Source organism: Nicotiana tabacum, chromosome 7 (genome assembly GCF_000715075.1).
Source record: "Nicotiana tabacum cultivar K326 chromosome 7, ASM71507v2, whole genome shotgun sequence".
In the NCBI taxonomy this organism is placed as follows: Eukaryota; Viridiplantae; Streptophyta; class Magnoliopsida; order Solanales; family Solanaceae; genus Nicotiana; species Nicotiana tabacum.
Window position 1 is genome coordinate 132,458,927 of NC_134086.1, and position 72,089 is coordinate 132,531,015.

The window sequence follows — 72,089 nt, forward strand, 5'->3', positions numbered from 1 at the left end:
AGCATCCTGCTGTGCTCAACTTTTTTGGATTAAGCAGCAACTAGAGGACTTTGGGGTACTCACTGAAAGTGTGCCCCTTCTATGTGACAACACCAGTGCACTCAACATGTCCAAGAATCCACTTCAACACAAAAGGACAAAGCATATTGATGTGAAACATCACTTTCTGAGGGACAATGTGGAGAAAAAGCTTATATATATGAAGTTATGTAGCACAGAAGACCAAATTGCAGACATTTTCACCAAGGCATTAAGTAGGGAACAATTTGAAAGAAACAGAGTGAAGTTGGGGTTTTTAAAGCCCAATTGAGAACCTAATTCCTCTTTATCTGGCTATGAAAATCATCTTAAAGAAATAACTGGCTTAAAGTGTTTTCTGGCCATGTCTAACTCACTTTAATACCATTGCAGGTAAACACGCATGATGAATATAGAAGCTGTAGATGCAGTGCATGAATGATAAAAGAGGATTGATTCTTTCAAATAAAAGGTCAAGAACCTGGTTCTTGTACCAAAGGTTAGTAGTTCTGTGCATCCTTTAATACACGTCTTAAAAAAGGGTACAAAATACAACTGCCATGTCATTCAACTTTTCAGATCCTGCTATCACGTCTCTTCACTTCAAATCGTTCCATCTCCCTCTGAAACGTTGCACTTCTTCACGCATAACTGCCGTTTCAGAACTGGTGCCTATTCCTCCCTCTTCATAATTATCCTCTCCTCATAAAAACCCTTTTCTGTTCTCCCTAACCATAAGTCCTCCATTAGAATTTCCCAAAAGCATCTTCCCACCATTTTTCCAATGGCTGAGACAAACTCTAACCTCCCTGCCTCAGTCGTACCTACTACTGATAAACCTATGGAGACTTCCATTCCTACTGAGCCTTCCTTACCCACTCTTACTCTTCCCGCTAAAATACACCTCACCCAGATTCTCCGTCTCTCTCTATTTCAAAAACCCCTAAAATTGTTGCTCCGTCCTCTCCATCTTTTGAGGTTCCCACTAGTCAAAGACCAAGTTGAGAACAAGGTCAAAACCCTGAGGTCATAGAGAGTTCCGCCATTGTTGCTACCGATTCTGTGGTAGCAGTAGTACCAATTGAGGAAGAGAACGTTGTAACCGTCTTTGTGGTGTATGTTGATGGTGTATTTTATGAGATCATCTCTTAGAAAAATGAGGTACAAAGTGTGGGGGACGAAGGGGCCATTGTAACTGTTGAAGGTGATGCACTAGCAGATACTACTAGGCCTTCACATGAGGAACCTGATCCCTCTCCGGAGGACCCAGGTCAGGGCTCTCATTCCCAGGATAGTTCTGTTCCAACATTTGCTGCTGTGCCCTTGGAAATACAAGTACCTGAAATGAGGTCCAGTGATGAGGAGGACTTAGATAACGTGGCTCTTGATGCATTCATAGTTAAGCGGAGGGTTGTGTCCACTCCCAAGTCTGAAACCAAACGACCTGCTACCAGGCTTCAAGCTAAGTTGGCCTACAATTCTGCCTTTCAAAAGAGTAGGAAAAATAGTAAGAAGAAAAGGAGGAAGTTGGTGAAAGACAATGTACCCGTAAGTAATGAGGCGATCCTTATAGTAGAGGTGGAAGAAGAAACACTAGATGAACCTGGTTCTCTGGTTAGACGGTCTCAAAAAAAGAAAAATCTTGCTTCAATAGAAAAGAGGTCACCTTCTAGCTCCAAATTGAAGGAGGGTGTGAGTGAATTCTCGATGTCTGATGAGGATGTGCTAGTCAAATCCAAGGGAAAAGGAAAATTAAGTGGTGAGAAGTTAGGAAAACGCAAGTCTGAAATTGTTCAGGAACCTGGTTCTGTGAAGAGGTTAAGGAGTGAAGTCAGTCTTGGCTCAGAATGCCTGAGGCACTAAAAGGTTCTGCTGGGTCGTACATTTAACCCCATCTCTGAGATGGCTGGCATGCGACAAATTCTTGAAATGGTTGAGTTTCAACAATGGGGGCATCTATTTCAAATAGATGGCCCTAAGGCTTATAAGGATGAGGTGCAAAGCTTCATTGCTAGCCTTTTTCCCGTTGAGAACGACCACATATGTGCTTTGGTAAATGGAGTGGATATAGTATTTGATGTAAGTCTGCTTGGTGAAATTCTTAAAGTTCCTACAGCCGGTGTGTCCAGTATAAATGATGTTTGTCAGTTTAACTTCTGAAATTCCGTGGTAAAGGACAATGCAAACCAGAAGGGGGACCAGATACATAAGAAGGTGTTACTCCCTATCTATCAGCTGCTTTTTGAATTAGTCAACAAAGTTCTATTGCCTCGAGCTGAGAGGAGGTCCATGACCTCTAAGTCTGACCTGTTCTTGATGGAGCAACTGGACAGTTTTAACCCTATAAGCATGCATGCTATTATGATTGAGCACATGCAAAAGGTGGCCACCTTCAAGGATGACAATCATGGCCTTCCCTATGGGTTTTGGCTTACACGAGTGTTTAATTTCTTTAAGGTGCCATTGGGGCAAGGCAAGGTGGGGACTAACAAGCAGACTTACTCACAGACTATATTGGAAGAATGCGAGTGTCTGGAAAAGAATGGGGGAGTAGGAAGTACATCAACCATCTTACAACTTATTAATGCTCAAAATAGTGCAATTGAGGAAATTCGTCAGTTGAAGGCTAGGAATGTTATCCTGGAAGGTCAACAAGCCCAAGGGGTTCCGGCATCAAATGATGAGGTAGCTCATTTGGCAAAGGAGAATGCTGATCTCAGGGCGCAAGTAGAGAACTTGAAATCAGAACTGCTCAATGAGCAAAAGTCGGCCAATGCCCGAATAAACCTTGTTCTCCAAAAACTTGATGCAGCCTCCAAGCCTTCTACTCATAGTGCCCCTTAAGTATCCCTTTAGTGACCAGATTATGGAAATGTTCTTCAGTTTTTTTTGTTGTTTTGGCAGATGTTTTGTTTCTTTTTTTTATGTGGTTAGGATGAAACACTACTGCTCCCGTTTTAACACTCCAATATTGCCTCTTGCTTTTTAAGCAAAGGCATATTAAAGTTTTATCAATATAAATTCTATCCTCTTTTATTATATCAGTGCTTTACTTCTGTGTTTCTATTCTCTATCATGTTTGTGTGCACATATGTGGCATGAGTTAGCTTGGCTGGACTTCTTTGTGATATTCTTCTGTTTGTGTCTTTTTAATGATGCCAAAAGGGGGAAAATAATAGTATAATATGACCATAGAGTCAGGGGGAACATATGGGGGAACATGTGTACGAAAGGGCACAAAGTCAGGGGGAACTTGTGTTCTCCTGTTACTTAATTTGGTTCTCTTAGCTCTAAATCCTCGTTATCAAAGTTAAGTTTGTCATCATCAAAAAGGGGAAAATTGATAGGTTTTCAATATTTTTGCCTTATGTTTTGATGATCTAACAAACTTAATGTCAAGGACCAGATAGGGAACTTGACTCACTTGGACTACACTGCATTTAATGGATTCCATCTAAATGTGAACTGCTACAGCTTTAGGAGCTAGGAAACTAAACAAGGACCTGCTACCCTTGTGGCTCCCTCATAGCAATACAAAGTCAGTTGGACACAACTGGAAATAAAGTGACTGCCTGCACTGTTTCTGCCGCACTGCACTGTTTCTAGCGCCCACTTACTTCTTGACCAACTAAAGTGCTCACATCATTTCAAGTGACGTGATCAAGGTGTACCAATATGAGTTTATATTGAAACATTACTTGAATGTTTCAGTTTCGCATTTCAAGCCTTTGGCAAAAACAGAGAAATCAATCCTCATGAGCTTGAAGAACAAAGTTGAACGCAACTACGGACCAGTTCCTAAAGTTAGCATGTTGTTGTACTTCGTTGAGTTGTAACTTTGTGATTGTACTTATTGTATCTCCTACATTGCTTAGCTAGAAGTGTTGATTAGGAATCCTCTTGTAAAATCTGTAAACTCCTTCAGTTTATGTTGTGACTAGGTTTAGTCATAAGCAAAAGCCTTTGTAACTTTAGAGTGACAAAATGGCTTGTGGTGAGAGCATCACAAGTTAGTAAAAGTCTTTGTAACTAGGGAGTCACAAAGTGGCTTGTGCCAAGAGTACCACAAGTTAGTTGAGTTAAATTCTTTGTAATGGAGTCATTACAAAGTGGCTTGTAATAGGTTTTTACAAGTTAGTGAAGTTGAAAGCCTACTGGTGTAGGTCGTGGTTTTTGGTCCCCTTGTGTGGGATTTTTCCACGTAAAAATCCTGTGCCTCATTTACTTACAGTTTATTAGCATTCTCAGCAGAATCTCGTAGAGGACCAGGTACTCTATTGTTTGGTGGACTCATACAAACTAACAATACCCTAAGTCGAAAGAGAGTTGTTCGTAAACTCGGGGGCGTCTTGGGGAATCTGGACCCTCTTTATAGACGACACCTCGAACGCAAAGGGGCCCGAACTTGGCATCGTCCTGAAGCCACCCACAAGCAACGTAGTTAGACTATCCATTAGAACTATGAAGTTGACTGACAATGATGCCGAATATGAGGCCATGATTGGAGGTCTCGAATTGTCCAAAGGATTGGGGGCAGAGGTGATCGAAGCTAAGTATAATTCCCTCCTTGTGGTGAACCAAGTTAACGGAACGTTCGAAGTTAGAGAAGAGCGAATGCAAAGGTACCAAGATAAGTTACAGGTAACATTACATCGGTTCAAAGAGTAGACTTTGCAGCACGTGCCTCGAGATCAAAATAGTGAGGCAGATGCCCTTGCAAACGTAGGGCCGTCGATCGTAGACGACGAGCTCAACTCGGGGGCAGTCGTACAACTCATGAGGTCAGTAATAGAAGAAGGTCACGCCAAAATAAACTCCATAAGTTTAACCTGGTATTAGAGAAATAAATATGTAGAGCATTTGAAGACCGAGAAACTTCCCTCAGATCCATAAGAATCAAGGGCCCCGCGCACAAAGGTAGCCCGATTCAGCTTGTCTGAGGACGGAACCTTGTTTAGAAGAATGTTCGATAGCCCTCTAGAAATATGTCTGGGACCGGCAGATACCGAGTATGTTCTGAGGGAAGTTCACTAGGGCACTTCTGGAAATCATTCAGGCACCGAATCATTGGTTCAAAAGGTGATTAGAGCCGGCTATTACTGGATCAACTTGGAAAAAGATGCAAAAAAGTTTGTACGAAAATGTGAAAAGTGCCAAAGATATGCTCCGATAGTTCACCAACCCGGGTAACTATTGCATTTGGTCTTGTCGCCATGGCCATTCATGAAGTGGGGAATAGACATTGCTGGCCCTCTTCCATGGGCACTGGGTAAGGCTCAATTTATTTTATTTATGACTGACTATTTTTCTAAGTGGGTTGAAACACATGAATACGAGAAGTCAGGAAGAAAGAAGTCACCGATTTTATTTGGGACCAGATCATATGTCGGTTCGGGATGCCATCTGAAATTATATGTGACAATGGGAAGTAGTTTATCGGGAGCAAAGTGACCAAGTTTCTCGAAGATCATAAGATCAAAAGGATCTTATCGACACCTTATCACCCTAGTGGGAATGGACAAGCCGAATCGACCAACAAAACCATAATAAAAAACCTTAAGAAAAAGTTGACCGATGCCAAGGGAAAATAGAAGGAGATCCTGACCGAAGTTCTATGGGCATATCGCACAACTTCGAAGTCCAGTACCGGGGCTATCCTATTCTTATTGGTTTATGGTGCTGAAGCTCTAATACCAGTCGAAGTCGGGGAGCCAAGTATCAGATTCCGATATGCAACAAAGGAATCAAATGACGAGGCCATGAATACGAGCCTAGAGCTATTGGATAAAAGTCGTGATGCCGCACTTATTCGATTGGCCACCCAAAAGCAACGAATCGATTATAATCGAAGGGCTAACCTTCGATACTTCAGTATTGGGACTTAGTACTAAGGAAGGTCACATTAAATACCCGAAATCCGAACAAAGGGAAATTGGGTCCGAACTCGGAAGGATTGTTCCAAATTCTCAAAGTCACAGGGAAAGGATCCTATAAGCTCGGAATGATGAACGGAGAACAACTACCGAACAATTGGAATGTAACTCACCTAAAATGATATTACTGCTAAGGTACGACCCATTTCCATTTCTTTTTATTTTCGTACTAACGCTCGCATGTGGTCGACAAGGAGCGGCACGAAGTCTTTAGGTCTGAAAGCATGTATTGCAATCTTTTTCCCTTGAACCAGTTTTGTCCCAAATGGGGTTTTCGGCAAGGTTTTTAACGAGGCAACAATGGATCGTGCTAACTTAGAATCAAAGACCGATCATGAATCGGTATCGAAGATCGCATTAACAGTATCTGAGGTTCCTTTACAATCAACCTCGAATACTGGGGGGCGGGGGCATTACCCTCGGATACGCGTTACTTTCGGATATCAACTTTAGCGAGGAAATTACTACGTAAAGGAAGGGTCTCGATAGGTAGGATGGGCCAAACGGTCAAACAAACCGTGCCCACATAGATTGCTCAAGCCTTGGTATAAAACATGTACACATGTATAACTATTTTGCACAAGAATAAAGAGAAGTACTTTCCCTGCAATCATCTTATGTTTTAAAAAATTTTCCTCTTTACATCCCTTACAGAATTTTGTACTTCCGATCTCCTAAAGGTAACAAGATCAAGGTCCACTTTTAATCGGAGTTCGAATGGTCACTCCCTCACTCGGGGATTGCCGTCCAAAAACAATCTCGAACGGCCCAAGTAACTGGGCCTCGGGGGCATAAGACCTATTAGGCAACCCTCGAATTTTAAAGGGCATGACCACCCCGCTCGAGGACTATTATCTTGGGCAAGCTCAGATAGCTCGGGAAAGCAAGTCCAATGGGCAGCTCCCGAACTAAAAGGCTACGGTCATATTAACACGATTCAGAGACCTCCGAAACCCTTAACAAAAACTAGTCCTTCGAAAAAGAAAATATTTTTTCATAACCGGTTCTAAATGCTACCCTTGGTAAACTATAATCTAGGCTACCTACTTTGGGAATTTTTTTTCCGGTAACACCAAACCCCCAAAACGCCTTAAAATAGAGTAATGTAAAGACAAGATTTGTTTGAACTTTCGAACATAACCTAAGTTATTTTATGCTAAGGCATCCCGACCTTCGTGAAAACAAGTAATAAGGCAAAGGGAAAAATATGAAACCGAAAGGGAAATAAAGCCTCATATATATTTATCCAACAATCTTTTTACAAAGGCCATAGTGGCCCAATACAAAATCTACAACGATCGAAACAACCTCAAAAAGATGCAAAAAAGCAAAAAATAAAAACATATAAAGGCCTAAGTATCCTGGTTCCCATCGGAGGCAACATCTTCATCCTCGGGATCTTCCCCATCTTCAAATTCGCTTAAGCTCTCGGAATCTTCTTCGGGAAAGGCCAGCTTCCGGGCCCTGGTTTCTTCTACTTTGGCACTCTCGAGTTCAGCCAATACGTAAATGTTTTGAGCATGAACTCCTTCCAGGGATTCCCTTCGAGCTTGCCACTTTGCATAGTCCACCATACTTTTAGCCTGCGCCTGAATCGCCTCAACGTCAATCTTGAACTGGTCCACTTTAGCGTCAGCCTCGGTCTTGGCCTTAACCACCTTAGATTTGTCCGCCTTGAGTTTCTTGGCCAGATTATCTTTACCGAAAATAGCCGAGTTCTATTGAGATTGAAGCTCCTCGATTTTCTTGGCCCGTACCAAGGTTTTCTCTTTTGCAGTCGGAGTTGGGGCTCGACCGACTCCATTTGTGCTGAGGTCCATATTTTTCTTGAACTCCTCAGCCTTAACTTGTATCGTATCTACCTGTGCCTGGAACTGCCCGATCTATTCAAGCCTTTGTCGTACCTGCAGGATTGGATCATTAGCTACTATGTCCAATTCGTCTTCACTATCGTAAAGTACTCAAATTACTCGCTCGGCCATCGCGACATGTTCCCTCTGAGCTGCTTCTAACTCGGCTTGAAGCTTCTCATTGAGAAGCTTGTAGGTGTCCCTCTTCTCAGTAAGCACTCGAACCTCGGCCTCGTGTTGGGTTAACTCCTCTTCGGCTAAAACTCCCTCATTGACCTCCTTATGTCGAGACCGTTCAATTTTAGCACCTGCTGGTTTGGAGGGCCCTTGTATCACGACACCTGCCCGCACACCGGCCACCAGCTTGAATTTATCTTCTTCTTCAGACTCCTCCCTTAGCTGGTGGACTAAGTCCGTGGGTAGAGTGTCAGTGCTTCCCTTGGGCTTGCACGACCTCTTCTTTGGTTTTTTATTTTCCGAGTTATTCTGAGTTAGGGGAACTCGGGGCCATTTTTCTCTTCTTTTCATCACTTTGCCTCGGAGCAGGGGACTCGAGAGACACATATTCATCACCGGATGGAGGCCTCATAGCAATATCTTTGGAAAGACCTACAAAAGAAAACAGAACCGATAAGAATTTAACAATACAAGGAGGAAATCAAACATTATTACATTAGAAAAGAAAGCTTACCATGATTACAGACCTCCCACCAACCCTTTGACAATTCACGTGCACGCTCGAAATATAGTCTCTGTGACACCAGGTCCTCAACCCACTCTTTGAGTTGAGGAACTGCATTCGGCATCCGAGACACAACTGCACCACAAAAACACCGATAAGGGGGAGGGAAAGGGAAGAAACAATAAATGAAATCTTTAAGGAGAAGTTATACTTACGCTTCATGTTCCCTTTCACGGGAAATGACATATCCTCAGCAGGGATCAAGTTCGAGGTCCTCACATGAACAAATCGGTCCATCCAGCCTCGGTCCCGATCCTCATATACACTCGAGAAGGGGCCCTAGTGTCCCGGCGAGCAAATTTGATTAATCCCCCTCGATAGAGTCGGGGGCTGTACATGCGCATAAGAGGATCGAGGGTGAAGGCACACCCCTCAATTTTGTTTACGAAAAAAATAAAGAAGAATCACTATCCTCTAGAAAGAAGGGTGAATCTGACCGAGGGTCACTTCGTATCTTTTGTAGAAGAAAATAATGATCGGGTCTAAGGGACCCAACGTAAAGGGGTAAGTGTAAACACTTAAAAAATCCTCCACGTGGGTAGTAATTGATTCCTCAGTCGAGGGAACCATCATGTGTTTATCGGCCCAATTACAATTCTCTTTGACCTTGGGGAGAAGATCATAAGTGATCGTACATATATATCCCGGGACCGGCTCCAGTCGATCTGGTATCGAGGAAGTTTTTTCGATCTTAAAATCAGCACCAATCGGGCACCTTCCTACAACGAACTCTTCAGGGTGTGGCTCCGCCGCAGTCCCATCGCCGGCAGACCGTGATAAAGAGGTTGTTTCTTTACGTGGAACAGTCTTAGAAGTTTTCGCCATTTTTAAGAAGAGATGAAGAAGATGAAATTAAGAAGGCACGCTTAGTGGTTGCAAAAGGTTCAAGAAATCTGGGTACAAAGGTTGGAGAGTGAATAGATTCTTAAAGAACAAGAGTAGAAGAAACTTTTAAAACACAAAGTTTGAATGAATGAAAGTTGGGATATTTATAGTTTGCTGATGACAGTTCAAAATCAGTAGTGGTCGACCAACACTGATACATATTTAATGCCCTGGAGACTGGACCGACGGGACGTTTCAGTTATCTGTTGTCACTTACGTCATGATCTATCAGAGTGAGGTTCAGGAATTCATATCATTTCTCGTCATCTTCTCTCCGAAAAATTAGGGCGCTATCTGTATACGGTCGAAATCGGGTTCGTCCATTATTTTACCAATCGAGGTTGAAACATGGCAAGTCAAAGTTCGAGGTCGGGTTATATCGAACCAAGGCGCAAAATTAGATCGTTCAGCTCGTAACCCAGAGACCAAGTAAGATCGAGGGAAACTTACCGAGCCAAATAACGGAAAGTCGAAATATCCACAATCGGTCGAGGATCACGGCAAAAATCTTGGCACATATCAAGAAGAGGCTGATTAATTAGCAAATCATGAGATTTTTTACCTTGTATAGAACAAGAGTAGGACACCCCTACTATATAAAGGAGGGTTCTGATCTTTTGTAACACACATTGTAACACGCACAAAGAAAGCAATATACTGATCATTTCTGGTTTTATCATCTTGTTGTTCAGTTCTAACACTATTTGAGACATTTTTTGGCTCGAGGGTGATCGAACTCAGAGGCTAAGGCTGTTCAATTTTGTGGTTTGCATTTATTTTCTTATCGTTAATTTCAACATTAATCTGTCTTCCTAATTTGTATCAAAATATATCTCGTATCCTTAAAATCACATACAAATTCAATTGTTATCCAATTTTAAGGGTAAACATCATGCGTTCGCGAAGAGCTCATAGATTCTTGCACAATCATAATATGGACAGCTTCAGCACTTCATGCAGCAGTGTCTTTCTGAACCATTTCATTGGTGTTGTAATAGAAGTTGCAGTAGTCTGATCTCACCCATGTTTTGATTGCAGACCAAATCTCGAGCCCGTCTACAGCATATGGATAGTCTTCTATTACTTAGTATAATGATGTTAGATGATAAGATTAAATATTAAGACATTAAGTAGCTGTCTTGTTAAAATTTTCATATGATGTCCCCGTGTTCTTAGCTGAACTAATGGGTTAATAAAACAGGTTTAGTATGATAAAGGAGTACGACTTTATTACACAATCAGCTGACTTATAGTCCACTTCTTTTTAAATATTAAAATTTTATTACATAAAATACTGAGAAACAAAGGTGAAACAGGACATTAATTTAACCTTTGTCAAATCAAGAACACATTAGCCATTAATCCAACATTTTATATTGTCATTTAGTACACCAACAGATTAGTGCCAATAGAATCAAAAGCTTTATATGGACACACTGTTAGGAATTCCTTTGCCAGTTAATCCCATTTCACTTGAGGGATAGAATGAAGTGTAAGGCACCTTCACAGGACCGGACCTATTTTTCCATTTCTCATCACAATTCATTTGTGTAATTCTCTCCTCAATCTCTCTCAGCCTCTTACCAAATCTTTCAAAAGCTTGTAGTGGTTCTTGATCATTTGTCCATTCAGGAGTGTCCCTTAGTCCCAAGTAAACCTCATCTGCAGTATGTCTTGACAACATTTCTATGAGGGAAATCCCAAGTAGTGTTTGCATCTGAGGTGTTATTGTTTTCAGGAAAGCCTTCTCAGGATTTGTGTTGAGCTCCTCATATTCAGGAGTTCCAGGCTCTGGCATGAATCTTCGACTTAATGTAGGACGATTAGGGAGGTAGCCAGCATAAGGATATTGCCCAAAATTGACTGCTGCATGTAGTGCTGAAGCTATCCATATGACAATGGTGCAAGAGTCTATTAGTTCTAGGACTGTCTGCATTTTAGGCCACCAGGGCTCATCCTTTTTGTCACCGTGTCCCTTTTCACGCAGCTCCTTCCACCAGGCTTGGAGTTCTGCATCTCCCTGAATCATGTCGTCTGATTTGTAATAGAAATGACAGTATTCTTCAACCCAACTTTTGATTGCTGCCCAAATTTCCAACCCGTCAACAGCAAATGGATAGTCTTGAATTAATAAGCGAAGACCGTGTGGTGCATTTGAATCCTCAACCGCCATTCCTCTGAAATAGAATGGTATAATCAATAAGACCATGTTAGCAAGGTATCAGAACCATGGCGAGTGCATAAATGAATAATTTATAGGGAACTTCATATTTACCTTTTAATAAGATCAGCTGGAAGTGCTTGATCAAGAAACACCCAATTCTTGTAAATAACAGCTGACATTTCCATGGCAAATTTGGAGGGGAAAACTGTCATCTCAACAATTCCACAAGCATTAATGAGGGTCTGCCTAGCAAATGCATTTATGAACATGGTGTCGCGGAAGTGTGGATGCAGAAGCTTGTAAATCGGATGGAGAACACTTAATTGCCTGTTTGTGGCAATCACAAACGGCTCAACTATTGCATGAGTATTCAACCTGTGATCAAAGATCAGCATGAATGAAAAATAAAATAGCAACTAGATCAGGCACTGAAGAAATAATGGCTATGTAGTTATAGATTATACCAATGGGAAATAAGCTGATGATAGCCGGAATCATTTACAGCAACATAAGCTTTTGCTAGTTGCCAAACAACTGCTTCCTGGCCATCATTTGCTGGTGTGTACACATTGCTAACAGCTCCAAGATGATCACCATCAGGATGTGGCAAGCTCAGTTCAATTGCTACTGGCTTCAGTGTTCCATCTTCTTTCAGAAAAAGTAAAGTTCTTGTGGCATAGGTCTTTGTAGTAGTAGAGTTTATGCATCTCAGGTAAGGCATGAGAGTATCATGGTGATTCAATATGAACAATCTGTTCTCCTTGATTGCCTATAAAAGAAACTAATACTCATCAACCAATCTGGTTTATGGCACGAGCAAGAAATTTAATACTTTTCTTTCATTTTACATATGAAAAAAACACCAAAGATTAATACAGGATTACATGTTCTACAGTTAATCCATCTATATGGTTCTTTATATGTTCCACTGTAATTGTACTCTTCTGGTCGCCGAAAACTTTAGGATCCAGATTACTTGTCGGAGGAAACTCCTGTGTGTAAAATAATTCAGCAAAATATTATGATCATTTATTTGAAATGGTATTCAACTGATCATACAGTAAAGACGGGGGCAATCTTGACCATACTTTTAGAGAACAGATGATAATAGGGTTTAATCCAGCCAACATTTCTCTTGCAAACTCTTCATCAGTTCTCCAAGCAGATTTATCATCTGATGTCCATAAATTCAAGGTAAATAGAATAGCATAAGCTCAAAATACAACATCAGAATAAAATCGAACAAAACATGTTGCTTTATTATCAAGCTAAAGTAAGGAAAGTGATTTTGTTTTTTCTTACCTTTGATTACTTGTGGCATAGGGAACTTACAGAGGTGTTCACCATCTGATCTCAATAACTCTTTCACCAGTTCCATTGGAACATGATCCCTTATTTTATGAACAAGAGATTCAAAAGGAAACTTAAATCCATCATCATATATTTTTAATTCATCCTCAAATGTATCAAACTCAGTAAAGTTAGAAGCCTCAAGTTCAGCAAGTAAGAACTGAGATAACAACTTCAGGGCATATGCTGCAAAATCTGACATCTTTAACTGATTGAATCTCTCATCTCTGGGAACATAAATCTCTAAGCTTTTAATCATTGGCAGCCGACTTTCACTTTTAGGATCTGCAGACACAATAGTATATTTAGAGTCCAGCAAAAGAAATTCCATGTAGCTGCTGAATTGCATAACAATTGGATAAAAGTTCTGTATTTAATTACCTGTCAAAGTAGGCAAACGACCTGTTCTCCCTCGACGAGGATAAGGGTAGTCAGCTGATCCTCCAAGAATCTTGCGCTCGTACTTTGGAGCTTTATCAGGATCACCTAAATCATTATAGACATCATAGTCATAGATCCTGTCCCATTCCTCCAGCTTCCCAATTCCATTTCCTCTCAGGTTTTCCAGCTCTTCTTCGCGATATGAACGAAGATTTTCTGGTGTTTGGCTTGGTAGGTAAGTCTACAGAAAGAAACATGATCAGCATGTGAAATCCATCAGTAGCTCTTTGAAAATAAAAAGGAACATAGAAAGCTAATTTATACCTGATTGGAGAAGAAAATACGATCTTTCTTGTAGTACTCAGAAGGGTAAATCCATGAATTGCAAATGAAGCATACTCGGCCGTGGCCTGGAACATCATCAAGAGTCAGTTTCTTTAGATAGAATTCCTTTTGGTGAAAGTTCTTAATAAGGAAAGCCCCTGGAACTCCAGCCTCTTCCTCCCATTCAAATGTGACTCTAAATGTAGCATCAGTAGCTGTCAAAGGTGTGAATTTGGCTTCCCAATTTTCCAGGAATGCTGGTTTTCCAGGTTTTCCTCTGCATTTGTTAGCTAAAAAAAAACAACTAGTTAAACAAACCACAATTACTAACAACAAACTGAAAATGAGTTAGCCAATTGTTGATTTCAGTTTACTACTCTTAATAAATGTTGAAACTATAACGTACCAGGGTCAGCATTGACAGCACCGATAAGCTGCAATGAGACCTTATGTCCAAGTACCTCATCGACACGGTCGACAACAGATGCCTTGACATCATCTAAATCCAGGAAATTCTTCTTCATCAGAACAACAGTGCCCTTAACATTTGTTGTCTTTTTACTTGGATTGGAAAGCTTACGAGACATACCTGTACAAAAAACAAGGTCCCAAAGTGAGGCTAAGGAGGAGAAAAATAAAGGGAGACCATATGTCAGTTGACAAGGGAACAAATGAATTTTTAGCAAAAATAAGCATTTGCATGAACCGAGGCTCCATTGGAAACAACCTCTCCACCTTTACAAGGTAAGGTTAAAGTTTGCGTAAACACTCCCCTCCCCTCTGGGATTAAACTTTTTTTTTTTTGTAAGCATTTGCATGATAGTATATTCTGCTCATTTTCTCCTGTTGTTTCTGTGGAATCAATTCTACTTGAGTTAAAAGTTCAATGAAAACACGAGTCAAAGACTTTGTTTAATTTGCCAGACATGCCATGCACAATAGTTAAAGTTTACACATGATCAGAACGACCAACAGTGTAAGTATTATCTCAAAGTTCTTTACACTGCTCGTGCATGGAATAATGAAGAATTTACAAGGGAGAAATATAAAAAAAATGTGACTAGAAATGGAGGAAAACTTGAAATGGAACCTCTTAATTACCTTGATTTCCATCAACAAAAGCGAATTGCTCAAAAATCTCATGAGTTTGATGTTCTTCCAATTCTGGTAAACCACTGCCCAAAAGAGTATTTTTAATCATTCTGTATAGGAATTTGACAGTGGATGCCATAATTAACACTTTGGTCCTTAACTAAAATTTGAACTTATGAGAAAAAGCTGATTAAGATAGGAACTTTATATTAAATTAATGGGGAGATCAACAGGCGAATTTTAAGTAGAGTGTTTATCTCTTTAGGAAGTGTTGGAATTTGTGTTTTTGATAAGTATACTTGGACTTATATAGGTGCTGTAACTTATGATTCTGATAAGGACAACCTGACTCAAGGAACCAAGTTAACGAAGTCTAATGCTTCGTAATTGATTAATTGGATAAATTTTTTCTTTAGCCAATTGGATAAAGTCGTTGGAAATCATTTATTCCCACAATTTTCTAAAATCATTGGAAATACTTTGTTTTTGACCGTTTACTCTTCCATTTTGTCACCAAGAATGGCAGTCAATGTCACTCAATTCGATTGCCCCTCGTAAAGTCATCAAACGGTATAATGTTGACTAATATATCAAGTAGAGAATTTACACGTATCAAAACTCAATATTAGATATATTAAATATTTATTCTCGATATTAGAATTTATTTTGGAAAACACAAAATTAATTCAAATTGGAAACAAACTCTAGTAAATGCTTGACAGGGTATATTTAAAAGCCCCTAATACAGGGTATATTTAGGATTTGACCCCCCAAAAGCTAGCCATCGAAGTGGAAAAGGCCAAGGCCATAGACACCACATTGTATCTCTATTGGATGATAACAGTGGAAAGAGTTTAGCGACACCAGAGTATGATTAATTTAAATAAAATACAAAAGAACTTTAATATTAAAATATAACATTTAAAATTCATAGTAAGTATATTTATGATAATTAAAAAGGTAAGAAACAAAATCAACATTAAAACAGAACCAATAAAAAGAAGTTTATGTTCTATTAAATTCACTATCCATTATGATCTTAATACATACAAATAAGGAACGAGCCGACTTTGCAGAAAATGCAATTTTAGTAAAAACCGCTAATGCATGTTGAACAGTTAGACTATAACTCATAAAAATAAGTTTTAAAACTTGTAATATTAATTAAAAAAAATACAGTTTCTAGTTGTATTTTCGGTTCATGGGAAAAAAACTAATTTTGATGTAAACATTGAGTGTGAATAAACTTTTTCTAATAACAGTTCATAGAAAAATAATAATTTTGGTATAAACGGGGCTTTACAGTTCATAGTACTGTTTAACCAAAAATTTAGGTCTTTGGTCAAAGCTAAAAATAAATTCGGGTTACTGATAATCAGGAGACGAAATTAAAATACTTTTGAGAATGATGGTAAAATAGTGAATAATTTTGTATTTCAATGAGTTCCCAATAGTATTCCGTGTCCTTACAAATGATGATACTTCTTCCTTTTATAGGTCATTCTAGGTAAAGGAATGAAGCCTCAGCTTTAATGGTATAATTATGAGTAATAAATGATACTAAATAAGCCGTTACACAATTATTCCTATTAAATACCAATTTTCTAATGTATCAGGTATTTAATAATGAATTTGGACTCCTTTCTGTCATCAGATCTTTGTCTTTAATGCCTTCTAATCCGCTGGCTTTAAATGACTTGAATTGGTACGAGACTCGTATCTGCACTTCGGCTCGTGCCTATTTAAATTCCTCTTCCCGTGGCTGTCTCCATCCGTGCCTCTTAGTCAATTGTTGCGCTTTGACCATTTAACCAAACCACGTGTCATGCCACGTCATCTTTAATATAAACTCAATTTTTTCCCAATACAGATAGTCCCCCACTTTCCATTTATTTATCAATTAAATAATTGGGAAGTGGATCTTCATAAAAAAGGAATTTTCGCCACAATTAATGCCTATGACATTATTAACGCCTCAGTAGTCTTTTCCACTTAATGCTCCGCCCATGTGTCATTTTCTGATTGATTCTGCTATTTACACCCTTTTTCAAGACTTCTTCATTCTCACTATTCACGAAGTGATAGTTGCCTTTATTATAGGCTTTCCATCATTACACTTCTAAGTGTGACGGTTCCCATTATATACATAACTTTTTCTTCCTTTGCCTTCTTCACAAATCTTCAGCAAACACTTTCTTCTTTATTTCTACTTTCTTTCGACTTATCCATCTTAACAATGTCTTCTTCAAACCCTAACCGTAAAAAAGTTCCAATTCTAGACCAATTTCCCAACGCCCCTGTTAGACACTGAAGAGGCGGAGGAGGTAGGCTTCGAACAGGGTTAGAATCTACTCGAGGCGGCTCCTCTTGTTCTTCTTCAAGGAGTTCTATCCCAAAGGCCCCCTCTTCTAGAAGTAGAGAAATTCTTGATTCTTCTCAAGAACCCTCAGTTGATGAGATAGTTCCCAGCGATTTGTCTTTTGAAAGTGACAAAACGTCTCTTCAAAAGCAAATTGCAAATTTGGAAAAAGCCGATACTTACCATACAATAGTAACCGAGCTTACAATTCCCATCATAAGAAAAGATTGTAACTGGAAGGATAGTCTTCGAATGTCAATTCCTTCCCCAAATCAGAGAATTTCCTCCTTTAGAAATGGGTATTCTTTTGTTTATACTTACCCCTTCACTTTAGGTTTTAATCCTCCGATTGACCCAGTTATTCTTGATTTTTGCCGTTTCTTTATAATTTGTTTGGCCCAAATCGGTCCACTAGTGTGGAGAACAGTGGCTTGTTTGAGATATTTATCCTCCAAAGCCAATGTCAATTTCACCTTCTCTCACCTCATTCATTTATACCACCCTGACTTAATACGCCATGGGGTTTTTACCTTAACTGCAAGGAGCAAAAAAGTTCTGGTAAATCCTGAAGATGACAAAGATCATGGATGGTATATCCGTTACGTTGTTGTTCGTACGGTGGACTTGATTGGCGAAACTAATACTCCCTTCCCTGAGAAGTGGAATTTTGAACGTAGGTTTCCTTTTATTTACCGTACCTACTTTTGAGAATTTCAAAAGAAATTTGTTTTTAACCTCGTCTCTTCTTGGTTTTTTGTAGCAACCATGGGAGATGTGGAACCTATTCCCAACTTTCGTGGTTGGGTAGACTCACTTTTGAAGATTGCTTCTAGGGAGTAGAGAACTTGGAAATCAATTTCTTCCTTACATGGCTGGAAGGTCAAAACACATGGTATCCCCCTTTTTATATGTTTTTTTTACATGTTAAGCATTTTTTTATATGTTTTTTTTCCACATGTTAAGCATTTTTTCCTCAATTTTGATCATGTATATCCATCCTTTAATCAGGATTTGGCGTTAGAGGAATGACGGCTGAAGTAGCTATGGCCATTCGCATATTTGCGAATGCCGCTCTTGATTTGGATAAGGCTCGAGCCTTGCTGCCAAAAAGGAAAGCTATAAAAGAAAGTTCTGAAGAAGAGGAGGGTACTTCCCTAATTACCAGGCCAAGGGTCAGGAGGCGAATTATCATTGATGATGAAATTGAAGACACTCCTGCTCGAACCTCCACCACCGAGCCTGTTTTGATTCATTCTGATGAGGACACCGAACCAAGAGATAATAATGAGTCAATTCAGCATCTTTTTGATAGTGGTTTCGGGAGTGGCGAGCTTGGCCCTGTTTTTGATGAAGCTCTTCTTTCCTCATTCGTTCCTATTTCCTCCATTCCTCTGCCAACCGTAAGTATTTCTTTACCAGTTGTGACGACTTCCGTTCTTTTGCCAGTTTCTACCGCTCCTATGTCCGTTCCTGCGTTGGTTTCTACATCTTCTCCTTCCATTCCTTCCATTGCTCCTCTTCCCTCTGTTCATCATACAGAGACGGGTTCTAGCAGTGGAAGTATGACTATGAGAAGTGTTACTCTGGAAGTTCCTGCCAACCATAGCCTCTTGAGAAAGACTGGTAGAGCCGATGTTTGGCTTGAGCCCCTAATTGGAGATATTGAGAAGAAGAAGATGGAGAGCCATAGCTGCTTGACTTTGATGAATGACATAGTTCATTCTACTTTGAAGGTATTTTTCCTCTTCTTACCAACAAGTTTTTTTTATCTTCAATCCCTCATTTCTATGAGTTGTCTCTGTAGGCTAACTTCATTGGTACGGAATTAATGGGAAGAATTTCCCTTCTGGAAAGAAAAGCCCGTGAGTCTGAAAAATATGTCCACGAGGTCGAAGAAATAGCCAGGGGAGCCCAGCTTGAAGCAGCCAATTGGAAAGAACAGTTTGAGAATGCTCAAGGGACCATAGAGGAGTTGCAAGAAAATAAAAACCTCCTGGAGCAGCAAAACCGTGGTTTGACTTCTGAACTGGCAACTGCCAAGGCTTCTTCAAGCCAATTTAAAAGAGACAAAGAGCTTTTGGAATGCTCTTTGTCAGAACAATTATCAAAGGCTAGTGAAGAAGTTAGGGAGCTTAAGGCACTTTTGGCTAAGAAAGAAAAGTATGCAGGAGAGTTAGTGCAAAGCTTGACTCAAGCTCAAGCTGACTTACAAACCTCCTCTGACGAAATTCATGCCTTGAAGAGTTCTCATGCCTCTCTTGAAGCTTCCCTTGATTCCCATTTAGTTGAGCACCAAATCTTGAAAAACGATCTTGCTATGTGGGAAAAGGAATATGGGCTTCTGGAAGAGAACTTCAACATAGAAGTGAGTTGGGCTTTCCTAAAATCTCGCCGTGATGCTTTAATGGAAGCTGCTCAGGAAGGCTTTGACTTGCAGTCTGAACTGGACAAAGTCGTAGATACTATCGAGAAAAGTCAACAATCTACTGATACTCCTTCTCCTGTACTTGAAGCTCCTGGAACGGAAGAACTTTTAAATGAAGAAGTGGCTACTGCAGCAATTGGGGTTGCAATTCCTGCTCCTGAGGGTGAAACTTCTGATGTTCCAAACCCTTCAGTGACTAGCTGAAAATGAAATTGCTGTAAGGGATCTTTTGATGAAGTCCCCAGTTATCATAATGGGGCATTTGTATAAAACAAATATTTTGTTGACTCAGTTTGTACTTAGTTTTTTTTTATATTAAGAAGTTTTATCGGTACTTCTGTATATTCTATTCTTACCTATTTATCTAGGACTTATGGAATAGCTTAGCATTTTTATCCTTATAAAATGCTTTATGATTCTTCTCGTGGATTATCAACATGAGGCTTATAAAAGAGGACCCTTTTATTTTATCGACACTTAATGAAGAAGACGTCTCAACTTCATAATGGTGTTATAATACGATGAAAGAAATAGGAATACACACGTTTTGTATGAAATAACTTTGGCAAGTTTTTATTCATAAACTTTAACAAGTGTTTTACTATTACATGTATTACAATACATCTACAAATTTCTCGTAACTGTTTTTCTTGTAACAGATTTGTACATAACATAGAATAAACAAGGTTTTTCTTCATAACCTGTTTCTGTACATAGTCATGACTCTATCTTTATATATTAAGAAGGGTTTAAGAGGTGACTTTGTTTATGATATTTGAGAGATGACTCTGTTATTCTCATGAATGCTGAAGACTTCGTAACTTTTACTCAACACTTGTCTCTTTGTGGACGACTTTTGTTCGATATTCGTATCTGCATTTCTACACGTATCTGTGTACAATATTGTAATTCGTATCTGCATTTCTACACGTATCTGTGTACAATATTGTAGTCCCCCAAGTGTTTGAGCGGTGAAGTATGAAACCTCGAGCACTTGTTTATTTCTTTTACTTTGGCCCTTTCCCTGAAACAAAAAGATATACGGGACTCGAAGGTGCGATTTTAGATGAAGACTGCCTAACTCGTGCGTATTTCCATCAGATTAATTGTAACCCTAGGCTAGGAATTTAAGAATACTCCATTTTGCCTTGCAGGTTGTGACTCATCATTTGGCACGAGTTAGGGTATTTTGCCTAGCATCTAAAATCGTTAGTAAAATATTAATAATCCAAGAGAGAAATTTTAACACGGTGATACCTGACCGTAAGTACTTTCTCAAAAGTAATATCTTTTTAAGTGGACGGCATTCCAATGTGAGGGTAAAATTTTACCGTCCATTGTCTCCAACTGGTATGCTCCTTTTCCCGCAATGTCACAGACTTTGTACGGTCCTTCCCATGTTGGACTTAACTTTCCTGAGTTGGCAGCCTTTGCAGATTGGAACACCTTTTTAAGCACGAAGTCCCCAATTTTGAAAAATCTGAGGCGTGCTTTCCTATTGTAATATCGTTCAATTACTTGCTTTTGTGCTGCCATCCTTATCAATGCAGCTTCTCTTCTTCCTTCATAAATCAAGGTTGATCCGCATATCTTCATCATTAGATTCCTCCGTTGCGTGATCGTACAGTGTGCTTGGCTCACCTATTTCAACTAAAATTAAGGCTTCCGCACCATAAACCATTGAAAATGGCGTTTCTCCAGTGCCTGTTTTAGTCGTTGTACGATAAGACCATAATACTCCAGGTAACACCTCAGGCCAATTACCTTTTGAATCCTGTAACCTCTTCTTCAAGTTGTTGATAATGACTTTGTTTGTGGATTCCGCTTGTCCATTACCTACTGGATGATATGGCGTAGACGTTATTCTTTTGATCTGCCAACTTTGAAGAAATTCTGTGATTTGAGCTCCAATGAATTGTGGTCCATTGTCACACACGATCTCCTTTGGTGCTCCAAAGCGGCATATTATATTTCGCCATATGAAGTCTTTAACTTCTTTCTCTCGTACCTGTTTAAATGCCCCTGCTTCTACCCATTTAGTGAAGTAATCTGTAAGTACAAGTAGAAACTTTACCTGACCTTTTGCTTGTGGAAGTGGACCTACGATATCCATTCCCCATTTCATAAAGGGCCACGGGGCTATAACAGGATGTAGTAACTCAGCTGGTCTGTGCATATTATTGCCGTATCTTTGACATTTATCACATTTGGACACGAAACTGGTTGCTTCTTCTTCCATCTTAGGCCAATAATATCCTATGCGAATTAATGTTCTTACCAGTGACCGTCCCCCTACGTGATTCCCACAATGTCCTTCGTGTACTTCTCTCATCACATATTCTGTTTGAGAGGGTCAGAGACACCTTGCTAGTGGTCCACCGAACATCTTTCGATAAATATTTCCTTGATATAAACAATATCGAGCAGCTTTTTTGCGAAGCGCGTGAGCCTTTCCTTTGTCATTAGGCACGGTACCGTGCTGTAAAAAAGCAACAATTTTGTTTCCCAATCCCATGTTAAATGATTAAAATTTACCTCGTTTTTATCAGGTTCGAGAATGGAATGAAATAGATGTATGACTGAAGCATTTGTACTGTTTGCTACGTCTGCTGCAGATGCGAGATTTGCTAAAGCATCTGCCTCTACATTCTCATCTCTTGGGATCTGCACTACTTTCCAAGTTTGGAATTGTTTTATTAACTCCCGTACCTTTGCGAGGTACTCTTGCATTCGCGTCTCTCTGGCTGTATAAGTCCCCAGCATTTGATTGACCACGAGTTGAGAATCACTCTTGATTATAATCTGTGTTATGCTGAGTTCTCGTGCCAATTCTAAACCTGCAATTACAGCCTCATACTCTGCTTCATTGTTAGTTATAAAATGACATTTTATAGCCTGTCTTATAGTCTCACCCACAGGTGGTACAAGGACTATTCCTAGGCCTGCCCCTTTTACATTAGATGAACCGTCAGTGAATAAAACCCAAGTCCCCGGGTTTGCACCATTAAAAACTAGTAATTCTTTTTCTGCTTCTAAATGCATCCCCCGGCTAAAATCAGCCACGAAATCATCTAGTACTTGAGACTTTATAGCGGTCCTGGGTTGATAAACAACTTCATATTCACTTAGTTCTATAGCCCATTTTGCTAATCTTCCTGAAAGTTCGTGTTTATGCAAGATATTTCGAAGCGGAAAAGCAGTAACTACATTAATGGGATGACACTGAAAATAAGGTCTTAATTTTCTAGATGCCATGATCAAAGCTAATGCTAATTTTTCTAGTTGTGGGTATCGTGTCTCAGCTTCCAATAAGTACTTACTTACATAATAAATAGGAGATTGTTTACCTTGGTCCTCACGGACTAAAACAACACTTACCGCGACTTCAGATACGACCAGATAGATGAGAAGTTTTTCCCCCACCTTTGGTTTTGCCAACAATGGTGGTTTTGACAAATAAGCTTTCAAATTTCTAAGGGCTTGTTGACAATCTTCATTCCATTCAAAATGATCTTGCTTTTTGAGTGCAGAGAAAAACTTAAAACACCTTTCTGAGGATTTGGAAATAAATCTCCCCAAAGCTGCAATTATTCCCGTTAATCTTTGTACTTCCTTTTTATTAGTAAGGATATCAGGGATTTCTTCTATTGCTTTGATCTGAGAAGGATTCACTTCAATACCACGGTTAGAAACGAGAAAACCCAAAACTACCTGATGCAACTCCAAATGCATATTTTTCTGGGTTGAGTTTCATATTAAATTTTCGCAAGATTTCAAATGTAACAGACATATGTGAAATATGATCATTAGTTCGCTGGGTTTTGACGAGCATATCGTCTATATATACCTCCATTGTTTTCCCTAAATGTTCTTGGAACATTTTGGTGACCAACCTTTGATAGGTTGCTCCAGCATTTTTGAGACCAAAGGGCATTACCTTATAACAATAAGTCCCCCTGTCTGTGATGAAAGAAGTTTTTTCTTCATCACCAGGATCCATTTTAATTTGGTTATATCCCGAGTATGCATCTAAAAAACTTAAAAGTTCATGACCTGCGGTTGCATCAATTAGTTGGTCTATATACGGTAAGGGAAAGGAATCTTTTGGACAAGCTTTATTTAAATCGGTATAATCCACACAAACACGTCACTTACCATTTTTCTTGGGTACGACCACCGTGTTAGCCAACCAACTAGGATACTTTACCTCACGGATCGATCCGATTTTTAATAATTTTTGGACCTCATCCTGAATCACCTGGTTCTTGAAAGTACCTTGCTTTCTTTTCTTTTGCTTTATTGGTGTGAAAGAAGGGTCCTCATTGAGTTTGTGAGTCATCACATCCGGTGGTATCCCTGTCATATCAGCGTGGGACCAAGCAAAGCAGTCTAAGTTAGCTTTTAAAAATTCGATTATCATACCTCGCATGTTTAAGCTTAAATTGGCCCCGACATAAACCTTTCGTTCAGGCCATTGCTCAAATAACATCACTGCCTCAAGCTCTTCAATTGTCGTTTTGATGCTTTCATTTTCTTCAGGTTCCTGAATTGTGTCAGGCCTTGAGTCCAAATCTGTTTTTTCTTGTTCAGCTGAAGTTTGATCTTTTTTACCTTCAACTGTTTCCTGTAATTGCTATTTTTCTTTACTTACGGTGCTCGTACTTGTTACAGCGTTGACACTTCTAGCCATCTGCTAATCCCCACGAATTTGGCAAATTCCCCATGGTGATGGGAATTTAATAACCTGATGCAGAGTTGATGGGACAGCATCCATATCGTGTATCCATGGTCTGCCCATGATCATATTGTAGGCCATTTCCATATCAACTACCTGAAATTTAGTTTCTTTAACAACACCCGTAGTAAAAGTTGTTAGAATTACCTCTCCTTTTGTTACTACACTTGAATTGTCGAAGCCTGACAAGGTGTGCACCTTGGGTATCATTTTGTCTTCAGCTTGCATTTCCCGTAGTACCCTTAGTAATATAATATTTACAGAACTCCCTGGATCAATCAAAACTCGTTTTACATTAGTATCATGTACAAGTAAAGATATTACCAGTGCGTCATTATGTGGAGTTGTCACTCCTTCGGTATCTGCGTCATCGAACAAAATACTTTCATTTTCTAGGAACTGTCGCACCCGTTTCCCGTGTGTAATTGTTACCTTAGAAACCTTGTTGGAGGCTGTGTAGGTTATGCCATGAATATCTTCTCCCCCGCTTATGACATTCACTGTCCTCTTGGGTGAAGGAGGTTGCGGTGGCTCTTGCCTGTTTTTCATATAAGCTTGTTTTCCTTTCTCGCTAAATAACTCAGTGAGGTATCCTTGCTTCAATAGATGATCTACTTCACTCTGCAAGAATCTACATTCGGAAGTTTTGTGCCCGTGATCATTGTGGAATTCACACCAATGATATGGATTGCGTCTACTTGGATTTGACCGTATCTCTTTTGGCCACCGTACCTTATCTCCCATGCTTCTTAAAACAGCTACGAGCTCGGAGGTAGAGACATTAAAATTATATCCGCCTAATCGTGCCTTTAAACTTCTGTCATCATCTCGTGATTCTTGTCTGTTCCGATCATTCCTGAACTTTGAAGAAGAGCCAGAGTCCCTGTTCCTCGATTTTTGATCATATTGCTGGCTATCTTGTTTCGACCGTGGGTCTTTTCCTGCAGGTCCCATATATGGATCGTACCTGTTTTTACCTGATCTTTTTTCGGTTTCTGAATCTTCGGGGACCACCCCTTTCTTCATGATGAAACTTAGGTACGGTATCTTCTTCAATTCGCAGCTTCGTACTATACCTGTTGTAAACATCATTCCACGTGGTTGCAGGAAATTCTCGAAGGCTTTCTTTGAGTCGTCTCGTGGCTTCAGAACTTTTGTCATTTAAATTACTTGCAAAGGCTATTGCAGCCCAATTGTCAGGCATACGAGGTAGAGTCATTCTTTCACGCTGGAATCTATCAACAAAATTTCTAAGCAACTCTGAATCCCCTTGTTTGATTTTGAAAATATCTTCCATTCTTTTCTCAACCTTTTGTGCTCCCGAATGTACTTTAATAAAAGAATCTGCAAGCTCAGCAAAAGAATTAATAGAATTTTCAGATAAAAGAGAATACCAGGTTAATGCACCCTTAGTGAGTGTTTCTCCAAATTTCTTGACCAGTACTGATTCAATTTCTTGTTTGGTCAAGTCGTTGCCTTTCACGCCCGTTGTAAATGCAGTCACGTGGTCACGTGGGTCTGTAGTACCATCATATTTTGGAATGTCAGGCATTTTGAATATTTTCGGAATCGTAAGGAGAGCAGCACTTGGCTTCCATGGTTGTTGTGAATATTTGTCCGTGTCTACTCCTTTTATTACAGGCGAAACTCCAGGGATTTGTTCAATACGCTCATTTTGTTCCTTAATCTGTTTCTGCAAGGTTAGTACTAAATTTTGCAAATATGAATTATTTGAATTACCTGGTCCCCCTTCATGTGGTTCACTGGGGGTTGCTCCGTTTCCAGAATTATCAAGACCAGAACGGGGATTCTCCAATGTATTATTATTAGGAGTTGGTGTGGGTGGTGCAGCAGGCAATCGACTAACAAGTGCCTGAAGAGCTTTGCCGACCTGTGCATCAATTAGCTTTTGTAAAGCTTCAGTTGTAACTCCTTCAAAATGTTCAGATTGTTCTTGTTGATCAGCACGGGATTTAGTAATAGGAGTGCCTTCACGAGATTGCCGTGGTGAATCTAGAGGGGAGGGAACCATGTCCTCTTGATTTTGATGAAATTGATTTTCATGGTTTCCCAATGTATTATTACTGTTATTGTCGGTGTTGTTGTTTGACATGGTGACGACAGTCGACAAGATATAGCTTAAAAGAAAAGATTATCAGTTTCCCGGTAACGGAACCAATTTGTTTAACCAAAAATTTAGGTCTTTGGTCAAAGCTAAAAATAAATTCGGGTTACTGATAATCAGGAGATGAAATTAAAATACTTTTGAGAATGATGGTAAAATAGTGAATAAATTTGTATGTCAATGAGTTCCCAATAGTATTCCGTGTCCTTACAAATGATGATACTTCTTCCTTTTATAGGTCATTCTAGGTAAAGGAATGAAGCCTCAGCTTTAATGGTATAATTATGGGTAATAAATGATACTAAATAAGCCGTTACACAATCATTCCTATTAAATACCAATTTTCTAACGTATCAGGTATTTAATAATGAATTTGGACTTCTTTCTGTCATCAGATCTTTGTCTTTAATGCCTTCTAATCCGCTGGCTTTAAATGACTTGAATTGGTACGAGACCCGTATCTGCACTTCGTCTCGTGCCTATTTAAATTCCTCTTCCTGTGGCTGTCTCCATCCGTGCCTCTTAGTCAATTGTTGCGCTTTGACCATTTAACCAAACCACGTGTCATGCCACGTCATCTTTAATATAAACTCAGTTTTTCCCAATACAAGCACCATAAGAGCTAATTTTACACCTGCAATGTCTGGGCAAATATCATATCGGAAAAACAGGAAGACATGCTAGGTATTTAAGGGAATTGGTTGTAGTCTCTTAATATGATTTAGGACCATCTTTACCACCACTTGACCTCGCCTATGATGTTGAGTCAGGTCTAAGATACCTTTTACCGGAAGACATAAGCTTGAGTTCAAGTCTCAACATCATCCATAATAAAAGAAGAATTTTCACATATTTTGTTGCGGAAGCCAAATGTATATAGTGTGAATAAGTCACAACTACTATACCAAAAATTATGACAGCCACCAAATAATAAATAAGACAATAAAACAATAATAAAGGGAACACCAGAATTTACGAGGTTCGGCTAATTTTGCCTACTCCTCGGACACAACCAATATTTTATTTCACTCCAAAAATACAAGTGAAATAATACTAAAGAGAGAAGATACAAATGCCTTAAACAGATGAGAAGGCAAATGAGAGGTGTGTTTCAATCCTAAACATTAGGCCTTCTTTTATAGGGGAAAAATCCCCCCAAACTTAACTCCCAACCAATGTGGGACTTTGGCATTTTGCCAAACTTCAACAAATCTCCACCTTGGCAAAATTCCACATTTTCAATTCTCTCTCAATAACAAATTTTGGTTGTGTCTTCATCTTCAATCTTCAGTGTTCAACAATGTTGATCAAATCCAAACAATGTTGAAACTTGACCGCAGTCACCACCTTTGTCAGCATATCAGCAGGATTCTCTGTAGTATGAATTTTCTTCACCGTGACTCCACCTTCTTCTATGATTTCGCGTACGAAATGATACCGAACATCAATGTGCTTCGTCCTTGCATGATAAACTTGGTTCTTCGCTAATTGAATAGCACTTTGACTATCACAAAAAATTGTGATACCTTTTTGTTCAACACCAAGCTCCTTTAGCAATCCTTGAAGCCAAATTGCCTCTTTCACAGCATCTGTAATAGCCATGTATTCTGCCTCTGTTGTAGACAAAGCAACTGTTGACTGCAAAGTAGACTTCCAACTAACTGGTGCCTTTGCAAAAGTAAACACATAACCAGTAGTTGATCTTCGTTTGTCCATATCACCCGCAAAATCTGAGTCACAATATCCAACTACAGACTGATTGTCTTCCTGCTCAAAAACTAACCCGACATCTATAGTATTATGAATATACCGTAGAATCCACTTCACAGCTTGCCAATGCTCCTTCCCTGGATTGTGCATATATCTGCTAATAACTCCAACAGCTTGTGAAATGTCAGGCCTTGTGCAAACCATTGCATACATCAAGCTACCAACAACATTTGCGTATGGTACCTTTGACATATACTCTCGTTCAGCTTCATCCATTGGCGACATAGTAGTACTTAGCTTAAAATGGGAAGCAAGTGGAGTACTAACTGGCTTAGTCTTGTCATCTATGCCAAAACGTTGAAGTACTCTCTTCAAATATTCCTTTTGAGATAAACAGAGTTTCTTTGAACGTCTATCTCTAATTATCTCCATGCCAAGAATTTTCTTTGCCTCACCCAAATCCTTCATCTCGAACTCCTTCTTCAGTTGAATCTTCAACTTATCAATTTCTTCCAAATTCTTGGAAGCTATCAACATATCATCAACATATAGGAGAAGATATACAAAGGAACCATCTTTAAGCTTGTGCAAATACACACAATGATCGTATTTGCTTCTCTTGTACCCTTGCCGCAACATAAACTCGTCAAATCGCTTGTACCATTGTCTAGAAGATTGTTTCAATCCGTACAACGATTTTTCAAGTTTGCACACCATATTTTCTTTTCCAGCAACTTTGAATCCTTCTGGCTGAGTCATGTAGATTTCCTCCTCCAAGTTTCCATGTAAAAACGCAGTTTTTACATCCATCTGAACTAGTTCCAAATCCAATTGTGCTACCAAAGCCAACATAATTCTAATGGAGGAATGTTTTACAACTGGAGAAAACACTTCATTGTAATCAATTCCCTCCTTTTGAGCATATCCTTTGGCCACCAATCTTGCTTTGTAGCGAACATCTACTTGGTTAGGAAATCCTTCCTTCTTTGCAAATACCCATTTGCACCCAATTGCTTTCTTTCCCTTCGGGAGATTGACCAATCTCCATGTATGATTCTGATGAAGGGACTGTATTTCATCATTCATGGCAATCCTCCACTTATCTTCTTCTGAACTTTGGACAACGTCTTTATAAGTAGTAGGAACATCATCAGCTACAATTGAGGTTGTACAAGCAACCGTCTCTATGAGACGAACAGGTTTCGTTATTGTTCTTTTTGGCCTGCTGGTTGCTATTGATTCAAGTTGTTGTTGAGATTCCTGAGTTGGAATCTCCTCTACTGGCTCTCCTTCAAGAGGGTAATCTTCATTTGTTTCCTCCTCTGCTTCTTGTGTAGGAAAAATAAATTTTCCCTCAAACTCCACCTGCTTAGAAGCACCTTCATTTTGTTTGGTATCTTCTGTTACCTTATTTACCATAGCAAATTCATCAAAGGTAACATCTCTGCTGAATATTACTTTCTTTGTCATAGGACACCATAAGCGATATCCTTTGACTCCAGAAGTAATTCCCATAAAAATAGCCTTTTTTGCCCTTGGATCCAATTTTGACTCTGTCACATGATAATATGCAGTTGAGCCAAACACGTGCAAAGAGTTATAATCTACAACAGGTTTTCCGTACCATTTTTCAAATGGTGTTTTGCCATCAATAGCAGCAGATGGTAGACGATTAATGAGGTGGCATGCATATGTAATTGTCTCAGCCCAAAATTCTTTGCCCAAGCCAGCATTGGACAACATACACCGTACCTTCTCCAGCAAGGTCCGGTTCATACGTTCTGCCACTCCATTCTGTTGTGGTGTATGTCTAACAGTGAAGTGTCGGATGATGCCATCATTTTCACAGACCTTATTGAAATGATCATTTTTGTATTCACCTCCATTGTCTGTGCGAATACACTTGATTCTCCTGCCTGTCTGATTCTCCACCATCGTCTTCCATTTGAGAAAAATTCCCAACACTTCATCTTTGCTCTTCATTGTATACACCCATACTCTTCGGGAAAAATCATCAACAAAGGTTACAAAATAGTGCTTCCCACCCAATGAAGGTGTTTTGGAAGGACCCCAAACATCAGAGTGTACATAATCCAAAATGCCTTTAGTATTATGGATCGCTGTACCAAATTTAACCCTTGTCTGTTTCCCTTTAACACAATGCTCACAAAACTCCAAGTTGCAAGCCTTTACTCCTTTTAACAATCCTTGATCTGATAGAGTTTTCAAGGATTTTCCTCCAGCATGTCCCAAGCGCATGTGCCATAGCTTGGTTGCTTCTGCCTCTTTGTCGTCACTGGATGTTACTGTCGCTGTCCCAATAACTGTACTGCCACGATAGCGGTACATATTATTATTCTTCCGATTAGCCTTCATTACCACTAGTGCACCGGAGCATACTCTCATCACTCCATTTTCTGCAATGATTTTGAACCCTTTTGATTCTAGGGCTCCCACAGAGATGAGATTCTTCTTCAAATCCGGTACATATCGAACATCTATCAATGTTCTGATCATTCCATCATGGTTCCTTAATCGTATTGAACCAATGCCATATGAGGTAAGAGGGCTGTTATCCGCTGTGTGGATGACTCCATATTCTCCTTCTTGAAATTCCATGAACCAGTCCCTGTTGGGACACATATGATAGCTACAAGCCGAGTCCATCAACCATATGTCTGATGATGTTGATGACTCTGTTGTAACTAATGAGAAGTCTGAATCATCACAATCAGCTACATTTGAATCCATAATAGCCTTTCCATTGTTATGTTTGGCCTTATTCTTCAACTTCGGACAGTCTTTCTTCCAGTGCCCTTTTTCTCGACAAAAGGCACATTCATCTTTACTGGGTCTGGATCTTGACTTGGATCTTCCCTTCTTTGTCCTCGTTTGATTTTGAGGACGACCCCTCACAAACAGTGCTTCTCCTTCTCCGCCCTTCTGTTTTTCTCGCTTTCTTTGTTCATAGCTGTACAAAGCTGAACAAACTTCTCTGAGAGAAATTTCGTCATTTCCATGGAGTAGAGTAGTTTCAAGGTGCTCGTACTCATCAGGAAGTGACGCCAACAATATTAAGGCCAAGTCACCATCATCATAAGTTGTATCCATATTTTGCAAATCTGTGACCAACTTATTGAAACTGGTGATATGTTCATTCATCGTGGTACCAGGAACATAGGTGAAGTGAAACAGTCTCTTCTTCATGTACAATTTATTTTGACTGTTTTTCTTCAAAAATTTATCCTCCAGTGCTTTCCATAATTTACTTGCAGAAGTTTCCTTTGTGTATGGATATTTCTGCTCTCTAGCAAGGTAGGATCGAATGGTACCGCAAGCAACACGGTTGATAATTCTCCAATCTTCTTCTCCAATAACATCTGGTTTCTTTTCTTCAATGGCCAGATCTAGCCCTTGTTGAAAAAGGACATCTAGAACCTCGCCTTGCCACATCCCAAAATGTCCGGACCCGTCAAAAATTTCTACCGCAAATTTCGCATTTGACACAATTCTTGTCATAAGCGAAGATGCCAATGATGACGTATTGTTGACACTTGATGTAGATTCTTCTTGTTTATTGTCCCCCATATTTGACACAAATATTATTTAATAGCTGACGACACAAATCAAGATTATTTCCTTTCTGATGTAGAAGATCAGACTAAGCTGCAACTACAGAGCATACTCAGACAGAACCTTGACTCAGTTACCAAGATAAATCTTTTCTGATGTGGAAGATCAGACTATGCTGCAACCACAGAGCATACTTAGACAGTACCTTGGCTCTGATACCAATTGTTGCGGAAGCCAAATGTATATAGTGTGAATAAGTCACAACTACTATACCAAAAATTATGACAGCCACCAAATAATAAATAAGACAATAAAACAATAATAAAGGGAACACCAGAATTTACGAGGTTCGGCTAATTTTGCCTACTCCTCGGACACAACCAATATTTTATTTCACTCCAAAAATACAAGTGAAATAATACTAAAGAGAGAAGATACAAATGCCTTAAACAGATGAGAAGGCAAATGAGAGGTGTATTTCAATCCTAAACATTAGGCCTTCTTTTATAGGGGAAAAAATCCCCCCCAAACTTAACTCCCAACCAATGTGGGACTTTGGCATTTTGCCAAACTTCAACATATTTGACCAATGAAAAAGAACCAGGTCCGTACCTGAACGGTGCATGGAACATATAAATAATCAAATACAAGGGTGTTCTAAGTTTAAACTTTTGAATGAATTCATTACACAACTCCAAAATATAAATACATGCAAATAAACTTGTAGGAACCGTAGTAATAAACCGTAATAATTAAAGAATTCATGTTTCTAGCTTAGTTTTGCCGCTGTTAGCACTAGAACAGTGGTATATATCACTATCTTTTTCCGTTTGATGTGAGCCTGCACACACTTCTCGTTGAAAAATAAAGAACTTATAGACGATAATTTCCTCCCTATTTGGTGGCTAGCAAATTTTCCATATGAGAAAACAAACTGATGGACAAAATTACAATACCAGCTTTCGTTTATAGTAGAAATAGTTATAAAACTTCATTAGATAATTCAATATATAAGTCACAAACTGGTGCTGGTTCTCTTTTAATTTCAAACTAGATAATTAGGAAGCATATTATTGAAGCCTGGTGCGAATAAAGTTGTCTTATCCAAATGATGGTAAGATAACAACTTTATATTGAGACACTGTTGGGTATTCCTTTACCAGTAAGTCCTGGTTCACTTGTAGGATAGAGCAATGTATATGGCATCTTAACAGGCCCGATCCTGTTCTTCAATTTTGTGTCATTGTTCATCTTCATAATTTTTTCCTCAATTTCAGCCAGCTTTTTGCCGAATCTTTTTAAAGCTTGTAATGGTTCTTTGTCCTTAGTCCACTCAGGAGTGTCTCTCTGGCCAAGGTAAATTTCATCTGAAGAATGTATCGACAAAATCTCAATAGCAGAAATTCCAATTAGAGTCTGTAGTTGGGGTGTAATTGTCCTCAGATATCCCTTTTCAGGGTTCGTCTTCAGATCTTCATACTCAGGACTGCCTGGCTCAGGCATGAACCTTCGGCTCATTGAAGGGCGATTTGGTAGGTAGCCACCATAAGGATACTGCCCAAAATTGATTGCTGCATGAAGAGCAGAAGCAATCCAGATAATTATATTGCATGAGTCAATCAGCTCTTTGAGCGTTTGCATTTTAGGCCACCAGGGCTCAGATTTCCTGTCGCCATGTCCATCTTCTCGGACTTCCTTCCACCAGGCTTGAAGTTCAGTGTCTTTCTTAATCATGTCATCTGTTTTGTAATAGTAGCTGCAATACTCCTGAACCCAACTTTTGATTGCTGACCATATTTCTAGACCGTCCACAGCATATGGATAGTCCTCAATTAGTAGGCGGATACCTTGTTCCGATTCAGGATCCTCAATTGCCACACCTCTACAACATAATAAGAAGAAAAAGTATTTCATGAGTATTTATTTCAATGTAAATTTTTTGAATCCTCTAAGTAAATTCCAGGATTAAGTAGTGAATTACCTCTTGATAAGATCAGCGGGAAGGGCTTGATCAGGAAAAGTCCAATCCTTGTAAGCTACTGATGTCATCTCCATAGCATATTTTGTAGGGAAAACTGTTTGCTCAAGAATTCCTCCAGCATTAAGTAGGGTCTGTCTAGCCAAGGCATTAATGTGCATTGTATCACGGAAGTGAGGATGCAAAAGCTTATAGATAGGATGAAGCACACTTAGCTGCCTGTTTGTCGCGATCACAAATGGCTCAATTGCAGCATGAGTGTGTAACCTGAGAAAAAAACAGATATATAGTTCAAGAGTTTCTTGATAACAAAACAAACTAAATTGATGATCATTGCCATGTAAAGGCCTTTTGCGAGTTTAAGCACCAGTGGCTGATTAGCTGATGAACTCCAGAGTCATTGACTGCGACATAAGCTTTAGCCAATTGCCATACGGAAGCCTCAATGCCATCTTCATGTGGTGTAAAAACTTCGCTTATGGCACCAAGTTGATCTCCATCTGGATGAGGCAAGCTTAGTTCAATGGCTAGTGGCTTCAAAGTCCCATCTTTCCGTAGAAAAAGGATCGTTCTTGAGGAATAAATTTTTGTACTTGTCATATTGATCTGCCTCACATATGGCATAATTGTGTCATGATGATCTAATATGAAAAGCTGATTCGCCTTGATCGCCTAGTAAGGTACAAATTTATCAGATGCAGGTCCAATTTAGTTAAAAACACCTATATCAGAAGCATTATAAAATCAACTCATAAAACCTCTTCTATAATGAGTCCATCTAACTGATTTTGTATTTGTTCTCTGGTTATTTTGCAAGTTTGGTCACCATAGACTTTTGGGTCCAGCTTACTAGTTGGAGGGAACTCCTGCAGAAAAAGAGTTTCAGCTCATAATTTTTCAACTAAAAAATAAATAACTGCACATTCCTCCATAGTGATGAGAGATAGAGATAATGCGAAGTTCGTTTAAAAGGTAGGACCTAAGGTTCCTTTTTCCTTGCTTTGTACTGAGACAAGACAGAAATAGTAGATGGAAAAGTGAGTTTTACCTTAAGGGCACAAATGCAAACAGGGTTTATTCCAGCCAACATCTCTCTTGCAAATTCTTCATCAGTCCTCCAAGCTGACTTATCCTCTGTTGCAACAATGTAAAACTTTGAGAAAGCACAAAGCAAAAAAGAAAGATTCCCACAAAGGGGATTGACTTACTGTTACTCTTTCAATCAAAAGTACCTTTAATAACCTGTGGCATTGGATACTTAAGAAACCCCTGACCAGCACTTTGAATAAATTCCTTGAGCATATGTGTAGTACTTCTCTCCAAAAGATCATTTGGAAGATTGATTCCTTCTTCATAGATTTTTAATATCTCTTCAAAGCTGTTGAACTCATTGAGGCTGATGTTTGCTAAAGACTCGAGCTCAGGAACAAGGAGCTGAACGATGACCTTAAGTGCTATACCGACAAAATCTGTCATCTTTAGGGGTGCAAATTTCTCATCCCTTGGAACATAAATACCAAAGCTCATTAGCAGTGGCAGCCGGCTCTCCGAATTAGGATCTGCACAAAAGTTGAAGAAATTATACATACTGAATAACATTAGCCTTTTTTTACAGCAAAACAATCAGATACTGCTCATAATAATGATCAGTTTGATGCAGAGATGATAACCTGTCTTGGTTGGTGGTCTCCCGGTTCTGCCTCTACGCGGATAAGGATACTTTTCAGATCCTCCTAGGATTGGCCTAACATAATCCGAACCCTTTTCTGGATCTCCAAGGTCATTGTAATAAGCATAGTCATAAACTCTATCCCACTCCTCAAGCTTACCAGTTCCATTTCCTCTCAAGTTCAGCAACTCTTCTTCCCTATACCAACGTAACGGTGCTGGAGTTTCACTTGGAAGCCAAGCCTGCATCAAGTAAACAAAGTTCTCTCATCATAAATAAAACCACTAACAATAGCCTAGTGACTCTTCTTCTTTTCCTTTTGTGAAAAGTCAATGTTGTTCATGTTATACTTGACCTGATTGACAAAGAAAACGCGGTCTGATTTGTACTTTTCAGCTGGATAAACCCAAGAATTGCAGACAAAATGTATGCTGTCATGACTTGGATCATCAACTTCAAGAGTCAGTTTCTTGAGGAAGAACTCACTAGGATTAAAGTTCTTGATAATGAATGCTCCTGGAGCTCCAACTTCTTCATCCCAATCAAATGTGACATTAAACTTTGATTCATTGCCTGAGTTATTCTCATCTCTCAAGTGTGTAGGGTTCCCAAGTTTCTCTTTCATTTCTTTCCCTTCAAAAATAAAATTATCAACTTTTAAATCACATTATTCAAGAAAAACTCATATATCAACTTAGACCAGTGGTACATATCAACAAGTATGCCCTGGTTCCATGCAAGTTATAGGCGACCATGCACATCCTCACTGACCATGTTGCTCCATTTGTTCATCTCAGACCAATATTTATACAATATATATATACACATATAGTACTAGAAGTTCACTATATTTTCAAATCGCAAAAAGATAAATACAATGAAGCATAAAAAGTGGAAATTTTTTGAAAAAGGAAATCACCTGAATCTCCAGTAAAAGAACTGATAAGCTGCAGGGTGACCTTATGCCCAAGAATCTCATAAACAGCCTGCTGTTGAACAACTTCAGATGGAGCAATGTCTAAAGGTCTCTTTTTAATCAGTACAACAGTGCCATTGATTTTTTTATTTTCAAGTTTACTAATTGATGCCATTAACTCTTTGACTCTTTGTATATGAAGGGAACAAGCAATCAGCAAAAGATGACTACTAAGGATCTTTTGTGTTGTTTAGGCCAAATGAAAGAAACTCTGAATTTATAGGCAAAGGACACGGTTGTGTTATGATCAAGACACTTCATTTATTTTTTATATTATAGACAAATGTTAGTGAAACGAATTACACTTTCAAATGGAATTTTACTTTTATAACTAAAGCGCTGGGGTGGTAGATCAATTAAATTTCTAAAGATTCTTGAAAGCTTCCTGATTACTTAGTAAATAGTAATAACCTTGTCATGGTTGTGTTAGTCGCTAGTTTGTGTGCATCTATTCTATTTCCTACTAGCACAAACACCGAATAATTCTATCTACTAAGGATTAGACTGATAGAAAAAATCACCTTTTTTTTGTCTTTGCAAGAATGTGAACCCCGATTTTTCATGATCTTCACTCACTTCATTGACCGCTTAAGCCACACCCTTGCGCGTAGCGCCTTGCATTTTGCCATCCAAAAGTACTTTTTTTATGTGTACGACGTAGCAATGACAACGTTGTTTCTTCAAAAGGGAAAGACTGTGACATGCTAGCTAGTAGAAGGCTTTATCCCATAAAAGCAAGGAAAATAAATGCCAAAAAAATACAGTCAAAATCCCATTTGCAACAAGTAGGTACTCTTTGTGGTAGTTGCAACTCCTCACTGAACTTGTCTACTAGCTCTCTAGATGGGTGAGATTACATTCTTCAAATGAAATTTTCTACTTTAATTGTGTATAAGGAATCTTAGAAAGTTAGAACCATTTTATAGAATTCCTTCTTAAAACACCCTTTTTTCCATTAAAAAGATTATGCTACTAAATAGAGTTAGCATCACCACTTCCCAAGAACCCAAAAGTATGAAAACTTGTCTCTCTTTTGCAACTTTTTATAAACTTTCCTTTATGATCGATTGGATTATAAGTTTTATCTAACCAATCAAGACAATAAAAATAAACTAGCACTTCAAGAAGGGGAAGGGGAGGGTAAAAGATTTAGGACCCTTTTCTGCAATTCTCTTTTAGTTGAAGTATATGATCATTCAGTATTATATATTTAGAAGGTGTTTAAAAAAAAATGCACTTTCTTCTAATCAACTTGTCCAAATTTCTGATACGTAGTGCATGGACAGTGCAATACTCTAGCCTCAAAGAAGAGTAGTTGAATTTAATTAAAGAATCTTTAATAGGTTTAAGTGGTTTGCTCCTTGTGCCGGTGTTTGTTTTTAATCGTCGTAAATGCTTAGACTAACTATGGAACACTGTGTTTTCTTTTTAACCATAATACTTAGCATTGATCCGCTTCTTTTCCCAAAGAAAAAATAAATGCGGAATTTTTTCAACTATAAGTCGCATATACAAAACGCGACGTACGTGGATTTTTTCTTTTTGTGAAATTGCAGAAAATCCACAGACAACCAGAAAAATGAAAACGAAAATATGCATGAAAATCCGCAAATGCGTACTAGCATTAATTAGGTGAGTCTTACCGATATAAAAACGAAATGACTCTGCGGAGGGTGGAACTCAACTATACAGTGTGATCTCTACTACTCCCTCCTATCTACAATGTGACCAATTTGCTTTGGACACACCCATTAAGGAAATACTAAATTCTAGACGAAAATAGTTAGTGTGATTAAACTAACTTTCATTAAATATTGCATCATAGTTATAGTAGCACTTACTTCTCTTCTCAAATGTGATGAGTAAATGACTTTTTAGGGATACGTACATAATAGATAATTTTGGAAAAACAAATTGAATTTTTTCTTGATTTTATAAATGTACACTTATTTTGGATCAAAATAAAAAAGCAAATTGGTTACTTATTGTGGAGAGGAGGGAGTACTTATTACATACTTGACCTTATCGGGCAACTCGGTATATTAAGTTCCCATTATGTGTGGGGTCCGGGGAAGGGCCGGACCACAAGGTTCTATTGCATGCGCCTTACCCTGCATTTTATGCAAGAGGTTGTTTCCACAGCTCGAACTCGCGACCTCCTGGTCATATGCCAACAACTTTATCAATTACGTCAAGGCTGCCTTCATACTTGTCCTTATTGATTTGTTAAAATCTTATGTAAGTCAATACATCAGATTTATCCCTTGTTAAGGTGAGATGTAAGTTTTTAAGTAGACCTAAAAGCAAAAGAAAAGTAAGTTCTTTTAATGTAGGCTTATCTAGATAAGGGAAGATGCCTAAAGAAAGAATTAATTCGAAAAACAAGATTCTTCTCTTGCAGTTTTGCCACAGTCAGCTGCACTTTAATTGAACAAGAAGAAACAAAAACTGGATATATAGCATACAGTACTTTATAGTACACAATTTAGAAGTGGGCACTTGTTGATACAAATGCATTACTTACACAACAGAAGAGCCTACAGCATTACATCCTTTAGCTGTAGATGGAACTTCCTTGAAATACAGATAAAAGATTTTATTTTCTATTATTATTAGGAATATAAAGAAACAATAACAACACGCGGATTTGATATATACTTTTATATTGAATTAAAGTTCTATATTGACACACTGTTAGGAATTCCTTTGCCAGTAAGTCCTCCTTCACTTGTGGGGAAGAGCAAGGTATATGGAACTTTAACAGGCCCTGACCTGTTCTTCCATTTCTCATCACCATTCATCTCCATTATCTGATCCTCGATATCACTTAGCTTCTTTCCAAACCTCTCAAAAGCTGAAAGTGGTTCTTGATCCTTTGTCCATTCAGGTGATTCCCTTTGCCCGAGGTAAAGTGTATCCGAAGAATGCCTTGACAAGATCTCTATGAGGGAAATTCCAAGCAGTGTCTGCAGCTGTGGAGTGATTGTTTTGAGGAACACTTTGTCCGGATTCGTCTTGAGCTCTTCATACTCGGTACTTCCTGGCTCTGGCATGAAATTTCGGCTTAATGTAGGACGATTAGGGAGATAACCAGCATAAGGGTATTGCCCGAAATTGACTGCTGCATGAAGTGCTGAAGCTATCCATATTGTGATGGTGCAAGAGTCTATCAGTTCTTGCACTGTCTGCATTTTAGGCCACCAAGGCTCATCTTTCTTGTCACCGTGTCCCTCTTCGCGGAGTTCCTTCCACCAGGCTTGAAGTTCAGTGTCTTTTTGTACCGCATCATCTGATTTGTAATAATAGTTGCAGTATTCAGTTACCCAACTTTTGATTGCTGACCATATTTTCAACCCATCAACAGCATATGGATAGTCCTGAATCAGTAAGCGAATGCCATGTGGGGAGCTCGAGTCCTCAACAGCTACTCCTCTAAAATTGAGTAACATCATGGTCATGTTAGCAAGAAAACACCACCAAAAATGTTATTTTAGTGATCAATTTATGTTATGTATTTAGTACAAAGTCTATAAGGATTTTGTGGGTTTTTATTTACCTTTTGATGAGATCAGTAGGAAGTGCTTGTTCAGGGAAAACCCAGTCTTTGTAAACTACTGCTGACATTTCCATGGAATATTTGGCTGGAAAAACTGTCAACTCAAGAAGTCCACCACCATTGATCAAGATCTGTCTTGCTAAAGCATTTATGTTCATCGTCTCACGGAAATGAGGGTGGAGAAGCTTATAAATAGGGTGAAGCGCGCTTAGTTGCCTATTTGTTGCAATCACGAATGGCTCTATCACTGCATGTGTATTCAACCTGAGAAGATAACAACAAATGATTCTGATTAGTATTATTTAACAATACATTTAGTTTGGTTATGGGTAAGTTGTGTTTTTACCCAACTTACCAGTGACTGATGAGTTGATGAACGCCCGAGTCATTCACTGCTGCATATGCTTTGGCCAACTGCCAGATAGAACCTTCAACACCGTGATCAGCTGGTGTATATACTTTGCTAATAGCGCCAAATTGATCTCCATCTGGATGTGGCAAGCTTAGTTCAATTGCTAATGGCTTCAAAGTTCCATTATCTTGCAAGAAGAGCAGAGTTCTTGAGGCATAGGTTTTTGTGTCTGTCGACGTGTTAATTCTCCTCAAGTATGGCATAAGGATGTCATGGTGGTTCAATATGAATAGTCTATTAGTCTTGATTGCCTGTTATATAATAGTACCAACTCTTGTCACCATAGTCTACTCAGAAAACTTGACTGAAGAATGTAGCTAGTATCAAAATAAAAGTAGTAATTACCTCATCAATTGTTAGTCCATCCAACTTATCCTCTATCTGCTCTCTGGTAATTGTACTGTTTTGGTTGCCATATGTTTTAGGATCCAGCTTGCTTTTCGGAGGGAATTCCTGTAGATATTACATAAGCCAACATCTTCAAAATACACGAAGTATCACGAAAACAGAAATAAACTTAAGCAAGTTCTTGATATCCTAAAAGAGTAGCAATTTGGAGGAATTAAAGCTTACTTGGAGTCTACTGATTGTGACAGGATTGACTCCGGCCAACATTTCTCTCCCAAACTCTTCATCCGTCCTCCATGCAGTTTTATCCTCTACACCAACAATAGTTAGATTACCAAAAGGTGAGGCGTGAGAAATAATACTTTGAAAATGTTTTTGATCATATAGAAAATTACCTTGAATAACCTGAGGAGTTGGGTACTTAAATAGGCCTTCGCCATCACTTCGAAGGAGTTCTTTTAGTATCTCTAAAGGAATGCTATCAGTAATGGCTTTCAACAAAGGGCCTTGAGGTAACTTGATTCCGCCTTCGTAGAGTTTAAGTACATCCTCAAAACTATCAAACTCATTAGGCGTGCTATCGAACAAAGCCTTAAACTCAGGGAGAAGCAACTGCACAATGGATTTTAAAGCAAATGTCAAGAAGTCTGACAACTTTATATGACCAAATCGCTCGTCCCTTGGCACATATATGTCTAAGCTCATAAGCAGTGGAATCCTGCTCTCGGAATTAGGATCTGCAGAGAGTAAATAGCTAATGTCAAGTGTATATAATAGTAAAAGTTGAGACTATTATACTTGTTGAATTACACAAATGAAATGTATGTAGTGAATGTCTTAAACCTGTTTTGGTTGGTTCGCGGCCTGTCCTGCCTCTACGAGGATACGGATACTCAGAAGATCCTCCTAAGACAGGCCTGGAAAGCTCTTTGCCTTTGTCTGGATCACCCAAGTCATTGTAGTAAGCATAGTCATAAACTCTATCCCATTCCTCAAGCTTTCCAGTTCCATCTCCTCTTAATGTTACTAGTTCATTTTCTCTGCATTTTCGCAACGGTTCTGGTGTTTCACTTGGGAGATAGGCCTGAATCAATCATTAAAACAATGCAAAGTAAGTTTTTAAACACTTAAAAGGTGTTGTTACTTGTTACATTATATTGTTAATGAATGAATTAGTTGTACCTGATTCGCGAAGAAGATGCGAGGTGACTTGTATTTTTTAGCAGGATAAACCCAAGAATTGCAGACAAAATGAACTTTGCCATGATTAGGAACATCTTCAAGGGTGAGTGACTTGAGAAAGAACTCACTAAAATGCAAGTTCTTGATAATGAATGCTCCTGGAACTCCAAATTCCTCATCATCCCAATCAAATGTGACTCTAAATGCTGATTCACCTGCTGCTATTGGGGTGTTGTTTGTAAGCCAATTCTCCAAGTATGCTGCTTTGCTGCGTTTCCCTTGTAAACCATTTGCTGCAAATATATCCAATTCAGAAACAGATTAGTTTTACTTTTAGGATTGATATAAAGAAGGGATTGTTACACACAAATTCACTTTTTATACATGGATTATACACATATTACACATGCATTATATAGTGAAGTAGTAATAATTAACTTACAATCTAGGTTAGGCTTAAGAAATGATATTATAAGTTAATAACAAGAATATATGCTAATCGAAGTCATGAAAACAGGAAGGATAGAATTAGAAGTGTCAAATGGGTAGGTTGGACTGATTTTGGGCGGGTCAAAATGGGTTGAGTCATAATGACCCGCCCAAAAATAATTTGGGTTGAGATGGGCTGCGTCAAGTTGGGCTAAAATTTGGGTCATAGCCCTACCCGTCCAACTCTTACCAAACCTTAATTAATGTATTTTTTTTTAATTGTTTAATTATGAAATAAGACTTTTTTTCTCTTGTTATGGTCGTATATAACATATCAAACAAAAAAAATATTTTAGCAAAGTTACTCATGGATCAATTTGGGCTAAAAATCAGTTCAATTTTTGATTGGTTGAAATGAGTTGCGTCAAGATGGACTGAGTTCAACAAATGGACAGGTCAATAACCAATCCAACCTTTAACGGATTAGACGGGTCAAATGAGTTTGGGCTCAAGTTGCCACTCGTGGTCATAGAACATATAAAAGCCAAGAAATAAAATATAATACCTCATCCGAGGATCCCTACGGACTGAAATGCTGAACAAATAAATAATAGTAGTCCTAACTAGAATAATTTAATACTTTACAATAGTCTGAGATTTGGTAGGCTGCCTTTTTCATATCTTGAAAAAATAATAACCAAAAACTCTGTAAGTGGTTCATATTTGGTCGTTTCGTGGAACTATAAATTGGTGATTCTGGCCATGCAGATCAGTAAAATTTACTTCCAGAAAATTAAAGCATATACCTAATTATTTATACTGACATGAGATTCGAATATATATGTACATACACACACATACAAATCCAAGAAATTTTAAAGAACGTGAAGATGTATAACATTAATGTCCATTTCAAACTCAGTGACGATAGCAATGGAGTCGGGATTTGAAACTTATGAGCTCGATATTGTAATTCTTAAGTTACTGAATTTTAAATTAATATTTTGTCATATTCAATGAATTTTCTAATATAAATATAAAGTTTGAACTAAAGCTACTGACCCGTAATCTGTACTCTAGCATCGCCCCTAACTAACGGTATAAAGAGAGAATGTTCCAGGTGTGTGATCAGTAATTTACCAGTGATAAATCTTTTCTTGAAGATATGTTCATTAGACTGTATGATTGAGTTAAGGCCACGTTAATTCTAGTTGACAACACTTTACCATATGCTTCTCTCTTTCATTATTTCTTCTACACAATACAAATGAAACTGTCCCTTTCTCCTATAGTTGAAAGTTCAATAAATAAAAGACAGAGACTTTAAGACTGGTAACTCATGTAGCTTAATTTGTACGGGCTTATAGGTTGGTGGGGGTCTTCACCACCTTAAATTAAATAACTTGTTTCTATTTCTGGTTGAGAAATTATGTTCCTCAATTAATAGGGTTTCTGTACACATGTATATATGTTTGGATTCTCCACTAAGTTTTGATTTAGTGTAAAGAATTTCAAATGAACAAAGAGTAGAAATGGCTTCTTTAAATTGAAAAATTAGAAGGGAAAAAAAAGATTTGGTTCGATTTAAAAGGTTGTATTGATGACTTAGTCCTTTAGGTTGATTTTACAGATCAGTTAATTTATTTTATAGAAACAGTCTATGATATTTAATAATTGCACAAAATACTTTTCGTGATCAAAGAAGAAGTTAAACAGCAAAAATATTTTTAACCCTTCAGATCTTTCGACCATAATAATTTTTCAAAAACTAAGAAGATTTGTTGATGTAAAAATAAATGCTCAATAACTTTAATTTTAACCCCACATGAGGGGGCAGAGGTAGAGTATTCAATACGGGTTTAGAAGAATCCGGTAACTCTTGCTTAGATTTTGTATTTGTATTAAATTTTTTATTAAATATGTACTGATATTTAATTGCGTAAGACGAGCTATGATTCAATAATAAATTCAAAACCTATAAACTTCAAATTCAAACTACGTCATTACTCTGGATGATGTCTTTTTGGTTAAGATCAACCCACAAATAGAAAAAGGACAACGAAATGGAAAAAGGGACTCTTGAAAACTTAGTTCAACTACTTTCATTATGTATAGCCTAAAACTGAAACAGCATAAATACAGCACGTACCAAATTCAACAAGGCAAACCTTTTTTTTAAATAGTAATTTATACTCTTTTTCACCCTAATTTTTCTCTTAAGTAAACTTTCATTTTAGACTATCATATGTATGCATAAACAGACACGCACCGCATTTAACAACGAAAGTGTTCATAGCATATTCTACGTTAACTTGTCATTGTTTTTTTTCTTCTTATAAGTAAATGTACGTAGTATCACAAACGAACACCACGCATTAAGTTACTGCTGGACAGAAGACATCACACAATATAGGGATCCTGTACAAAATAGATTAATAACTTTAAGTAAATTTTCAAGATTTTAGAGAAAAGATATGATATCAAAGTATAATAATTGTTTCAAATAAAATAAAGAAACTCCAAATTCAAATGCATATAATTCCGAACCAGCGTCCTTCGATACCAATAATAAATTGTGTCTTTACGTAATCACCCTAGAAGACTAGCTAAATGATGGGACTGGGTAGCAATCTACGTATATATGACTAGAAAAAAATAAATAATAAATATGATCGACTATTTGTGTAAAGATTCCAATACTTATTGAAGTTACTAAATCAACCATTAGGCCTAGTTAAACTGTAGGTTTTTGAAATAAAAAGAAATAGCTCAATAAAGTAATCCATAATATCATATGGTACTTTTTGTTTGGCATACCTTTAATGAGAGTACTTTATTGATAGTCCCTAAAGTAGTGACAGCTTCAAAAGTTAATACACATTGAAAATACTTTATGATCACACGAGAACCAAATCTAAATTAGATATGTCCCAAGGCATCAATTTATTCTTTTGAGAATAATCTAGTAAAGTTGCTGCAATGTGACAAGTAGGTCACGGGGTTGATCCGTAAAAACAGTTTCTTGCAGAAATGCAGGGTAAGGTTGCGTACAATGGACCCTTGTGGTCCGGTCCTTCTCCGGTAGTGGCGAAGCCATACATTTTCTCAACGTGTTCAAACTTGTAAGAAGTAAAAAAAAATCCTGATAAAAAGTGTTCCATATATATGGTATATATGTCTCAAAAATCAGTTAATTTACCTATATACGCAGTGTAATTTTGCCGACAAAGGGTGGTAAATTGACCATTCTTACTATAGTGTAGCTTCACCTCTGTTCTCCGGACTCTGCGCAAAGCGCGAGCTTAGTACACCGGGATACCCTTTACAATATTTTCTCGTTCTCGTGTGATCATAAGTATAAGTGACCTTAGAGGGTGCTGAATTTGAGATTTTTTTTTTCTTTAAAATATTCAATATTTGAAGTGTTGCATTAATTTTGATTTACTCTAAATAAACTCACTAATGGAGTTAATCCTTCGTGTGAAATATTCTTTATTACAAAATCTTTGGCTAATATGAGACGATACAATCATCCCTGGCGAAGTTATGAATATTATATTATAAGTTTCTTTTATTTGATTAAAAGTTTGGAATTAAAAAACATATAGTACTAATAAAAGGAAGAACTCACCAGGATCAGCATGAACAGAACTGATCAACTCGAGAGAGACCCTCCGACCAAGGAACTCAAGAACTCCATCAAGAACTGAGGCATTAATATCAGTAAAATCCAATACATTTTTCTTCATCAAAACCACTGTTCCTTTGACTTTTTTTCCATCATCTTTCCCTGTAATTGCATCCACAATCTTCCCCAGAAACATGATATACTATTTGATAACTTTCTCAAACAAAAGAAAAGAGAACTTAGATGAGTTTGTGTTGTACAGTTTCTAACTAGGACGTCTGATATTTATAGCAAGAACTAGTAGTTGAGAATAAAGAAAAAAATAAAAAAGAAAAGACAAAAGCCATATCTATATTCCAACTTTCCTGTCTAGCTGTCCGTCTTTATTATCCTTCTAAAAAAAGATTTATTTTTAGCACATGTTGGGTAGCAACGTATTCAATTTTCCCCTTCTATTGTCAAAAGCCTTCGAAAAGTTTGGCCAATTCTTCATTCTTCTCCTTCTTCTTCATCTTCCTATTCTTTTTTTGCCTACGCGCCCAGAGTATCTGCATTAGGTGTTTGAATTAAACAATTAATATATGCATAATATGTGTTTGTAAATAATATTATTTACTTAATTATAGTTAATTAATAAGTATTCTCGTTTTATTAATTCACTTAACTATAATATATGCGGATAAAATTTTACGGTAATTAATGTCTACACAAGTTTATTTACGTGGATAATTTTAGGGCCCGAGTGAATATTTCTTTTACCTTTCTAAAAATCTACACGTCAATCTTAGTTGGAGTGGTTCTGAAAATACTTATTCATTATCTGCTATTCATGTTTAGTTGGAGTCAATCTAGACGTCATTTTCGAACATTTATCCATTGCTCTTCTTCATTTGTATGATATAAACACCGCGTGCGTGTAATTAACCCTCATTCTTATGAGGTAAATCCCTCATTCTTAGAAAAACACTTTGGCTACGTATAGTTGTTGTATTATTACAATTTATAATAGTGATTTCAATCAGATGATTACCTCAATAGTTATAGTATGTTTTCAAACCTAATAAGACTCGTGTATTGCCTTTCTAATTACTTTTTTGACGTTGAGTTTGTCTATCATCAAAATTTACCCACATAAATCGTTTAGATTAAGTGTACGACGCTAGTACATATCTCTCTATAACAATATCCCTATATAATAGTCATTCACTTTAAAAATCGAGTTTTTCTCGGGACCGAATATTATATTATGTTATAACAGCACTTCACTATAGCAGCTGTCCAAAAAAATTTGAAACAAACCAGGATGGTATAAAGAGGTTTGACTGTATATATGTTTATTAAAAATTAAAATGCTTTAGGAATTGGTCATATGTTCGACTCTGACTTGGAAAAGTCATTTGCCATCGTCTTCTGAAATTTCAAACTAAGAAAAGCCTTTATCCAATTATACTTTTTCCTCTTTTTTTGTAGGATATGAGTAAGGAAGCTGATCATAGCCAATTAAATGCATTTCAAATTTATTTTCTCCTGTTGTCTATGTGGTCAATTCTGTTGAATTTGACAAAATGTTTGTCCCACATCGGTGGGAAAACAAAAGTTGGGGGGATTTTCCCCCTATAAAAGAAGGCTTAATGTTTAGGTTTTAAACACACCTCTCATTTGTCTTCTCATCTGTTTAAGGCATTTGTATCTTTTCTCTTTAGTATTATTTCACTTGTATTTTTGGAGTGGAATAAAATATTGGTTGTGTCCGAGGAATAGGCAAAATTAGCCGAACCTCGTAAATTCTGGTGTTCCCTTTATTGTTGCTTTGTTGTCTTATTTATTATTTGGTGGCTGTCATAAAATTTGGTATAGTAGTTGTGACTTATTCACACTCTATACATTTGGCTTCCGCAACAATTGGTATCAGAGCCAATGTACTGTCTAAGTATGCTCTGTGGTTGCAGCATAGTCTGATCTTCCACATCAGAAAAGATTTATCTTGGTAACTGTGTCAAGGTTCTGTCTGAGTATGCTCTGTAGTTGCAGCTTAGTCTGATCTTCTACATCAGAAAGGAAATAATCTTGATTTGTGTCGTCAGCTATTAAATAATATTTGTGTCAAATATGGGAGATAATAAACAAGAAGAATCTACATCAAGTGTCAACAATACGTCATCATTGGCATCTTCGCTTATGACAAGAATTGTGTCAAATGCGAAATTTGCGGTAGAAATTTTTGACGGGTCCGGGCATTTTGGGATGTGGCAAGGCGAGGTTCTAGATGTCCTTTTTCAACAAGGGCTAGATCTGGCCATTGAAGAAAAGAAACCAGATGTTATTGGAGAAGAAGATTGGAAGATTCTCAACCGTGTTGCTTGCGGTACCATTCGATCCTACCTTGCTAGAGAGCAGAAATATCCATACACAAAGGAAACTTCTGCAAGTAGATTATGGAAAGCACTGGAGGATAAATTTTTGAAGAAAAACAGTCAAAATAAATTGTACATGAAGAAGAGACTGTTTCACTTCACCTATGTTCATGGTACCACGATGAATGAACATATCACCAGTTTCAATAAGTTGGTCACAGATTTGCAAAATATGGATACAACTTATGATGATGGTGACTTGGCCTTGATGTTGTTGGCGTCACTTCCTGATGAGTACGAGCACCTTGAAACTACTCTACTCCATGGAAATGACGAAGTTTCTCTCAGAGAAGTTTGTTCGGCTTTGTACAGCTATGAACAAAGAAAGCGAGAAAAACAGAAGGGCGGAGAAGGAGAAGCACTGTTTGTAAGGGGTCGTCCTCAAAATCAAACGAGGACAAAGAAGGGAAGATCCAAGTCAAGATCCAGACCCAGCAAAGATGAATGTGCCTTTTGTCGAGAAAAAGGGCACTGGAAGAAAGACTGTACGAAGTTGAACAATAAGGCCAAATATAATAATGGAAAGGCCATTATGGATTCAAATGTAGCTGATTGTGATGATTCAGACTTCTCATTAGTTACAACAGAGTCATCAACATCATCAGACATATGGTTGATGGACTCGGCTTGTAGCCATCATATGTGTCCCAACAGGGACTGGTTTGTGGAATTTCAAGAAGGAGAATATGGAGTCATCCACACAGCGGATAACAGCCCTCTTACCTCATATGGCATTGGTTCAATACGATTAAGGAACCATGATGGAATGATCAGAACATTAACAGATGTTCGATATGTACCGGATTTGAAGAAGAATCTCATCTCTGTGGGAGCCCTGGAATCAAAAGGGTTCAAAATCATTGCAGAAAATGGAGTGATGAGAGTATGCTCCGGTGCACTAGTGGTAATGAAGGCTAATCGGAAGAATAATAATATGTACCGCTATCGTGGCAGTACAGTTATTGGGACAGCGACAGTGACATCCAGTGACGACAAAGAGGCAGAAGCAACCAAGCTATGGCACATGCGCTTGGGACATGCTGGAGGAAAATCCTTGAAAACTCTATCAGATCAAGGATTGTTAAAAGGAGTAAAGGCTTGCAACTTGGAGTTTTGTGAGCATTGTGTTAAAGGGAAACAGACAAGGGTTAAATTTGGTACAGCGATCCATAATACTAAAGGCATTTTGGATTATGTACACTCTGATGTTTGGGGTCCTTCCAAAACACATTCATTGGGTGGGAAGCACTATTTTGTAACCTTTGTTGATGATTTTTCCCGAAGAGTATGGGTGTATATAATGAAGAGCAAAGATGAAGTGTTGGGAATTTTTCTCAAATGGAAGACGATGGTGGAGAATCAAACAGGCAAGAGGATCAAGTGTATTCGCACAGACAATGGAGGTGATTACAAAAATGATCATTTCAATAAGGTCTGTGAAAATGATGGCATCGTCCGATACTTCACTGTTAGACATACACCACAACAAAATGGAGTGGCAGAACGTATGAACCGGACCTTGCTGGAGAAGGTACGGTGTATGTTGTCCAATGCTGGCTTGGGCAAAGAATTTTGGGCTGAGGCAATTACATATGCATGCCACCTCATTAATCGTCTACCATCTGCTGCTATTGATGGCAAGACACCATTTGAAAAATGGTATGAAAAATCTGCTGTAGACTATAACTCTTTGCACGTGTTTGGCTCAACTGCATATTATCATGTGACGGAGTCAAAATTAGATCCAAGGGCAAAGAAGACTATTTTTATGGGAATTACTTCTGGAGTCAAAGGATATCACTTATGGTGTCCTATGACAAAGAAAGTAATATTCAACAGAGATGTTACCTTTGATGAATCTGCTATGGTAAATAAGGTAACAGAAGACATCAAACAAAATAAAGGTGCTTCTAAGCAGGTGGAGTTTGAGGGAAAATTTATTTTCCTACACAAGAAGCAGAGGAGGAAACAAATGAAGATTACCCTGTGGAAGGAGAGCCAGTAGAGGAGATTCCAACTCAGGAACCTCAACAACAACTTGAATCAATAGCAACCAGCAGGCCAAAAAGAACAATAACGAAACCTGCTCGTCTCATAGAGACGGTTGCTTGTGCAACCTCAATTGTAGCTGATGATGTTCCTACCACTTATAAAGACGCTGTCCAAAGTTCAGAAGAATATAAGTGGAGGATTGCCATGAATGATGAAATACAGTCCCTTCATCAGAATCATACATGGAGATTGACCAATCTCCCGAAGGGAAAGAAAGCAATTGGGTGCAAATGGGTATTTGCAAAGAAAGAAAGATTTCCTAACCAAGTAAATGTTCGCTACAAAGCAAGATTGGTGGCCAAAGGATATGCTCAAAAGGAGGTAATTGATTACAATGAAGTGTTTTCTCCAGTTGTAAAACATTCCTCCATTAGAATTATGTTGGCTTTGGTAGCACAATTGGATTTGGAACTAGTTCAGATGGATGTAAAAACTGCGTTTTTACATGGAAACTTGGAGGAGGAAATCTACATGACTCAACCAGAAGGATTCAAAGTTGCTGGAAAAGAAAATATGGTGTGCAAACTTGAAAAATCGTTGTACGGATTGAAACAATCTTCTAGACAATGGTACAAGTGATTTGACGAGTTTATGTTGCGGCAAGGGTACAAGAGAAGCAAATACGATCATTGTGTGTATTTGCACAAGCTTAAAGATGGTTCCTTTGTATATCTTCTCCTATATGTTGATGATATGTTGATAGCTTCCAAGAATTCGGAAGAAATTGATAATTTGAAGATTCAACTGAAGAAGGAGTTCGAGATGAAGGATTTGGGTGAGGCAAAGAAAATTCTTGGCATGGAGATAATTAGAGATAGACGTTCAAAGAATCTCTGTTTATCTCAAAAGGAATATTTGAAGAGAGTACTTCAACGTTTTGGCATAGATGACAAGACTAAGCCAGTTAGTACTCCACTTGCTTCCCATTTTAAGCTAAGTACTATTATGTTGCCAATGGATGAAGCTGAACGAGAGTATATGTCAAAGGTACCATACGCAAATGTTGTTGGAAGCTTGATGTATGCAATGGTTTGCACAAGGCCTAACATTTCACAAGCTGTTGGAGTTATTAGCAGATATATGCACAATCCAGGGAAGGAGCATTGGCAAGTTGTGAAGTGGATTCTACGGTATATTCATAATACTGTAGATGTCGGGTTAGTTTTTGAGCAGGAAGACAATCAGTCTGTAGTTGGATATTGTGACTCAGATTTTGCGGGTGATATGGACAAACGAAGATCAACTACTGGTTATGTGTTTACTTTTGCAAAGGCACCAGTTAGTTGGAAGTCTACTTTGCAGTCAACAGTTGCTTTGTCTACAACAGAGACAGAGTACATGGCTATTACAGAGGCTGTGAAAGAGGCAATTTGGCTTCAAGGATTGCTAAAGGAGCTTGGTGTTGAACAAAAAGGTATCACAATTTTTTGTGATAGTCAAAGTGCTATTCAATTAGCGAAGAACCAAGTTTATCATGCAAGGACGAAGCACATTGATGTTCGATATCATTTTGTACGAGAAATCATAGAAGAAGGTGGAGTCACAGTGAAGAAAATTCATACTACGGAGAATCCTGCTGATATGCTGACAAAGGTGGTGACTGCGATCAAGTTTCAACATTGTTTGGATTTGATCAACATTGTTGAACACTGAAGATTGAAGATGAAGACACAACCAAAATTTGTTATTGAGAGAAAATTGAAGATGTGGAATTTTGCCAAGGTGGAGATTTGTTGAATTTGACAAAATGTTTGTCCCACATCGGTGGGAAAACAAAAGTTGGGGGGATTTTCCCCCTATAAAAGAAGACTTAATGTTTAGGTTTTAAACACACCTCTCATTTGCCTTCTCATCTGTTTAAGGCATTTGTATCTTTTCTCTTTAGTATTATTTCACTTGTATTTTTGGAGTGAAATAAAATATTGGTTGTGTCCGAGGAGTAGGCAAAATTAGCCGAACCTCGTAAATTCTGGTGTTCCCTTTATTGTTGCTTTGTTGTTTTATTTATTATTTGGTGGCTGTCATAAATTTTGGTATAGTAGTTGTGACTTATTCACACTCTATACATTTGGCTTCCGCAACAAATTCTTCCCCACAAGCAAACAAGTGGAGTGATTTGAATCCTAATATTTTAATTTTTCTGTTCAATTCCTCTATGGATTTTTTTGCCTTTCTTCTCAAATTACTTTCTCTTCTCTTTTTTATTATTCAAATATATCAATACCATTTTATTATTATATATATATAACCTATGGTACATAAGCGAACACATCTTGAGTTGAAAGTAGTTTCTATTATTCGTAGAGGATTTTGAGAGGGCAGAGGTTGTTGAGGTAAGGATTCAGAAAAACGTGTTGGGAATATGGAGTTTAAGTCAAACTCCTTTTGGCACGTAAATACAATTCAACACGATAGTTAATTTTATGATTAGACATATATAGTGACTTTATCCGAATGACTAAGTTATCATCATAATTGATAGTTTGAACTTTCAAATGATGTTAAATATTACTATTAATAACTTTGCTAGATTTGGATTAAATTATCTTTTTTTTTTCTTCCATAGTCTTCTTAAAGTTAGGTTTCTTTTGTCTCTAGGCTTGTTCTTCTTTGGAAAATTGCACATTGGCCTTCTTCCCATATTTACTTGCTCTATCTATATCTTCCTTTTATTTATTGTGCCGAAAGAAAAGATTATTACCTTAATTAAGGAGTTGATAATGACTTTCATAAAATCACATGCCAAATAAAGGTACGAGTAGTGGAACACAACATATGAAAATACTCACCATCAGCTAATGTTTACACGAAAAAAAATAATAAAAATATATCATTTGAAAGATTTAGTTTTTTTTCCGCAATATCACATTAATGAGATATGTGCATCTATCCTTATCTACCTTTTGCTTATTTCTTTTTGTTGCAGTATTATTTTAAGGGCCCATAACTCATAAGAAAAAAAAATGCAGGAGTCTTTGTCAAAGATATATAGTACGGAGTAGTAAAATATATAGAAAAATCGGTTGATGTCAATGATGGATCTCAATATAAGTAGTTCAGCATTAAATTTTACTTGAATGATGAATAATGAATTACGTAACAATTTTCACCAGAAGATAGGTGTCGTACTATTTGATATGATTGTAGAGCCCATTGCTATTATTATTATTCTTTTGGCAATAACTGTAAAATATTACCATTACTTACAAATAATACACCTAAAGAGCACTGGAATTACTACAACCACTGCCTTGAAGTGTGATCTCTTCCAGCCTCAAAACCTCAACAGCTAATTACAAAATCTTTGCAGAAACAAACCTACACCTACGTGCGTTTTTGGAGCTCTTACCACTACTAGAAATTCGGCAAGAACCGACTAAGAAAAATCGACCAACTTTGGTCGATAAAAAAACCGGCAAAAAACCGACCAACTTTGATCGGTTTTTCAAAATATTTTAATTTTTAAGGTTTTCTTTGGCGCAAAAATGCGGGAAACTATTTTTGAGTCCCGCGAAATTTATTTTTGCAAGAAACCGACCAACTTTGGTCGGTTTTTGCAATTAAAATAAATAAAAATTAATATTAAAAAAACCGACCAACTTTGGTCGGTAATTTTATTTTTTAATAAAACTGACCAACTTTGGTCGGTTATTTTCATGCAAAAATACAATTAAAGAGTATAAATAAAGAATAAGACAATCTTAAAACAAAATGCACCAATGGTTTAGTGGTAGAATAGTATCTTGCCACAGTACACACCCCGGTTCGATTCCCAGATGGTGAATCTTTTGATTACATAATTAAAATACCGACCAACTTTGGTCGATTTTTTTTTTTTTTTTTTTTTTGCGACCAACCTTGGTCTTTTTACCTTTGCGACCAACCTTGGTCGGTAATTAGCGATCAACCTTGGTCGGTATACTAAAACGACTACCAAAATAGCGACCAAGTGTGTTTGGACGCGTTTTGGTCGGTAATTTGCCAAAATCGACCAACGTTGGTCGGTTTTTGTGGTCGCTAATTATCGGATTTCTAGTAGTGTACTAAACTCTATCCTTTCCTATAATTCCTTTTGTATCTGCGTGATCATAACCTCTATATTTAGAGTTGCCGCCTTGAAATCTTTCCAATTTCTAGCTTTCATACATGATATACTTCTGCCCGTTGCTATTTGCTAGTGACATTTTTAGGGATAACAATCTTATAAGTAATGGTTCACTCAATTCGAGTTTCACTACCCAACCTATGAACCTAACTATGGACTAACTTTTGATTAAATAAGTCTGAATTAGGGGTTACTCTCCTATCTATAATTTTGCTAGAGTTAGAAACAATTCTATTTTGTAGAAATACGTGTACTTTCAATTATGAGATTAATTATATAGATTTGCACGTTTACATTTGTGCAAGACAGGAGCGTTACATGCACGCATAGAACTATATATAGGGAAATAAAGGATCATGAAATGATGAAAAAAATTAGGGTTTAGCAAAATTTGTACTCCAAATAGTATAATTAATAGAGGTCTAATTAAAAGCAACTTGGAAAGATTGAGATAGTATGGCTCTCCGAGATTATTAGTTAATGTTATATTAATTAGGAGATGAAATATGCCAATGAGTGGAGAAGGAGCACCTCGATTCTAATATATAAGAACAAAGGCGATATTCTTAATTCATCGTGGTATTAAACTTAAGGATTATACGATAATCTTTTAGAAAAATATATATCTTTGTTCTCTACGTAATACATAAAAGATAAAATGAGAGAATGTGGCCCAAGATTGCTGGACTACCTCTTATATAAACATCCAAATACAATGCATCTGCATAAAGTGCGCCACGATGATAACTTGAAGGTATTAAGAGCAAAGAAGTCGACTTAAAATCACATGGAGTAAAGTTGCAATTAATTAATCTAGAAAAAGAACTTATATTCCTCCATGAGGATTATTTAGCTAGCAAAGAACATAACATATAACACAAGCAAACTATATATACAAGCGACACTACACTTAGGGGGAATTAGTTTAGTCGTTGTTAATAAACTTACATTAGATTCGTTGTTTGTGTTAGAAATTTGTAGGTCAATGTATGCATAAGTGTGTGAGATTAAAGAATCTCCAGCTTTAGAGAACTCAAAATTTGTCCTAATAGACAAACTATTCATGAGTAATTATATTATAGTATGAAATTGTCAAATAGAGGTAAATGACAATGGATAACCTCAATTATTTTGGGATTAAGCTTAAACGATAATTTAAGCATTAGGTAAATGTTAGTATATATAATGATAGGTGGTGTTTAGAAAAATCGAAGATCATAATTTAATAGGCAAGACGAGGACGACCATAATGCAAGCGGCTAAGCAGGGGCGGCCCGATGAATTTTGTGGCCTAAAATCAAACTTTATGAGGGGCCTTAAATTTTTAAATTTATTATTATTATTATTATTATTATTATTATTATTTATTTGAAGTCTTTTTTTTTAGCTTTTCTTATATGCAAAGTTATTCATAATTTTTTTATAATCAATAACTCCTAATAAGTATTTCCCAATTGACAATATAACTAATCCATTTAACCTTTCTTGTGACATTGTTGTTCTTAGGTATGATTTTATCAATTTTAATTTTGAAAACTTCTTTCCGCTGAAAAAACGGTAACATGAGTTATGAACATTATTTCATAAGCAATTTAGGCATTTGAAAAAGCATTAAATCTTTTTATTTGATTCAGTATATCATTTAAACTGCTATCTTCTAATTGTACTATTTTCCTTAATACTTTTTAATTTAGAAAATAAAATCATCAATATCGAATTGATTATTATGCTTTAAGGAACATTCAAGATTAAGACAATATTTTTTTAAATTTCCAACAACTAGTGATCTTAGTTTTTACTGTCAAATAGATAATTTCATATACTTCGAATTGTTCAAATCTATTTTGAAGTGAAAAAATAGCATTGTCTATTATGCATAAAAGTAATCAACTCTAATGGACAATTAGAAAGATTTTGAGATTTTATTATCAACATTCGTATCAAATTTTTACTTCCTATATATCATATATTTCTTACGAAATTCGGGTTCGATATTCATTTCAAGTGCAATTTCCTTGATAGAAATTATAGCAGTTGCAAATCCTTCTTCTCTATATTTGTTAAAAAAGAAATCAAACTTTTTCACTTTACATAACTCTTCTTTAAAGTTATACAGAGTCTATTAGGTATAACAAAAAAGGGCCCCCACAACTATGAGGTCTAAAGCGGTTGCTACTTATTAATGTCATATATGAGTATGATCACAAACAGCCGCTTCCCGAAAATATTGATTGTTGGTACCCAAAAGGCTACAACATTTAATGCTGCTGTAGTTACTTGTCAAATTTTGCATGGCTGATTGCCAACCCCTTGTGACTCTCTTCTACATTATCAAGGATTTTTCAGCTTTATTGTTTCCGGAGGCCTATATGTACCCAGCACAGGATCATCGGACCCTGTTAACCTCAGTAAATTTTGGATATATATGTCCGTTTATATTGAAAACGATCATACATTTTGCTTAGAACTCTTAGATCAAAGTCCGATGAAGATTATAATTGAGAAATCCACTCATCTGCCTTCGGTTCCTTCAAATCCTAGGTCCTTAGGCTTTTCACATCTATGATTTGTTTGGTCCATAGTTTAACCTTCATGTAAAAGTTTATGTAATAGCAAAGAGGTAACAAAGTACAATTAGAGATGAGAATTTTATACAATGACATAAACAATCGACCTTTTTATTTTCATTTTTTGTGACAATGGACCTCCTCAAACTTAATATTATGCGTATTGCTGCCTTCGTTTACTTTTACTTGTCCATCATACTAAAAATATATTTTTATTTGTACTTGTCCATTATACTAAATCAAGAGAAAGACAATCTTTTTTTTCTGTTTTACCCTTATCATTAACTATTTATTTTCCAAATCATTTCCCAAGACTTTTGAAAATATGTAAAATTATAAAATTCATATTTCATTTATTGTTCGTTAAGGACGTAAAAAGTTCAAAATGAACAATTAAAAATGAATGGATGGAGTACTATATAAACAACTGTAAGCATTAAATAATGGGAGAAATAAAGCACGTGGAACTTGGAACAATGTCCACGAAGGCAAAAACCAAACTGAAAGAGAAAGAAATAGATTAGAGAGAGAGTCTCCAATGAACTTCTTATCAAAAAGGAAAGACAATAATGGCCAATTAACGTTAACTTGTCTCCACGTTTCCAAATGGAAGAAGGAACCCCCCCCCCCCCCAAAACCAACACCCCCCCCCCCCTTTATTTTTTATTTTCCCCTTTTCTGTTACTTCTTTTCTTCGTCTTTTCCTCGTTTGATAGAGTGTATTAGAGAAAATAATGTATGCATTAATTTTGTATACTAGTGTTAGGGTACGCGCTTTGCACGTGTACCTATACATTAAATATACAAATTTTAGAATTACATACATATTATTAGATAATTTATTTTATAAAATAAAATTTAAGAATTTTTTTAAAATAATAAATACCGGATTTATATCGAAACTTATAATTGTTGTTTTTATGTGACCTAATACTGAAAATAAAATATAAAAATATTTTTTATCACAGTTTTTTTTAGATTTGACAAATACCACAAATTAAAAATAAAAAAAAAAGTTGGCATTATATCTTCGAAAAATTTGATAGTGACAATGTTAAATTTGAATAATGACTAATATTGAACCAATATTTTACAAGAAAAAAGTTAGTATAAATATTTAGCGAGACGTTTTCATTTGTTGGATTGAATGCAAGAAAGAAACAAATGACAACTCATTTATAATTTAGTTGCCTTCTACAATTTTATGTTATTGCTAATTTGTACTTTTACCGATTTAAATCTTAATTTTATACTATAATATATTTTGCTATATTTTATGATTTTTTTCACCATCGATACTCTTCTTATAAAAATAAATTAAGTGTTTTGTCAATTTATCAAATAACTTTTCTTATATGATAAATTTGTAAAATAATTGAATTGGATTTGCTAATTAGTTAATTCAATAAATTAATTATTTGTTCTCAACATTAAAAGAAATAACTTAATTTTTATTAATTTAATTTCTATATATTAGCTTATTCTAATTTTGAAATATTTGACAATAATTATATTTTTTTCCCAATAAGAATTCGATTTTCAAATAGTAAGAAAAATCATATGTTTTGAGAATTCGTAATTGCTAACTCACATTTTGCATAGTAAAGAATCTCATAGGAATAGTTCAACACAACTCTATGTAACGACCCGACCGGTCGTTTCATGAGTTACTGATCACGGCCTACTCCGCACTACTATTGAGTAGCGAGAGAGGGTCGGAGCAGCTTTTACCCGATTTAGGATCGGGATCGATTTCCACAGAGAGCTAGAAATTGGAATCGAGTATCTATCTAGTTTAGGATTGCGTATGTGTTCCAAATTACACTTCTGATCATTTTTGGGATTTTCGTTTTACTTCTACTATTATCAAACTACAAATGGTAAATGCAACTACATTAAGCTAAGAGTTAATGCTACAAGTTGTTTAAATGGTTTAAAAGGCACTAGGGTAGTGACTTCCACCTAGGTGGTCAATTGGCGGGTACTTGAGTCTAAGGCACAATTGACATGATTGAGGAGTATGATATAACCATTGCACTATTTTACCCACTCTACACCTCTCGGTGGTTCGAGTTCTCAAGACCAATTGGGTATGCAAATTTGCATAAGCAACTAAGGTTCAAGTCGGGTATTACTCTCTCGAGGTTTAACCCTTTAATTGGGGCTATCAATCTCTTGAGTACGCTCCAATTCCTTGTTAGACCAATTTCGGAGACTTAGGCTCTCTTTCTCAAGAAGAACTCAAGTCAACTAAACACAAACTAGTGTTTGCAACCACTAATTCAGAAATTAACCATGAAATAGGTCCAAATATCAAACACCCACAGTCAATTTAGCCCTAAAATACAAGACCCATCAATTTCCCATACTAGGGTTGATCCACAACCCTAACTTATGGGTCTAGATACTCATAATTCAAAAAGTAAAGCAAGAAATAGATGAAGAACAACTCATATTAATTAATTGCTAAGCTAAATAATAAGATTCAATGATGAAAAGTAGATAAAATTGCCCAAAATAGCTAAGAATCTCGAACCCACAAGTGCAACTGCTTAATTACAATATCTGATAACTTAAAAAATGGAAAAAGAAGCTATTTATACTAACCTAAAAATTCTGGACAAAAATGCCCATGCGGGGTTAGTGCGGACCGCACAAAATGGTGTGCGACTGCACTAGGGCTCTGAATCTGAAGATCTGACTCTTTGACCTCAGGCACTGCGGACTTTAGAGAATGGACTGCGGCCGCGAAGGCTTCTAGTGTGGTTCGCACAAAATAAAATGCGGACTGCATTGACTTGAATCCTTGAAACTGGCACTTCTCTGATCTTGAGTTCTGCGGATCACACTAAATTGAGTGCGGCCGCATTGCCTTCAGTGTGGACCGCACAAATCCTAGTGCGACCGCATTTCCTTTGTGCCTTGAAAGTCATGCTCTCTGAACCTCACAGTGCGGACCGCACAGAATGTAGTGTGGCCGCACTGGCCTTCCTTTGCCTGAGCTTTGTCTTGTCTTGGTAGTTGTGCAAGTTTCACTTCTTTTGAGCTGATCTTTGACATCTCGTCACTTTGTTGATCAAACCTTCAATCAAGCACAACTTATTAGCCTTTTGGGACTATTTTGTATGAATTTCTAATCAAAGCATAAGCAAGAAGGAGTATAAAAATAAAATTCCTAGTTATCAACTCCCCCAAACTTAAGATTTTGCTTGTCCTCAAGTAAACAAAATAAGACCCACCCCTTAAGGGAAAATCCAAGAAGTTTTCAGCTGACCTAAAGTAACCTCATCTAGTATCAATTGGGACTAACAATTTCCCTCAATACAAATGAATCATTAACAACTTTTACTCTTTGAAACACCATGGATTAAGTGCGACACAAGAGTATCAAGAGTTCCCTCAACACATAAAAGGACTCCTTCTATTACTTTGGTCATTGTGGAACCCAAACTCACACATCCTCAACTCTCCCTAAGCAAACCTCACCTTTAGAATAGTGGCACTCAAAACGAGGTTAATGGAAGTTCACTCATCTCTCTCAAGAAAAAGCCACAAGTCCGGCTCTAGGTACCATATGCTTGCCCCTTATGTGAGTATCCACTAATGTAAACTTCATTCAACTCAAGATCATATAGGGCTTTTTTGGAGACATTGTGAAGGCTTTTGGTTCGGGGTAGGAAATTTTTTGGTCTAAGTAAGTTCCATCTTCCCTTAAGCACTTCTTTTGTTTCATTTGGTACACATTCACTTGACTCTTTGAGTTATTTCACTTCTTTCTAAGGGGTTAGAGAGACACCCTGTCACTCTTTCTTATACATTTCAAACCTTTTCTCTTTTTTTAACTTTCCACACCTTTCATTCTTTGCTTTTCTTGAATCCATTTTTATTCTTTTTCACATTGAACATTCTTTTTGTTTTTTTGCTTTTCTTTCTTTTTCATTACCTTTTCTTTTCTTCATTTTTGTGCCTTTACCACTTTGTTGCAATCCTCGTCTCTGCCCCCAAACTTATACTTTTGCCAAGTACTAAAAGAAAGATCGAGTGCCAAGAGAGGGTATCTTTTAGAATGGGTATAGGCTTGTATCATGGTTCTTAAAGGAAGAAAGTCTAAGGCTCAAAAGGGTTGACTAGGGATCTTATCATTGGTAGGTTATGGAAGTGTTCAAGCTATCATTTGGACCAAGGAGAGCCTATAATCATGTCTCAAGTCAAAATTCACTTAGGATTTTGCCTCAACAAACATTCAGGGCAAGTTCTAGACCAATGGCTCGGGACATGGACTTGCAATACGATTACTCACCACATAAGCTATGGGATTGCTAAAGACACAGAGTCGGGGGGCCACAACGACCTTAGATAAGATTTGAGCACACAATGGTCCCGAAAAACCACTTGATGGTTATCGGTCAACACAAGAGTCTCAAGGCCACTACTTTCACCATCCTAAACACAACAATTTGTTTGTGACCATAAGATCAAAGGCAAATGTGCTAGGCCCAAGTGAAGCTTTGCTTGAGGCACTCTTAACTACTAACTACTAAACAAACAAAAAGAGAAATGGATTCAACCTTAAGAAGGTTGTCACGCTATCCATCATTGGGAAGAGCCACCCGGTTCACATAAAACTCCACCTTTGGAAAGAATTGTGGCATTAAGAAAACCAAAGTCTTATAGAAAACTTTCAAAACAATAAGCTACGAATCACAAATAAGAAGCTAAGAACGAAAAATTTGAGAAAAGTAGAATGACTATATACAAGAGGGGATTTGAATATACAATAGATGAGATGAATATGTACAATGTAGCATAACTTTATATACAGACCCAAAGTAAAGTAAAAGTGCGATAAATGTAACGAAATGTTAAAATTATATACAACCTAAAGATGAAAAGATAAAGAAAGCATAAAAAATGTAAATGTCAAATATATACAATCATCTGAATGTAGGGCCTACCCCCTCAAATAAAAGCTGGCATTGTCCCTAATGCTAATTAAACCAAATAAAACATCAAAAGAGAAAGGAAAAAGGATATAGGGACTCCCTATGGCTTGCCTGTCTGCATAGGCTCTTGAGTGGTCCCAAGGTCCTCAATATGCTCGGGAACCTCAGACTGGTTCCCGGTGGCCTGCTGATGTGCTGCTGGGACCTGGGACTGGACCTGGACAGGCTCATTAAGTGCATCCTAAGGCTGACTGGAGGAGACCTCTAGTGGGTCGGCCAACTAGATGACTGCATCATCCGCTCTAGGAATCATCCTGTTCCTCTTGGGAGGCTTCTGTGACTGCTCTGGCTGGGAATGAGCTGCGGGTACTGGGTCCTGGAGCAGTAAGTCTAAAGGCAGCTGATCTGCCTTCAGTCTGTCAACATCAGTTCTCAACGCCTTCAAGGACTCCTTGGAGGCCCGTGTCTTCCTCAGTTTTTTGTGTTCCCGAGCAAGCTCCTTGAGGGCTTTGCTATGTGAATCAACTGCCCCAGTCAGTACCTTCTGAGTGTTGAGGATTTTCTTCTGGTTGTCTAAAATCTCTTTCAAAGCATCCTCTATCGACTGGGAAACTTGTGGGGATGGAAGTGCCGACTGATCCTCTACTGTGGTAGTCAGAATGGACAACTTGGATGAGGCAGTCTGCATCTAGTTGTTGATACTCAGAAGTGCCTGGCTCAGTCGGTGGGCAGTAATAGGATGGGCCCGAGAAGATGGAATCTCCGGGTCCGCTGAGGTGGATGGACTAGGAGGGGCAGCAGTGGAAGTAGATGTAGGCTCAGCTGGAGTCACTACCATAACTGGCTCTCCAAACTGGCCAGTTGGAGCAGTAAGTGTACTCTTGAAGTTCTTGCTCTTGGGGTTGTCATCCCCCTGCATGATGTACCAGGAGAAAGGGGCCTTCGCTTTGACTTTGATGTCAAATGGCCTCTTCTCCACTTTCAGGTACCAGAAGTACATAGTGAGAAAATTGGGGAACGAGTAGTTTCTGTCATGCTCGGCATCCACAATAGTAATAATTCACGACATCACATTCCCCACATTGATTGGGTACTCCACCATGATCGAAGACACTAACACAGCCCGGTGGAGAGGGAGGGAGTTGTCATGTGTCGTTGGGTCCAACCTACTACATACAAAGGTCTCCCACCCCCATGCCTCAAAGTTCAAACTCCGTCTCAAGATCTTGACTCCAGCAGTCAACCAGTCGGGGGTAGTACCTAGGATTGCCAGGTACTGTGCTAGCCAGGGATGAACCTCCTCGCCCATTTCCATTTTTTCCATGTGCAGGGTCTCATCTTCCTCATTAAACCCAATATAGTCATTGATTGTCTTCCCGTCGAACAACACCTTTAGATTTCGAGCCTTGGTCACTTTGGAGCCCTTTTTGATGTGGGCTACGTTGCTGTAAAATTCATTGACCAAGTGTTCATTGGCATCCCCAAACTTATCTAGAAAATGTTCCCAGCCCACTCTTGTCCTAAACTACTTCTTCATGTTGGGGTTGTGAGGTAGCAAGTCCCTATTAATAAAACTCTGCTCCGGGATTAACTTTCTCATCGGCCACCATTCCCGGAACTTGTGGTACGCTACCTCACTAACAAATCAATTTTGCCACACCTTCGGCTTCTAGTTCGGGAAATACCCCTCACTTGTGGTTCACCTCCTTCTCCTACTTCTTCGTTTCCCCTACTTCCTCCTCATCACCTACTGCACCCTCTCCATATAATGAAGCTGTGGGAGAGGTAGAGTATTCCCACTACCATCATCTGAGTCCTCAGATGACCCAGAAGAGATGTTCACTGATGCTTGGACAGTGGGGGCTGTTGGAGGTGTATCTCTCAGTCTATGCCTCTCCGGCCAATCAGGGATGTATTCTAGCATAGGATCCGAAGAGATCTCCCGGGAGGGCTCGTACTCACTCTCCTAAATGTCAATGGCTCTGTCAGCATGTTTTATCGCCTTCTGCATGTTTTTGATGTTTTTCCTAGCTTGGGGAGTGAGTCTTATCATTTTCTGCTTCCCTCCCCGGGAAGATTTACCTCTGCCAGGTTATTTAGATCATTTGCCTTGTTGTTTTACCATTGTCTGCAAACACAATTCAAATGACTTTGTTAGTATCAATAGCAGCAGACAAGAAATAGAATTGCAAATAGAAGAAAAGAGTTGCAGACATGTTGCAAAAGGTACCCAGTGCGTACCGCACAAAGTGGCGTGCGTCCGCACAGGGGCCAATGCGGACCGCACAAAATGGTTATGCGGCCACACATGGGTGGGATTCAGACTACACACCCTCTGTATCTAGGTAGTGCGGACCGCACAAAATGTAGTACGGTCGCACTGGGGCTAGTGCGGTCTGCACAAAATATAGTCCGACCGCACTGCCAAAAGTTCCGCTTTCAAAAGTTTCATCAATGCGGTCCGCACAAAATGATATAGCAGACCGCATCGGGGCACTGCGGACCGCACAGAATCGATTGTGGTCCGCACTGAGTGCCCAGATATGGTACTAACTTAGGGTTTAACGGATTTTTGATTTTAAGCATAATTAACACCTAAATAATGCTCCTAAGTGATATCACATTGTTTTTAACTACATGAGCCTACTCTAATCAAGAAATTTTACAACCCTAACCTAATCAATTGACAAAAAACTACGGGAAACATAGAGAGGGAAGCAAGAAGAACTAAAATTAAAAGAAATTAACAAAATTGAAAAATTAAAAGGCAAGTAATGGTACCACATGTGAGATGAAATGAAGTCAATCAGTTCCAACAATTAATTACGAGCAAAGGGAGGTGATTAACAATGTTTGTATTAGTCTGAGATTCAAAGTTTCGAAAAGGGTAAAAGGGGAGTCTCAGGCCCTATTTATTGAAAAGGACGTGGGGCCCAGTCTCACCAACCAGTGCGGACTGCACAAAATGGACCGCAGTCCGCACTACACAAATACTTTCAAGCTTGAGAAGGCAACACTCTGCGGTCCGCACAAAATGGACTGCAGCCACAGTGGAAAACTTCAAAGAGGTCTACATTTCACCCTCAACAGTGTGGCCGCATTAGCAGCTTCAGAGACTTGACACTTTTTCCACTATGTCCTGCACTGCATTAACACAACCCTATAACATCTCACAACCAGTTAGCCCCAAAATCAATCCTATACTACAAAGAAAATCAAAGAAAACAAGAAGAAAACACATGGGTTGCCTCCCAAAAAGCGCCTGATTTAACATTGCGGCACGACACAGGTTACCATCACATCATTTAATATGAAGAAGTGCCAACACGTGGTTGTCATCAATTTTTCCAATATAATGCTTGTCCTAGTCCCTATTAACTATGAAAACTTCACTTTTTTGTTCTTTAAATCAAGAGCACCAAACGGGGTCACACACACCACTTCAAACGGGCCACTCCATTTTGACTTGAGCTTTCCCGAAAATAGACGTAATCGGGAGTTGAACAAGACAACCAAATCACCTACTTTGAACTCCTTTCCACTAGCATATTTATCATGAAGGTACTTCATCTTGTCCTTATACAAGGACGAACTGGAGTAGGCATGGAATCTGAATTCATCAAGTTCATTAAGCTACTCCACACGAAGATTGGTTGCAACATCCCACTCAAGATTTAGCTTCCTCAAAGCCCACATGGCCTTGTACTCTAACTCAACCGGTAAATGGCAAGCTTTCCCAAACACCAACCGATATGGAAACATACCAATCAGAGTCTTGTAAGCAGTCCTATAAGCTCATAGAGCGCCATCCAACTTCTTTGACCAATCGGTCCTATTTGCATTGACCGTCTTTGACAATATGCTTTCAATTTCCCTATTGGAGACTTCAACTTGACCACTTCCTTGAGGATGATAGGGAGTAGAAACTTTGTGATTGACACCATACTTTGAAAGCAAAGTGTCGAAAGCTCCATTGCAAAAATGAGACCCCCCCATCGCTTATGATTGCACGGAGTGCCAAACCTTGTAAAAATGTTTTTCTTGAGAAACGCAACAACACTCCGGGCCTCATTGTTGGGCAAAGCCACGGCTTCAACCCACTTTGAAACATAGTCAACCGCCACAAGAATGTAAGTATTCTCACAATATCTAACAAATGGGCCCATGAAATCAATACCCCATACATCAAAGATATCCACTTCAAGAATTGTATTGAGAGGCATCTCATCTTTCTTCGAAATTCCACCCGCTCTTTGGCATTCGTCGCATCTCTTCACATAATCACCCGCATCTTTGAACAAAGTTGGCCAATAAAACCCACAACTAAGCACTTTAGAAACTGTCCTCGCCCCACTATGATGGCCACCATATGGAGAGGAATAATAAGCCTCCACGATACTCAATTGCTCCTCCTCCGGGACATACCTTCGAATCACACCATCCATGCAAATCTTGAACAAGTACGACTCATCCCAATAGAAGTCCAAACTATCCTGCTTGAGTTTCTTCCTTTGGTTAGAAGAGAGCTCACACGGGATTATACCAGTCACAAGGAAATTAGCAATATCGGCAAACCATGGCATATCATTTATCGACACTGAAAGGAGTTGTTCGTCGGGAAATGAATCATTGATCTCTAGGCCATCACGAGGCCTCCCCTCCTCCTCCAAGCGGGACAAGTGGTCCGCCACTTGGTTCTCACTACCCTTCCGATCCACAATCTCCAAATCAAACTCTTGAAGTAACAAGACCCATCACATCAGTCTAGCTTTGGAGTCCTTCTTCGTCATAAAGTACCGGAGTACGGCATGGTCGGTATGAATAATAACCTTAACACCCATAAGATACAGTCGGAATTGTTCCATAGCAAACACAATAGCCAAAAGTTCTTTATCGGTCATTGTGTAGTTCACTTGAGCATCATTTATTGTTTTGCTCGCATAGTACACCAGATGAAACATTTTATTCACTCTTTGACCCAAAACCGCTCCAACCGCAACATCGCTCGCATCACACATGAGCTCAAAGGGCAAGCTCCAATTAGGCACGGTAATGATAGGAGTGGTGGTCAACTTATGCTTGAGAAGTTCAAAGGCTTGCATACACTTTTCTTCAAACACGAACTTAGCTTCTTTTTCCAACAACTTGCACAAAGAATTCACTACCTTCGAACAGTCTTTGATAAATCTCCGGTAGAACCTCGCATGTCCAAGAAAATTTCAGACTCCCTTGACGGATGTAGGGGGAGGGAGCCTTGAAATCACATATATCTTTGGTTTATCCACCTCAATGCCATGCTTAGAAATTTTATGCCCAAGAACTATTCCTTCTTCCACCATAAAGTGGTATTTCTCCCAATTGAGAACAAGATTGATTTCTTCACAACGTGCCAACACCCTATCAAGATTCTTCAAGCATTCATCAAATGAGTCCCTCACAACACTAAAATCATCCATAAATACCTCCAAAATGTCTTCCACTATATCGGTGAAAATGGCTATCATACACCGCTGAAATATAGCCGGTGCATTACACAACTCAAAAGGCATCCTAGAGAAAGCAAATGTGCCATACGGACAAGTGAATGTGGTCTTCTCCTGATCTTCCGGAGCAATTAAGATTTGGTTGTACCCAGAATACCCATCCAAGAAGCAACAGAAGGCACGCCCAGTAAGTCGATCTAACATCTGATCTAGAAATGGCAAAGGAAAGTGATCCTTGTTGGTCACTTTATTCAACTTGCGGTAGTCCATGCATACCCTCCAACCAGTAACTGTTCTTGTTGGAATCAACTCATTTTTAGAATTTGTCACCACGGTCATGCCACCTTCTTCGGTACACATTACACTGGTGAAGTCCAAGAGCTATCAGAGATGGGGTATACAACCCCGGCATCCAACCACTTGATCACCTCCTTTTTCACAACTTCTTGCATTGCCTCGTTCAACCTCCTTTGATGCTCTAAGGAAGTCTTTGCATCATCTTTCAAAATTATCTTATGTATATAGAATGCGGGGCTTATTCCCCGAATATCAGCTAAAGTCCATCCAATTGCCTTTTTCCGCTTTTGAAGCACCGCCAATTTGGCATCAACCTGTATGTTAGTAAGGCAGGAAGAAAGAATAACTGGCAAAGTAGAATTTGAGCCTAAGAACTCATACCTGAGGTGTGGAGGAAGTGGTTTCAACTCTAACACTGGAGGGTCCTCAATTGACGGTTTGGTTGGTGGAGTCTTTCTATTCTCGAGATCCAAAGACAATTTCCTAGGCTCATAAGAATAAGAGCCCATTCCATGTAAAGCATTCATGCACTCCACTCGGCTTGCATCCTCATTGACATCAAGATTCAACAATACAGCCTCTAATATATCCTTCACATTGATCATTGCACTGGTGTCATCAATTATCACTGTTGTGACGAGGTCAACAAAAGAGCACACCTCGGTATTGTTGGGCTGCTTCATAGACTTGCACACATGAAAGACCACCTTATTATCACCCACCCGGAAGGTGAGTTTCCCTGCTTCCACATCAACCAATGCCTTTACCGTAGCTAGGAAAGGTCTTCCCAATGTGATAGGAACTTCGTAGTCCACCTCGCAGTCCAAAATCACAAAATTAGTTGGCAAGATAAATTTGTCCACCGGGTCTCTTCATCGATCTATCTGCCATTTGTAACCTCATGGAAGTCGGCCTAGGTTTCCCAATACCCAAAGTTTTTGAAAACTGAGTAAAGCATCAAATTGATACTAGCTCCCAAATCACATAGAGCCTTGGCAAAATACGCACTCCCAATGGTGCAAGAATTAGTGAAGGCACCGGGATCTTCAAGCTTCGGGGCCATTGAATGCACTATAGCACTAACTGGTGAGTCATCTTTATAGTTTCACAATCCATAGAATGCTTCTTTGTGACCAAGTCTTTCATGAATTTTGCATAGCCCGACATTTGTTCAAGAGCCTCCACCAAAGGAACGTTAATGGATAAGCTCTTCATCATGTCAATGAACTTCTTAAATTGATTATCATTCTTTTTCTTCGCGAGTCTTTGAGGATAAGGTAGAGGTGGCCTTGGCAAAGGTGCCTTGGCTTTAGGCACAACCGGCTCCGGCATGTCTATTACGTGTTCCCTAGACGGGTTCGCATTATTTTGAGTTTCCACCTCGACATCTTGAATATCAATCCTCACTTCATTGTTCACATTTTCATCAACCACATCTTAAACTACCAAAGGGATTTCCTCTTCTTGCAACTCAACATTATCATTCAAAACTTGCTTTTGCTTAGAGGCATTCACATCAGCGCCTCTCCCACTTCTTGTTGTAACCGCCATAACATGATTGTTCCCACTCTTCGGGTTCACCACCGTATCACTTGGTAGAGCACCCTTCAGGTGAGTATTTAAGGACTGAGAGATTTGGCCTAATTGTACATCCAAATTTCTAACAGAGGTATTATAGGAAGCCAATTGTGTATAAGAATCCGCATTCTTCTTCATCATCTGTTCGAACATCATTTCAATTCTACCCAAATCATTGCCAAAAGAACTAGGACCTTAAGAAGGAAAATGGGTAGATTGTTCGGTTGTTGGTACAGTGGGGGCCTTTGAAAGCCTTGCCCCCGGTTTCCTTGGCTTCCATTGTTCCATCCACCTTGATTGTTATTGCCACCCCAATTGTTGTTATTATCATTCCAATTCCCTTGGTTGCCTTGATTGTTGTTCTGATTGGCCCAGTTGTTGTTTTGGTTGTTGTTCCCCCAATTACTATTGTTTTGTTATTGATTGCCCTAATAGATATTGCCTTGTTGTTGATTTCCTCAATTGCCTTGAGGTCTCCACTATTGTTGGTTGGAAGAGCTGCCCCGTTAGCCTTGATAATTGTTTACATATAGAACCTCTTCACTTTGTTCACATTTTGAAACCCATCACATTCATCATCAAATTGCTTAGAATTCCCTTGGTTTTGTTGCCTTCTTTGCCTTCTTTGCCTTCTTTTGTTGACAAGAATATTAACACCCTCCATGGCATTCACTTGGCGAGAATTTTGAACTTGTTGCAACTGTGCCTTTGCCAATTGGTTAATAGTAGTTGTAAGCTCAGCTATAGCTTGCCCGTGATCATGTAGTTCCTTATGAAAATGAATAACTGTGGGGTTACCTTAAGGTACATTGGCTCTACTTTGCCATGCAGAAGAAGTGTCAGCCATCTCGTCAAGTACATCGCATGCCTCATCATATGACAGCTTCATAAAATTGCCCCCGACAAGTTGGATCACTATGCATTGATTTGTTGTATTGATGCCCCGGTAGAAGGTTTGTTGGATCATATCCTTGGTCATATCATTGTTGGGGAATTCCTTCACCATCATTCTATACCGCTCCCAAATCTCATGCAAAGGTTCCGCGGGCTCTTGCTTGAAAGCCAATATCTCATCACGCAATGCTGCCATATGCCCCGACGAGAAAAATTTAGCAATGAATTTAATCGCCAACTCATCCCAAGTTGTGATGGAATGGTTAGGACGTCTCTTGAGCTAATCTAATGCATTCCCCCGAAGTGATAATGGGAAAAGTCTCAACCTAAGAGCATCCTCGGACACATTTATCTGCTTGCTCCCCCAGCATGTATCCACGAATCCCTTGAGATATTTGTAGGCATTTTGATTTGCAGCGCCCGTGAAATAACCACGTTGCTCAAGTAAGGTCATCATCACATTGGTTATCTGAAAATTGCCCGCCCAAATTTGGGGTAGGACAATAGTACTCGCATAACCCTGGTTCGGAAGTACTCTAGGAGCCACTCTTGGAGGTGGCAGAGGAGGGTCTGGAATATCACTATTCGGATTAGCATTGGCATTGTGGCCTCTACGTTGTCCTTGAGGTACAAGAGGTACCTCATATTGCCCGACATCATATACCTCTTCCCCTGCAATCACGTTTCCAAGAGGGTCATTAGCGTTGTTCGTTGCCATTTGGTACCTGAGTTGTGACACAAACAAGTAAGTAACAAAGAAGGAAAGAAGAATAATACACAAAACTAACTAAATAGATAGCCAAAACCGTTAGCTCCCCGGCAACGGCGCAAAAAAGTGATCACGGCCTACTCCGCACTACTATTGAGTAGCGAGAGAGGGTCGGAGTAGCTTTTACCCAATTTAGGGTCGGGATCGATTTCCATAGAGAGCTAGAAATTGTAATCGAGTATCTATCTAGTTTAGGATTGTGTATATGTTCCAAATTACACTTCTAATCATTTTTGGGGTTTTCATTTTACTTCTACTATTATTAATTACAAATGATAAATGCAACTAGATTAAGCTAAGAGTTAATCTAAAAAGGGTTGTTCAAATGGTTTAAAAGGCACTACGGTAATGACTTTCACCTAGGTGGTTAATTGACGAGTAATTGAATCTAAGACACGATTGACATGATTGGGGAGTATGATATAACTGTTGCACTATTTTACCCACTCTATACCTCTCGATGGTTTGAGTGATTTTTCCCGAATTGACTTTATCAAGACTAATTGGGTATGCAAATTTGCACAAGCAACTAGGGTTCAAGTATGGTATTACTCTCTCGAGGTTTAACCCTTTAATTGGGGCTATCAATCTCTTGAGTACACCCCAATTCCTTGTTGGACCAATTTCGGAGACTTAGGCTCTTTTTCTCAAGAAGAACCCAAGTCAACTAAACACAAACTAGTGTTTGCAACCACTAATTCAGAAATTAACCATGAAATAGGTCCAAATATCAAACAGTCATAGTCAATTTAGCCCTAAAATACAAGACTCATCAATTACCCACACTGGGGTTGAGCCACAACCCTAGCTTATGGGTCTAGCTACTCATAACTAAAGAAGGAAAGCAAGAAATAGATGAAGAATAACTCATATTAATTAATTGCTAAGCTAAATAACAAGATTCAATGATAAAAAGTAAATAAAATTGCCCAAAATAGCTAAGAATCTCGAACCCATGAGTGCAGTTGCTTAATTACAATATCTGATACTCTAAAAAATGGAAAAAGCTATTTATACTAAGCTGAAAATTCTGGACAAAAATGCCCCTGCGGGGTTAGTGCGGACCGCACAAAATGGTTTGCGGACGCACTAGGGCTCTGAATCTGAAGATCCGACTCTCTAACCTCAGGCACTACGAACCGC

At 38.2% G+C, this 72,089-nt stretch overlaps 3 protein-coding genes across 3 annotated transcripts; all 3 read right to left on the minus strand.

Annotated features, from left to right (window-relative positions):
- Nucleotides 1–10,698: 10,698 nt before the first annotated feature.
- Nucleotides 10,699–14,996, minus strand: LOC107820148 (putative linoleate 9S-lipoxygenase 5). The gene is made up of 10 exons (XM_016646361.2): nt 14,749–14,996; nt 14,054–14,236; nt 13,648–13,937; nt 13,324–13,564; nt 12,895–13,227; nt 12,681–12,766; nt 12,477–12,584; nt 12,057–12,361; nt 11,704–11,967; nt 10,699–11,605 (listed from the first exon to the last, which is right to left on the minus strand). Exons 1-10 carry the CDS (start codon nt 14,876–14,878, stop codon nt 10,852–10,854), a joined length of 2,694 nt encoding a protein of 897 aa, XP_016501847.2. The 5' UTR covers nt 14,879–14,996; the 3' UTR covers nt 10,699–10,851.
- A 17,635-nt stretch (nt 14,997–32,631) lies between these two features.
- Nucleotides 32,632–36,498, minus strand: LOC107830098 (putative linoleate 9S-lipoxygenase 5). Its single transcript, XM_016657581.2, has 9 exons — nt 36,233–36,498; nt 35,669–35,946; nt 35,315–35,555; nt 34,877–35,203; nt 34,693–34,778; nt 34,403–34,510; nt 34,012–34,316; nt 33,648–33,911; nt 32,632–33,548 (listed from the first exon to the last, which is right to left on the minus strand). Exons 1-9 carry the CDS (start codon nt 36,402–36,404, stop codon nt 32,795–32,797), a joined length of 2,535 nt encoding a protein of 844 aa, XP_016513067.1. The 5' UTR covers nt 36,405–36,498; the 3' UTR covers nt 32,632–32,794.
- Nucleotides 36,499–38,687: 2,189 nt separating this feature from the next.
- On the minus strand, nt 38,688–46,114 carry LOC107830099 (putative linoleate 9S-lipoxygenase 5). The gene is made up of 9 exons (XM_016657582.2): nt 45,848–46,114; nt 41,788–42,080; nt 41,449–41,689; nt 41,001–41,342; nt 40,831–40,916; nt 40,603–40,710; nt 40,201–40,508; nt 39,846–40,109; nt 38,688–39,721 (listed from the first exon to the last, which is right to left on the minus strand). The coding sequence occupies exons 1-9, from the start codon at nt 46,038–46,040 to the stop codon at nt 38,968–38,970; spliced, it is 2,589 nt and encodes an 862-aa protein (XP_016513068.1). The 5' UTR covers nt 46,041–46,114; the 3' UTR covers nt 38,688–38,967.
- Between the last annotated feature and the right edge of the window lie 25,975 nt (nt 46,115–72,089).

Excerpts from the sequence above, each read along its gene's own strand:
- LOC107820148 (XM_016646361.2), bottom strand. The coding sequence starts at position 14,878 with ATGGCATCCACTGTCAAATTCCTATACAGAATGATTAAAAATACTCTT. Across the intron at positions 14,237-14,748 it reads TTTTGTTGATGGAAATCAAG|GTATGTCTCGTAAGCTTTCC; the intron begins GTAATTAAGAGG and ends TTTTTTGTACAG. Across the intron at positions 13,938-14,053 it reads TGCTGTCAATGCTGACCCTG|CTAACAAATGCAGAGGAAAA; the intron begins GTACGTTATAGT and ends GTTTTTTTTTAG.
- LOC107830098 (XM_016657581.2), bottom strand. The coding sequence starts at position 36,404 with ATGGCATCAATTAGTAAACTTGAAAATAAAAAAATCAATGGCACTGTT. Across the intron at positions 34,779-34,876 it reads AATGCCACAGGTTATTAAAG|AGGATAAGTCAGCTTGGAGG; the intron begins GTACTTTTGATT and ends TTGTTGCAACAG. Across the intron at positions 33,549-33,647 it reads CCCGCTGATCTTATCAAGAG|AGGTGTGGCAATTGAGGATC; the intron begins GTAATTCACTAC and ends ATTATGTTGTAG.
- LOC107830099 (XM_016657582.2), bottom strand. The coding sequence starts at position 46,040 with ATGTTTCTGGGGAAGATTGTGGATGCAATTACAGGGAAAGATGATGGA. Across the intron at positions 40,509-40,602 it reads ATGGACTAACAATTGATGAG|GCAATCAAGACTAATAGACT; the intron begins GTAATTACTACT and ends ATTATATAACAG. Across the intron at positions 40,110-40,200 it reads CATCAACTCATCAGTCACTG|GTTGAATACACATGCAGTGA; the intron begins GTAAGTTGGGTA and ends TTATCTTCTCAG.